The sequence below is a fragment of the Hyperoodon ampullatus genome, assembly GCF_949752795.1.
Source record: "Hyperoodon ampullatus genome assembly, chromosome: 3".
NCBI lineage: Eukaryota > Metazoa > Chordata > Mammalia > Artiodactyla > Ziphiidae > Hyperoodon > Hyperoodon ampullatus.
In genome coordinates this window covers 36,724,851-36,796,702 of record NC_136916.1, presented here as the reverse complement: position 1 = coordinate 36,796,702, position 71,852 = coordinate 36,724,851, and the positions used below count along the sequence as shown (strand labels likewise).

At 46.9% G+C, this 71,852-nt stretch overlaps 2 protein-coding genes across 2 annotated transcripts; both read right to left on the bottom strand.

The window, feature by feature from the left end:
* Positions 1-38,755: 38,755 nt before the first annotated feature.
* Positions 38,756-51,631, bottom strand: WDR73 (WD repeat domain 73; the record flags this gene model as incomplete). The annotated part of the gene is made up of 8 exons (XM_079699937.1): positions 38,756-40,140; positions 41,248-41,607; positions 41,941-42,105; positions 47,609-47,673; positions 48,303-48,391; positions 50,592-50,680; positions 50,989-51,056; positions 51,591-51,631. The coding sequence occupies 8 exons, from the start codon at positions 51,629-51,631 to the stop codon at positions 39,905-39,907; spliced, it is 1,113 nt and encodes a 370-aa protein (XP_079556063.1). The 3' UTR covers positions 38,756-39,904.
* A 1,140-nt stretch (positions 51,632-52,771) lies between these two features.
* NMB (neuromedin B) lies at positions 52,772-70,392 on the bottom strand (the record flags this gene model as incomplete). The annotated part of the gene is made up of 3 exons (XM_079699561.1): positions 52,772-52,807; positions 69,433-69,605; positions 70,236-70,392. The coding sequence occupies 3 exons, from the start codon at positions 70,390-70,392 to the stop codon at positions 52,772-52,774; spliced, it is 366 nt and encodes a 121-aa protein (XP_079555687.1).
* Between the last annotated feature and the right edge of the window lie 1,460 nt (positions 70,393-71,852).

The following is a 71,852-nucleotide window of genomic DNA, read 5'->3' as shown; positions in this document are numbered from 1 at the left end:
CTAGTCAGGATGGAGATTATCAACTTCAAACCTACTCTTGTCCAACAGGTGAGCTGAGAGTCACAGCTGACCTCTCCAGCCATCTTCAGCATCACACCTGGCTTTTGGTGGGCACAGGCTGCAGCTTACCTATTTTGAGCTTGCTGGTCCAGCACCAGCTCCATTGGTGACAGCAAATGAACAAATACTTTCATTTTTATTAATAAGGGGAGTGAAAAGCGGTGCAGGGTTGTAAAGGTATATGTCTTTTTAAAGCCACAATTCTCAGTTTTAAGACAAAAACACTTGCAATTCACTTAAATATTTGAAGTGTATACCATACAGAACTCTCAGAGAGATGTAACATTATAACTGTAACTGTTTGGCAATCATCCATTTAAACCAATAACAGCTCCTTGCTGTTTTTACCAGCACTTTGTCTTTCAGGCAGTCAGAGTTCAGGGGGAACAACAGTCCCAGTCACTCAGGCGCTATCAGGTTCCTGTCAGTCTTGCCAGGGCAGCGCCCCGATAAGGAGAGCCCCACTTGGGCATCAGCTGTATCAGAATTACAGACCCACTTCTGCATTTTAGACCAGTGGCTCTGACCATGGTGTTGAGACACAGCGGTATGTCACAATCAGGGGGAAGGGACCTTACAAGAATTCTGAGCTTAACACACATTAAAGCACCGAAGTTTGTAACCAGTTATCTCATTGTTATAGATAAATTACAGCAAATTCAGGCTTATCCCCATACTGACAGCAATTTTTCTTACACTTATTCTGGTACGCTTTCTAGCATGGGAGAGAAAGCAGAGGCCTCTGGCCAGGCAGGAGGACACACGTGGCCCTGTGCATTCCATGGGAATGTGCTGTGTATGTGAGTCTAGAGCCCATGTCAAGGGCAGGAAAATACAAGATCCATTGATTTAGACCAAGCTGCAATTGTCTAGTAACCAATAAGGTCCCTATGGCAATTCAGGAATCGTTCAGTGGATGGACCGTTCAGTGGATGGCGTTTGGACAGTGGTCTGACCCTTTTGAAAAAACTAAAACTGGATCTCTACTTCACAAGATATACAGAAATCAATTCCAGATGAGTTATAGATCTATACTGTAAAAGATCTGGAATCAGCTATAGGAGAGTATTTTTGTAATCTTGCAGTGGGGTGGGACTTCTTAATCTTAAGACAGAAATCATCAAATCTAAATTGAACTCATGGAAACAGAAAAAGTCTTTTATATTAAAAAGATACTGTGGGGGGCTTGCCTGGTGGCGCAGTGGTTGAGAGTCCGCCTGCCGATGCAGGGGACACGGGTTCCTGCCCCGGTCTGGGAAGATCCCACATGCCGCGGAGCAGCTAGGCCCATGAGCCATGGCTGCTGAGCCTGCGCGTCTGGAGCCTGTGCTCCGCAACGGGAGAGGCCACAACAGTGAGAGGCCCGTGTACCGCAAAAAAAAAAAAAAAAAAAGATACTGTGGGGACTTCCCTGGTGGCGCAGTGGTTAAGAATCACCTGCCAATGCAGGGGACACGGGTTCGAGCCCTGGTCCGGGAAGATACCACATGCCGCGGAGCAGCTAATCCCGTGCGCCACAACTACTGAGCCTGTGCTCTAGAGCCCGTGAGCCACAACTAATGAGACTGCATGCTACAGCTACTGAAGCCCGCATGCCTAGAGCCCGTGCTCCACAACAAGAGAAGCCACCACAATGAGAAGCTCGAACACCACAACGAAGAGTAACCCCTGCTCCCCACAACTAGAGAAAGCATGTGTGCAGCAACAAAGACCCAACGCAGCCATAAATAAATAAATAAATAAATAAATAAATAAGATACTATGAACAAAGTTCAAAGACAATGCACAGACGAGGAGGAAATATCTGCAACAAAGTCTGCAGTGTAGCAGATAAGAGTCAAAATCTTGCTCTGTAAGAACATCTACAATTCATAAGAAACTGTCAACCCAGTAGAAGAGAAGGTAAAAGATAAGATCTGGCAATTTAAAAATGAATAAAAACAAATTATATCCATATGAAAAGATGTTCAACCTTACAAATTACCAGGGAAATACCCATTAAAGCAAGATACTATTCTTTTGCCTGTTAGGCCATCAGAAATTGAATAGTGTTTCTAAGAAATCTCTGCCTTTTTGAGCATTAACTTCATCTTTTAAAATTAATTCCAGAATTTTTCTAGTAAGTAATGTATCAACTATTTTAAATTTGGTAAGAGTACATAAAATGATATATAAGAGCCATAAATTCTTTTTTCTTGTTATGGTGGTAAAATATATAACAAAATTACCATTTTAACCATTTCTAGGTGTACAGTTCAGTGGCATTAAGTACGTTCACATTGTTGTGCAGCCATCACCACCATCCATCTCCAGAACTTTTTCCTCTTCCCAAACTGAAACTCTATACCCATTAACAGTAACTCCGGGTTTCCCTGGTGGCACAGTGGTTAAGAATCCGCCTGCCAATGCAGGGGACACGGGTTCCATTCCTGGTCCAGGAAGACCCTACATGCCGCAGAGCAGCTAAGCCCGTACGCCACAATTGCTGAAGCCCGCGTGCCTAGAGCCCGTGCTCCACAAGAGAAGCCACCGCAATGAGAAGCCCACGCACCGCAACAAAGAGCCCCTGCTCACTGCAACTAGAGAAAGCCCGTGCGCAGCAACGAAGACCCAACGCAGCCAAAAATAAATAACTAAATAACTAAATAAAATCTATTTTAAAAAACCCCACTAACTCCCCTTCTGTCCCCACAACCCCTGGCAACCACCATTCTGCTTTCTGTCTCTATGAATTTGCTCTAGTAGTTTCGGGGGAGATCAAAACATTTAGAAAATGAGACCCCTTCTTTCCTATTTCCTTAATGCCTGACTCATCTCTGAGTTTTCTCTACTGGAGATCTGGCCATCCAACCGCTTGCTCACAAGCCTGCTTCCTCAGAAGCCTGCCTCCCTGTGTCCAGTCTCATCCACAAAATATGCTCATTTTGAAATAGCAAACACTCTTTCTACTGGTGAAGTTCCTTTTTAAAGAAAATTCCAGCTCCTACCATCTCATCCCATCTCTACTCATTAACATGTCGATGAAGTTATTCCCCTTTTATCTGACCACATCAGCTTCTGAGTTTTCATTTTCTTAATTGACCACCAACAAAAAAAGAGAATTGCCTGCAGTTGAATGTACTCTATACTCTTGATTTCACCAGTGTCACCTTTTCTTGAGGAGGAGCTTAGGAGGAACCAGGATCCCTCATCCTTCCCAGCTCAGTGATTTTTTTTTCCCATTTGGAGGCCCTTGTTAAGTCAGATTGCCCGAAGGGTGCGCTTTTCTGTCCTTTAGAAAGGCTCCCGTGCCTCTGTGTTATCAGAGATCAACCTTAAAAGAACTCTCAACCTTCCTTTGGCCTTCCCTGGAGTATAACAGTCTTGAATCTTTGTCTACGTAAAGGAGGATAGGACTGGTCCTTAAGCAGCAGACAGTGGGGGGGTTATTGGGTCTGGATTCTGCTCAGATGGGCCTCTGCAGTGAGGTGACAGAGGAAGATAATCACACAAATTAAGCATCATGTTTAAAGGCTCCCAGATTATAAAGGAATTCTCTCATATTGTCTAATAGTTCAGTACTAATTTTTTTCCCTTTAAATCTTTGATCTATTTGAGATTTGTCCTAGAATGGGTCCAACTGAAATTTTTCTATTTGACTTAACTGGTTGTTCCCAGCATCATGAATGTTGGTGTCTTTTGGATGTGGTGTCTTTTCTCCATGGATTTGAGAGGCTACCCTTATATTCAACGTATGTTAGAGTCCCATGGTCATAGAGATTATTTTTTTCTGTTCCACTGGTCTGTCTATTCATGAGCCACCTGAATTCTGAATTCACATGTATTAAATTCTGAATTCACATGTCTGTTGAGTCTATTTCTGGAGGTTTGGTTTTGTTTCATTGGTCTGATTGTCTATTAATGTTTGAATTACAGTAAGTCCCCTACGTACAAACAAGTTCTGTTCCGAGAGCATGTTCGTAAGTCCAGTTTGTTCATTAAGTACAACAAAGTTAGCCTAGGTACCCAACTAACACAATCGGCTATGTGGTATTGTACTGTAACAGGTGTATAATACTTTTCACACAAATAATACGTAACAAACAAGTAAACACAAAAAATAAAACATTTTTAATTTTAAAGTACAGTACCTTGAAAAGTACAGTAGTATAGTACAACAGCTGGTATCCAGGGGCACGTTCATGTCTTTGAAAGTTCATAATTTGAAGGTTCATATGTAGGGGACTTACTGTATTGAGATTTTATGTTTTAACATTTGACAGAGATAGTTGCTCCCTGCCTTACTCCCCTCATTTCAGTCATTAATCTTATCTACAATAATGTTTATTTTTGTACTGTTAAAGACTCTTATACTTCAGTTACATGATTTGCCAGTTTTAAATGATAAACTTTGAACTCCCAGGTATACAGATGATGCAGTTAATGAATATATCCTATATCCCAGTTTCTTCCTCACAACCCCAATTTTGGTTAGCATGTCATTTCTACATGGCTATGTAACATTTACATTCTCTTTTTTCACTCTAATCGCCACAGTAGTTTTAGACGTTGTTCTAAAGTTAAATGTATCTGTTCAGCCCCAGTCCTTTTGCTCTAGCATTGCCTTTGTCTCGTGGTTGACCGAAATTCATCTCCCAATAGTTTCCTCAAGAAGGGTCATAGGAACAATATTCTGCGAACTTGTGTATATTCAGAGCTGTTGGCCTGTAAACTTTATGCTTGAAGGACAGTTTTGTTGAACGTAAAATCCTTGACATCCGTTTTCTTTTCTTGCATGTCTTATAGCTCTTGCTGTACGATCTGCAGGGATTGAATGTTACCGGAGAGAAATTTGAGACTGGTTGATTTTCTTCCCCCATATAAGTGATTTGATCTTTTTACCTTGTTGTCTCCTGTCTCATTAGTAACCATCCTGGGGTAGTTTTCCTTGGCACACAGTGTACCTTTCAAGGGTTCCTCTATCTTTTTTTTTTTTAAATGTATTTACGTATTTAATTTTTTGACCACGGGGCACATGGGATCTTAGTTCCCTGACCAGAGATCGAACCTGCGCTCCCTGTGTTGGAAGTGCAGAGTCTTAACCACTGGACTGCCAGGGAAGTCCCATCAAGGGTTCTTCTATCTTTATAGATTATACTTGAAGGATTTGTTCTATTCCTTTGGCTTAGTTTCCTTTTTTGAGAACTATAGTTATATATTTATTGATTCTCCTTTTATCTCACTTTGGTTTCTGTCATTCTCTTTAATCTTTTTTTGAACTTTATTTTTTTTTATACAGCAGGTTCTTATTAGTTATCTATTTTATACATATCAGTGTATACATGTCAATCCCAATCGCCCAATTCATCCCACCACCACCACCCCGCCCCGCTTTCCCCCCTTGGTCTTTAATCTTTCTAACTTCTTTCTTTGTTTCCATCTCACTTCAATTCTCCCTTTCCCTTCCTGTGCTTTCCAAGGTGCCTATTTTCCTTTGTGTTCCTCCCCGTTTTGTCTCCATTTCTCTGGATTTTTTTCCCTTCTTCCCAGCTCACATTTCCTCTATTCCTGTTGTCTCTTCTCAACTTCTACTTTGTGGTCTTCCTTCACAGAGGCAGTTGCTTCACTTAACATTTTTTAGGGATGAAAAATGGTCATTTTTCTCAATAACAATAATTCCCGTGATTCACTTGGAAAAGTCAAGGCTCTCTCCACTGCTTTACAGAAACAGAAAGCTTCCTGCACACACAGCTCATCTGTGTGATTCTGTATACTTGTAGCCTCACCTCCCTTGCTTCTCCGGATCAAAGAAGCCAGCCCTGCTCACCCCAGTTCCCAATGTACCGATGCACTTGAGGGTGAGTCCCTGACCCTCAGGAAGTGATTTTCTGCCTGAGCTTTTTGAGACACTGCCCCCAAGAGCGCCCCCCTCCTACTTTCCATGCTTGTTCTCGTCACTTTTTCCCTCCTTGGCTTCTGCCCAGTCTCTGCTGTTTTTGGAAGCCCTTACATGTATTTTGTTGTCTGCAAATTAATCTCCCTCCTGATCTCACTGAAAACGAAGTCTGAGTTTTTGTTTTCCCTGTTGCTTCTGAGCTCAGTCTGGAACATACCAGTTCTGATTTTAGGGCAATGAAAAACCTTATTAACTACTGTCCCTATTCGGAAGAGAACAACTACTAAGGTCATCACAAAAGGGTTTTGGGTCATGTTAGCTTGAAGAAAATGAATCAGGGCCTCAGCCTGGAGGTTCTTATAGAAGAGATAATAGCAGAGCTCTGTGATAGAAACTTGCAAAAGAACAGTCTTGCAGGATGTTGAGGAAGCACAGAATTTCTGGCCCTAGCCAGGTGGGAGCTTGCATGGTGCCCCTCATTCCTGTATCCATCCCCTGGAGATCTGGGGGAGGGGTCCAGAGGGCAATTATAGGGGTCCACAGATTACCAGCAGCATATATGTCAGTGTGAGCATGAAATGTAATTATATGCTTAATTGCAAGTTTAAGTAGATCTTATTTTGACTAAAGACATGAGTGGAACCAAGGTTCAACCTGAGATATGCAGGCCACATTGTATCATGTTCATATATGGAAATTTACATTAACTTATAGAGACTAATAATCACTGAACTGAGCATCTAACCTTAAACAGTTTATCAGCATTAACAATGGAAATGTCACTAGGACTTTGTGTAATTATTTTGCTAATTGTCTTCCTTGCTATGAATGGAGCTACTTTCTTATGAGGTCTAATGTGTGATGTTAGGTCTTAGTAATAATCAGGCTATCACCTTTATCAATAAAAGCATTGACTGACTTCTGTATACTCTATAGAATTTTTTTAAAAGGGTTGAAGATACCTTACAGAAATAGAGCACAAAGAAATTATAGTAAAGAAGAAAATATTGGGAAGGAAAAAATGAAATGAAAGAACACAAATTGCATGCTGTGAAAACATCCAGTGTTCCTGCTCTGAGCTTCTGGCTCCAAGCTTCCAAGCAGGCAAGGCAGAGAGGGAGCCACAGTCAGGGGCATGAGGCAGACACAGATCACTCAGAAGAGCAGCAGCTCCTTTTGATATTTCCATCAGAGAGAAATTTCCTCCTCTGGCCGATCAAGAGGATATTGTGTGGTATAAACAATGTCATCAACAACTTCCTGGCAGCATTAATGTTCCTGACAGCTGCTGACTTAAAAAAATGCACAATGTGAGAGTTGAGGGTTAAGTTTTATTTGGGAGAAAATGAGAACTATAGCTCGGGAGACAGCATCTCAGGTAGCTCTGAGAAACTGCTCCAGACGTAATGGGGGAGGTCAGTATATATGTGATTTTGGTGAAGGGGGAGTATATTGCAATCAAGCACATATTTTTTTGCAGAAGGTTTTTGCTAGTCTCGTGAAGTTTACTGCTAGTCCCAAGGAGCAGACGTCACCATGAAGGAATTGAGTGCTTTTCTAGATACGAGGAGATGCAAGAATTGGGCTCATAAAATGGTCTCTTGAAAATATTAACTATCTGAAGACCTGTTCTGCCAGTTTTTCCCAGAGCACGGAGGGCCTCATTTCTGCTCTCCACCCTGAACTCCTTTCAGGGGGAGTTGAAAGTCAGCAGCTGCAGCAGCATGTGATTTAGTCCTTGTAGAGGTAGATGGCAAGTGCCAATTTGTAGCTGACACAGCCATTAATTTCTTTTTTTATTTTTTACTTTTTAAAATATTGATTAACAATGTCATGTTAGTTGATAGAAGTTCATTTCTTTTTAATTTTTTACTTTTTGGCTGTGCTGCACGGTATGCGGGATCTTAGTTCCCCGACCAGGGATTGAACCCGTGCCCCCTGCAGTGGCAGCACGGACTCTTAAGCACTGGACCACCAGGGAAGTCTGTGATTAATTTCTAATGACCCTTCTTAGAGTGTTCATCAGTGTCAGCCAGAGCCATTAAACCAACACGCAGTTCAGTAAACACAGTTCTGCCGGTGTCAGAGCAGTGTGATCCAGGCCCACAGCTCTGCTGGCTTAATCCTGGGACAGACTTTAGAGTCTCTCATTTAAAGAAGGGAATGCATGTTCTTCCAGCAGTCCTCCCTCATGATTTGTTTCACCCAAACATTTGCTAAGTATTGGGCAGTAGTTTGGCAAGTTTCTGGAAGGTAGATATTTTGTATTACCGATGGGAGATCTATCTGTAGACTCTCACTGCAGGTAAATTTGAGGGCTCTTTTTTTTTTTTTTTTTTTTGGCTGCGTAGCATGTGGGATCTTAGTTCCCTGACCAGGGATCAAACCCGTGCCCCTATAGTGGAAGTGCAGAGTCCTAACCACTGGACCACCAGGGAAGTCCCCAAATTTGAGGGCTCTTTTAACTGCCCACTTACTTGGTTCCAGTCATGTGTATAGACACCTAGAGTCCTTGTTGCTGGTGCCCTGTCATCTTGTCTCTGTCTTACTTAAATGTCAACTAATAAGATTATAATCATCAGACATTTTAATGCACAGAATTATTATATAAGCTCCATTTGAAAGGAGACTGAGCTTTAGGGGAATATCTGTGGTACCAATAAGAAACTCATTCATTCATTCATCAAATTTAATAGAGCACCTACTAAGCATCGAGCACCATGGTGAGTATCGGGGACTATGTACCCTGTTGCTTTCCTTTGATCAGGAATTTGAAAATTCCCACCTGATCTCATTTCCCAGTGGAGAAACAGGTAGAGACCTGGAACCCACATCTTTAAGACTTAGAAATTCTGGGTGATCACCATAAAGATATATAAGACCTGGCAACTGGATAACCAGTTAGAAGGAAATAAACCTGTTTTTTGTTCTTTTTTTTAAGTTTTGAGGGTTCTCTAGCCTTTTTATTTTCACTCAAAGCTTAATTCATTTTAAATTTCCCCTTTGGTTTTCTTTTCTCATCATTACAGGAAATTGAGTACAAATTGTACAATTTTCTTCATTGTTTCAGATTTTGAGATCCAGAGTGAAAATGGGGAGAACTCTAACCAAGACATATTTGAGGATGTTGAATCACATGAAATGTTCTCCGAAATGCCTGAAGGGGAAGGCATTCCACAATCTGACTGGGAAAGTGACTTGGAGAGAGACTGCAGCTCCCGGGGGCCCCGGGGAAACACCCCGGGGGAGGACCATGGGGAGGTGCCACCCCAGGGCAGGGAAGTTGGACAGCTCATAGGCCTTCAGGGCACCTACCTGGGTGAGAAGCCCTATGAGTGTCCCCAGTGTGGGAAAACCTTCAGCCGGAAATCCCACCTCATCACACACGAGCGGACCCACACAGGAGAGAAATACTACAAATGTGACGAGTGTGGAAAAAGCTTTAGTGATGGTTCCAACTTCAGTAGACACCAAACTACTCACACCGGGGAGAAACCTTATAAGTGCAGGGACTGTGGGAAAAGCTTCAGCCGGAGTGCAAACCTCATAACCCACCAGAGGATCCACACGGGAGAGAAACCCTTCCAGTGCGCCGAGTGCGGCAAGAGTTTCAGCAGGAGCCCCAACCTCATCGCCCATCAGCGGACTCACACGGGGGAGAAACCGTACTCGTGCCCCGAGTGCGGCAAGAGCTTCGGCAACCGGTCCAGCCTGAACACGCATCAGGGGATCCACACGGGAGAGAAGCCCTACGAATGTAAAGAATGCGGCGAAAGCTTTAGTTACAACTCCAACCTCATCAGGCACCAGAGGATCCACACAGGAGAGAAGCCATACAAGTGCCCCGACTGCGGACAGAGGTTCAGCCAGAGCTCGGCCCTCATCACCCACCGGAGAACTCACACGGGAGAAAAACCTTATCAGTGCAGTGAGTGCGGGAAGAGCTTCAGCCGCAGCTCCAACCTGGCCACTCACCGGAGGACCCATCTGGTGGAGAAGCCCTACAAGTGCGGGGAGTGCGGGAAGAGCTTCAGCCAGAGCTCCAGCCTGATTGCACACCAGGGGATGCACACGGGCGAGAAGCCCTACGAGTGCCTGACATGTGGGGAGAGCTTCAGCTGGAGCTCCAACCTCATCAAGCACCAGAGGATCCACACGGGTGAGAAGCCCTACAAGTGCAGTGAGTGTGGGAAAGGCTTCAGCCAGCGCTCCCAGCTGGTGGTGCACCAGAGGACCCACACGGGTGAGAAGCCCTACAAATGCCTCATGTGCGGCAAGAGCTTCAGCCGGGGCTCCATCCTGGTCATGCATCAGAGAGCCCATCTGGGAGACAAGCCATACAGGTGTCCCGAGTGCGGGAAAGGCTTTAGCTGGAATTCAGTCCTCATCATACACCAGCGAATCCACACTGGGGAGAAGCCCTACAAATGCCCCGAGTGCGGCAAAGGCTTTAGCAACAGCTCCAATTTTATCACACATCAGAGAACTCACATGAAGGAGAAACTTTACTGAAGGGGCAGAGAGGGAAGGTGAGGGACTGGCCCAGGAGGGGACTTGCCACTCTGCCCCCAGACAGGGATGTGTCTGTAGAAGAGCCATTCTTCCTAAAGGCTTGTTGGGGATCTTTGCCAGAATCTTACCCCTGCTCACCCTCATTTCTAGGATCCCATCATCTTAGTGGTTAGAGTCAAACCCCGAGAATGGAAGGTCGGAAAGCTGGGGCTTTTTCTGTCACGTTTCTCAACTTGATTGGGTCCTTCTCTCTTGATCCTCTGTGCCCCAGTTTCCTCTTTGGTAGAACAGGGGGGATATTTCTCTGTGTGGAACGGAAGACAGCGTGGCCCACATTTTAGAGAAATACCAGAAACCTGTTGGTGTTGTCTGGTCGTTCTGCTGCCAGTTGTTGGGCTAAGGTGCCTTCACCCGAGCTGCTAGCATCCCAGGACCCCTGCCATGGCAGAACTGGCCCTTCCTGCCTTTGTGTCCTGGGGTTTGATTTTGGGTCAAGGTGGAGGGGCTTCTCCAATTCTGAGTCATCCGCATGAAGCTAAAGCCCTTTTCTCGTTCTAGAAAGTGTCAGGAACACCGAAACACGAGGGAGTCTGGCCCAGAAGCAGTGTCCCAGTACCTTTCCATTGATAGGAGTTGCCCAGGGCCTGCCAGGGAAGGCATAAACGGAGGAGATGTATGTGTTTGCTCTTGTCTCTGCTTACTGTCCTGGGGTAAGTCGGCTGTGGTTCGGCGGGGACACGTTTATTCTTGCAGGGTTTCAGTTTTTGAGTGTGAGGTGAAGTCAGAGCCGCCAGCTGCCTCCCCCTGGTGGATGGTATTTCTGTCTTGTTCAGGGTGAAACAGTCCTGCACTCTGCAGGGTCGCCTTGTGTCTTTACCCCCCAGATACATGGCCCCGTAATCATCACTCTGTGCACTTGTCGTTTTTATCTTATATATGCAGATCTAGAGTTCTGTCTGGTAGCTTTTGTATACAAAGAACGTTATTTTTAAGGAAGTGTTGATTTTGAGGACACATCACCTGTACTCTGGAGAGATTTGGGCTTGAATCAAGAGTTGTCCTACAGATGTTACCCTTGATCTTGGGATGCTACCAGGGCTTTGTTCTTGGGTCCTTGAGCTGTGAAACAGTAAAGACAGGATGATAGCAGGTGAAGGGGTTTGTTAGGAGGGAAGAGGAGGGTAAATAGGCTTTTCTCTCCTACACGTAGGGCCTGCCCTCAGAACACACCTTGGTTCTTACAGGGTGGATGCTCCAAATTGCCTAATAAACTTGAGTCCCACTCTTTTCCTGAGTCTGTCTTTTCACATGTGTTAAAAACCCGAACTTGACAAACCCATATCTCACTTCCCCACCCCACCCACCTCCTGCCCCAGGCTGGAAGTGTTCCAAGACCTTTAGGGGGAAAGAAGTCACTTTCTTCAAAGAGCACACCTTTGGGTGAACCTAGTCCTGTGTGCTTGACCAGTGCACCCACCTCTCCACTGCTCTTTGCTAACTCTGCATCCAGTCTGTCAACCAACACTTGGAGCGGCAGCTTTGGCTAAGGTGCCAGATGATTCCCAATGGTCTCCTTGGGAGGAGAATCAACTAAGTTAGACACAAGGAAGCTCTGGGCAGTAGCAGTTGTTACACCAAACCACGTAGGCTGTGAAATCCCCATCACCGATTCCATTCCTTCACTTATAGGGCAAACATTTACTGAGGGCGTGTGTACCATCACCATGCTAGGTGCTGGAGAAAGGTTGTGAACAAGAAGTTCCGTTACCCGTCATCATGCCGCTTTACTAGGAGAAAGATTTCCATCTGTCTGGGAAGATACAAGAGCTGCCCTGCCTGTAAGGGAGAGTGGACAGGAGGGTTTCCTAGGTGGCATTCAGTTCTGGAATTTGGGTTGTAGAAGATGGTTGTTTTTCTCTTTCCCTTAAGCTCAACTTGAGAAAAGAATTGATATTAAGGTTTTTAAACCTTTCTAACTAAATTTCTTTTTTTATTCCTCCCTACCTGGTATAAACACAAAATGTCCTGGAAAGAAAGGAAACCAGATTAGCTGAAATTGCAGAATTAGACTGGAACCAGGTTGGGGAAATGACAAATGGTGGTTCTAGAAAGGTTGAGAGCCCATTGCTTCCTGTCCTTCTTGCACCTAGAGGGGGTCTGCAGAGGCAAGGAGGGTTCTTCATGCTGGATGTGTCGGATGGAAGGACACAGCCTTCTTCCCCTAAAAAAAAACGTCAAGAAGCCCCAGCCCCCCCGAAGATCTGCCTCTGCCACATCTTTGTTCACAACTCAATTATACCTGTGTCTCTATAACAAAGACTATTTCCCCTTCAAGGTACATATATTTAGGGACCGAGTTTTTGTTACCAGTTTGTTTCTAAGTTCATGGGAACAGCCTTGGGACCATTAAAAACCTACAGTAAATGGTTTTTTTTAAAGGCATCTGCTTTACCCTCAGCGTGGCCCCCAGGCCCACCTCAGCAAGTCTTTCACGTGACTTTGGTCACTTCCCTCTCCCAGGCCCCGCAGTGGCCGCCCTGTACCCATTGGCCCTCAGACCCATGCCAGCCCCCAGGCTCTGCTCACCTCTGAGAACCTTGAAACTGCCAAGTGTGGCCTCCCTCAGTGTCCCAACCAGCAAACTTCTGTGTATCAAACCCTGTCACTTCCTTGCCTCCGGGCTCAGCCGAGATGTGTGCTTTTGGTTTAATAGTCATCTATCTCCACCTGTCACTTGCCGCCACCTCCCTCCAGGACTCAGGACCTTGCTCATCTGCTATTTCCTCTCTCGATTTCCAGTCTATCCCTCTCTACTGGCTTCGTCCTGCAACTTACTCACCTCCTGCCCTTGTTCCTAGAGCCTCAAACTTGCATGTTCATAACTCAAGTCCCCCACCTGCCTCCCTTGATCAGGGTGCTGGTTCCACAGGTGTGTTTCCTCGTTGTGAGTAGCACTGCCATCCACTCGGTGTCACCCAACCCAAAAACCTAGGAGTCGTCCAAGACTCTTCTTCCCTCAAATCCCTTAGACCCGTTTGGGAACCAAGCCCTTCTCAACTTTTCCCAGCCCCGACCCCCATGGCCTAGTTCAGACCCCTGCCCGACACTGCAAAAGCCCCCTTCCTGGTGCCCCAAGTTCCCTCTGGCCCTGCTTCCCGCTATTCCATCCTCTGTGTTGTAGCCAGAGTGAGCGTCCTTCCACAGCAAAGAACTGAGCCTGTCACTACCTAGCTTAAACCCTCCGGGGCTCCCCCATCCCCCTAAGGAGGCCACAGGCCTTGGAGGGCAGATGAGGTCTTCCTGATGGGGGCCTCTGTGGAACCTCACGTTCATACCTGGCCTTGCCCTCGTCACCACACCTCTATGCCCTTGACCATCCTCGCCCCCTGGCAGCTCCCCTCAATGTGCCCTGCTGGGCCTCGTCTCTCTGCTCACTCTGCTCCCTCTTCTGGATTGCTGGGCTGCCCTCTCTGCCCAGGGCACACCTGCACATCTTTGAAGATTCAGCCTGGGTACCACCCCCTTCGTGAGGTCTTCCCTGCACTTGCCTGGCAGACGTGACCCTGCCCACCACACCCCTGAGCTCTCCAATTTCGGTGCCTGTGACTCTCATTGCATTGACCTGTTACATGATTCTGCCCTGTCCCTCTTCGAGTTTTTATGCTCACACCCCTACTGAGGTTCCAAACTCTCTCCAGCACTCAGAGCAGGGCCTGGCATGTGATAGGAAGTCAATAAATATTTGCCAATTGGGTTCTCTCCATACAGTTGTATGTAAATGCAAGAGGCAGATGGAGCCCAAAATTCTGACCTGGAAAATGCGTTAAGTTTCCTACACTTCCCTTTGGTAAGATGATTAAGTTAGTTTTAACTTCAGTGACCTTTCACCTCAGTTAGTTTATTGGTATCAGTGAATGGAGACACAGTGAAAGACATTTATAAAAACCAACCCACCAACCAGAATCCTAACGAAAAAGCTTTTATTTTCAAAATGTCACAGATCATCAAAAGTCATTGAAAAACATGCATCCCCTTTCTTATAGCTCAGTCCGTAGTACACCATCTATTTCTCTTCTCTCTGGGCAAGCAGTGAAGCTTGGAGACTTTATCTTACTCTCACCCTTTTAATCCCAGGGTATTCGTATAACTATATCCTGAGACAGTTCTTCTTGTTTTAACTTTTTGTTGAAACATAACACACAGTGACTTCCCTGGCGGTTCAGTGGATAAGACTCCACACTTCCAATGCATGGGGTGCGGGTTCAATCCCTGGTCAGGGAACTAAGATTCCACAAGCTGCCCGGCACAGCCAAAAAAAAAAAAAAAAAGAAGAAGGGAAATATAACACATAGATAAGTGTACAGCTCATATAATTTTTACAAACTGTATACACCTGTGTAACCAGCACCCTGGTCAAGAAACAACTTAGCAGCACCCCAAAGTCCCCCCGTCAGGTCCCCTCTGGGTCAGTAATTTGTCTCCTCCTGACCCCGTTCTGAAGTTTGCAGTGGGGCAGGTGGAGTGTTGGGAGCTGAACTGACCTGGCTCTAGACACACTTGTGCCACTAATCACACACCCTCACTTTTAATAGAGATTTTACATTTTGAGGCAGGTCATCATGAGACTTCCTCTTGTTTTTCACGGAATTTTATTTCCTTTTGGGTTGCATTTCTGGTTTACAATAAGCCATAGTAGCTTAGTGTAACACAATTTATGGAAGGGTTACTCTGCACAGGCACTGTGCTAAGCTCTTTCCATGTGGGTCTCAATCCTGGCAACAACCCTATGAGGTAGGTAAGTATCCCTACTTTACAGATGAGGAAGTGGAGACTCAGAGGAGAGGTTCAGCATGTACCTTGCCCTGCACCTGTAGCTTAACCACTCTACTCCTGAAGTCAATAACCCCGCTGCATTATTACAGCCACGAGAAACACCTAACGAACAAATGGAGAGAATAACAAAACATTAAAATAAGAACAGCATATTGGCCACTCCCCTAGTATCAAGATGATCCACAACTGTAACTGGTCCTTCCTTGCACGTGACTGGTGGTCGCCCTCCCCAACCCTTTATCCCTGATGGGGAGTCCTGTCTCATAACCAGGGAGCTGTGCAGGGGCCCGGTGTGCTGGGCTTGCCCTTCCCACAGTCTCTCACAGACAGACCTGGAGTTTTTCAAATGCAGGGCCATTTTAACCTCCCTGCTGCCTGGCCCTGTTAAGCTATTTCAAATCTCTGGACAGAATATTAGAGTCTTTCCTTTCTCTCACCCTCTTGACTTGATAAAATAGCCCGTGGCCACAGAGGAAGTGAAAGTGGAATCACACGGATGATGCTCAGATTGTGAGACAGAAGGTTGCAGAGCCTGGTGGAGAGTAGGGGCTGTGGTTAATTCCCTTTGGCGCTCCACCCAGCCACTGGTGCAACTGAGCCCTTGCCTCTGGCATCAGCAGAGGCTGTGGCTCCTGGGCGTACCTGCCCCTCACTCCCTCGCCCCTGCTCACTCTTCCCAGTGTCCCAACTCTGTGAATTTTCCATCCATTCAAAGGCCCACGGCAGCTGTAGAAGAACGGCTGCTGGGAGGAGGAAGGCCTGGCTCCAAGGAAACACTTTGCCCAGGCCCCTCACAGCTCACAGGCCTTGGCAGGCACAGTGTCTCTGCCGTTTGTTTACACTGTCGGTGTCGGGGCAGGAGGCCTGCCAGGATGCCTCAGGGGGTGGCACATCTTGGCAGATTTACCACTCACAAGTTCCAGTCCCTAGGTTTTGTGGTGCAGGCACCCAGAGATGACCAGACACTGGGTGGGAGGCTCCTGGTAACTAAATTTCCAAGAGACCAATATTCCAGAAGCCCAATTATTATTCATTTACATTGGGGATCTCCAATCCCAAGCCACTTTCAGAGCACCCCTTGTTCCTGGTCTACAGTGACTGAAAACTGAAATGGTGGCTTTGTGATCAGACGGTGGCTGGTGAGCACGGATTGAAAGAAAGGAGTCATGTGATGCACCCCCCTCGGGTGATGAATGCTGCACTTCAAAATCCCCTTCTTGGGGCTTCCCTGGTGGCGCAGTGGTTGAGAGTCCGCCCCCCGATGCAGGGGACACGGGTTCGTGCCCCGGTCCGGGAGGATCCCACATGCCGCGGAGCAGCTGGGCCCGTGAGCCATGGCCGCTGAGCCTGCACGTCCGGAGCCTGTGCTCCGCAGCGGGAGAGGCCACAACAGTGAGAGGCCCGCGTACTGAAAAAAAAAAAAAAAATCCCCTTCTCTTCCCTGCCCACCCCCCAGCGCTGTCGGCTCCGTCCCCAAGATTGCCTCGTTAACTTTTTTTTAAATTAATTTATTTATTTTTGGCCGCGTTGGGTCTTCGTTGTTGTGCGCAGGCTTTCTCCAGTTGCGGCGAGTGTGCGCTGCTCTTCGTTGCGGTGCGCGGGCTTCTCATTGCGGTGGCCTCTCTTGTTGTGGAGCACGGGCTCTAGGCACTCAGGCTTCGGTAGTTGTGGCATGCAGGCTCACTAATTGTGGCTCGTGGGCTCTAGAGCACAGGCTCAGTAGCTGTGGCGCACGGGCTCAGTTGCTCCGCGGCATGTGGGATCGTCCCAGACCAGCGCTCGAACCCATGTCCCCTGCATTGGCAGGCGGATTCTTAACCACTGCGCCCCAGGGAAGCCCTCGTTAACACTTTCTTCCAGGTTTCCCTGATGAACACGCCCCCTTCCACAGACAGGTTAGTGTCACTGGTTAAGTTGGAGTTAAGTGGACGATCCAGTGGGCTTAGGAGACAGTGGTCTCCACTCAGTACACCTGGCTGTAATTAGTTGAATTCTTAGAGGATACGCTTATTTCTTTCATCTCAAAATCCTTGTCTCCTTACACACTGCTTGTAAATCCCTCTGTGCCATGTTTTTCAAAACATATCAATGGTCTAGAAACCACCCTCTTGCTGAAGAGTTTCAGCACTATTGTCACTTGCCTCTCTCAGCTGTCCCATGTGATGCTGCCATTCTGCGTCACTAGCTCCTGCCTGTCTCCCTCCTGTTCCTGTCCTGAGATCTGTGGCGCAGCAGACGGGGTATTGGGAGCCAAAGAGACCTGACAGGCCTGGTTCTAGACACACCTGTGCCCCTAACTAGCAGCATGACTAGGGCAAATCACTTCTGGAGATCTCGTTTTTCCTCACCTGCTCAGCTGATGCCCATGCTTGCACTTCCCGTTCCAGAAGGCTGCTCGAAATCACTCAGTGTGGCGGTGAACGTTGAAATCCTACTGTCTGTGGTAATATTAATAACTCAGATCGAATGGAACCTGCTTTCACCAAAGAATAGACCTTTCTAGGTTTCTGAGACCAACTGTCCTCTGAGGGACCAGAAAGCTTTAGCTGGGAAAATATCTCATCTGTGTAGACTCTTCGGAGGGCCTCTAGTCCCAGTCCTTGGGGAGTGTGGCTCGCAGCTCGAGGGCACGTATGCAAGTCTTCTCGTTTGGAGGATTGGATGTGGTGTTGATGGGGAAGGTGATAGGAGCTAGGTTTCGGATGACCCTTTCCAGGTTTGATTTTGCTTCCAGTGAAAGTTCCATTGGCTCAGGAGATCCCTGAGTTAAGGGAATGGCGCATGGAATACTTGGATTAGTCATTTTCCCTTTTCTTTTTGTAACAGTGGAACCACTTTTTCAAGTGAAATCTTGCAACAATAGAAAACATGTAAAAGCAGAGATGCTCTGGTGACTGGATGGTGAGAACCCAAAGCGCTCTCCCAGGCTGGGTCTTTGCCCCACCTCACTGGTCCCTGAGGCAGCTCTCTGGAACTTCTGGGCTAGGCTGGTTTGAAAGCTAGCTGTGTGTGCATCCTGAAAGCGCTGGCCTGAGTTTTCCACATTAGCCCTCTTGGAACTAAAATCAAGAGGCTAGAAGGAATCTCCATGGCCCAGACTTGTAACTGGATTTAGGACTCTACAGAGAGCCCCGCTTGTTGTTCTGTTCTTCCCTTGCCCCACCGCAGGCTGCCCCTCCTGGGGGGAATTGTAGCTTCACCCACCTTCTGTTGAATTTTAGATCTTTTATCTGTTAAATAGGGAGTGAGACCTAACTAGGCAAAATTTGTTGTCAGAAGCAAACCAGATAAAATATGCAAAAGTGAAGTATAGTTTCCTGCCCCCTTTCCCTGAGGGTGCGCCTTCTTTCCTCCTGGGCTCTCCCAGCTGCTCTCCAGTATTTCCTTCCAGTCTTTTCCTTTAAAGCACCTCCCTTTAGCACTTATCACACTGCATTGGAGTTGTTCACCATTTCATTTTAGAAAATGCATCCTCTGCCAAGTGCAGAGCAGGGGCTGCACTAAGAGGAGGAAGTGTTTCGCTTGTCCCAAAGTATCTGCTCTACAATTGATTGTTAAAGGAATAAGCGTCAATGATATTCATCTTGAATCACCCAGGACCGTGCACGCAGGAAATGAGGAAGTGTGTGTGTGTGTGTGTTAGGCAAGGGGGAGGATAGTGGTGAAGCATTACCACTGTGGGCAACCATGCCAGAAAAGTACTTTAAGAGGCAAAACATCTGAACTGGAGTTTCAGCGCCACTCTAAGAGAGACCTGGGGTCCAAGCTGCCTGGGTTTAGTCACCTGTATAATAGGATTAAATACGGATTAACAGGGATAAACACCCGCTTTCAACAGTAAGGGAAAACGCTTTGGAAAGGGCCTCTCTTTCAGTGGTCCCCGGGCGGAGTAAGGCGAGAAGACGCCACCTCCCCAAATTATCACTGGGGTGGGAGAAGCGAGGCAGGACTACCCTCTCCACGTGCGACGATTATAGTTGCGGCTCCGCACCCCCAAATCCGGCGTGTAGGAAAGTCCCACCCGTCGTCAATGATTCATCTGAAACAAATGGGCGCCCAAGACATCCGCATAGATTATTGGTTAATCCTGCTGTCAGTCTGCAGGCCCTGGTGTAGGCCTAAGGGAAATGTAGTCCGGCCAAGCCCCAGTCTTTCTGGGGCCCGCATTTCCGCTTCCGGTGTTTATGGCTGTCCGAAGGTCTGGACTAGGTGTCTGGTCTCGGGGTGGGAGTGTCGCGTGGGGACTTACTTTGCGTGCCCACAGAGAAGGTACCGCGGAGTCGGGGCCCTCCAGTGGTCGCAGGGCCTCGGCGGACGGGAGCGGCTCTCACCTCGGGCCTGGGCCCGCGCGGGCTGGGCGTGACCGGGCGGAGGCGCCGGGTCCCGCGTCCCGCGTCCCCGCGAGCACACCCCGGGGCAGGATGCGCCCCTCATGCTGGTGGCGTCCTCCTTCTCTCTGCCCACCTGGCCCGGCGGGGATGACCCTGTCCCCAGGGCCCGCGTTTACCCCATAAAGCTTCTAGAGAAGGTCGCCCGCGGGGCAGAGTAGCCTTCCAGTGTAAGTCACGCTCTGCGGGCCAGTCACCCGGGCCACCGTCACCGGGCTGAGCCACTGCCCATTTCCTGCCAGCTTTGTGACCTTGGGCAAGTTCCTGGGGGTCTCTGAGCCGTGACTGCCTCAGCTTTGAGGGAGTTGAAGCCTGGCTATCTTAACTTTCGTTCCAACTGTAACATCCTGTGAGTCTGTGATCTTATTATCCTTGCTGTTACATCTTGTAACCTTAACCAGGGTAAATCTCCCTGTTTGGGAGAGAGTTATGATGCCAAGACTGAGGAATCCAGAGAGGACCCGCCCAAATCTGAGAACCCACCCGGAGGCGAGGACGGTTGAGGGTTGGAGCGGTTGAATCTCTGAAGCTTAGAGCGGGCTCCACTCAGGCTCTGCTCTCCAAGGTGCTGCTACCTTGTGTGCCGTCTGGCTCTTGTACTGCATGTACTTGGCAACACTCTGAAGACCAGTGGCTTGGGAGAATGAGCAATTTATTGTCCCCATTACCTCCCTCAGCTCATCCTCATTCTTCTGTATGGATCATTGGCCGTTTCTTGGGGTTAAGGAAATCGCTCTGCAAACACAGCTTCACGTTCCTCTGCTTTCCAACCAGACCACCAGCCCTTGACCCCTACTGTCAGACCTCTGGAGCTGCCTCCCCAGTGACAGAGGGCCAGACTCCATGGGCATCAGGACATGGGGAGGGAGGAACAGGAAGGTTTTTCTTCACCTCAATCCCACTGGGCTAACCCTTGTGATTTTCACTAGAATTCACTCTGTAATGTATGTCTCTGGCTCTAGAATTTCAAGTTCTACTTAGACTCCTATCTAAAGGTGGCTTCCCAGTGAAGTAAAGGAAGAGGTTTGAACTTCAGAGCACAGCTGCAGGGTTCTTCTCTGATCTGAACAATGGCTGTAGCTGTGGTTGAACAAATCCAGACTTCTCAAGTACAAGAAGAGCTCCAAATAGTGAAGCTGGAAGAAGATTCCCACTGGGAGCAGGAAATTTTCTTTCAAGGGAGTATCCCTGGACCAGAGACCTCCTGCCAGCACTTTTGGTACTTCCACTATCAAGAAGCATCAGGATCCCGGGAGGCAGTCATCCAACTCCAGAAGCTCTGTCATCAGTGGCTGAGACCGGAGAAGTGTATGAAAGAGCAGATCCTGGAGTTGCTAGTCCTGGAACAGTTCCTGTCTGTCCTTCCCCAGGAGATCCAGATCTGGGTTAGACAAAAACATCCAGAGAGTGGAGAGGAGGCAGTGGCTCTGGTGGAAGACTTGCAAAAAGAACCTGGAAGACTGGGGCTGCAGGGGAGATACGGAAACTTAGTTCTGAGTAGTTAAAATAGAGGAATGTGAGAGACAGAGCCACCGTGGGTTCCCAGCAGTATGGGTGACGTGTACACTTTGCTGTTGGTGTCAGCATGGAATTTGCTTATTCCCTGGGCCTGGTAGCTGCAACTTTCCTTCCATTTTCAGACTGACTTTTCAGAGGACGCACAACATGGGTTGCTCTGAGTGTTGGTCCCCACCAGTAAATAAGAGAATTGTTTAAAATAGTTTGAGCACCACTCTGATCCAGGAGGAGCGGATACAACCTATTTTCTCTTTGGAGAACAGCTCTCATTCAGCAGCAGCCAGCCTGAAGCAAGGGGTTTCACTGGTCTTTATTGACATGATTGAACCTTTAGGTCCTGTTGCAAAATAGCTGCCTTGTTGCTTGCTCTCTCTGTATTGTTAGTTTTGCCTAGAGGTTGACAGGAGCAGCCTTGGGAGAGCTGGGTGGGCAGATTGCAGTGGGCCTGGGTTCCAGATCTTATCTCCACAGCATCTCCCACACATCCACGCTCCTTACTGCCCCTGCAGTGATTTGCATAAGACTGAGTTCCCCCTTTGCTTCTTTATGTCTGGGGATGATTAAGTTTTAGTGCCTACAGAATCCTGACCATTTCCAGTCCTTGAACAGGGACAGGAGGTGCTGTCAGAGGAGAAGGAACCCTCAGGATCGGTACTAGGTCCCCTAAACATCCATCTGAAGCAAGCAAGCACAGACAGAATCCATGTATCTATTCCAGGCAGTGGTGAAGAGCTCACAGCCAGAACCAGAAGACCAAATGAACCACAGCCCCAAAGTAAAACTTGGATCCTTCCACGAGAGTGGTAAGCAGCTGCAGTGTAGGGAGGGAGAAGGGACCCTTCTGTGGGGAGGGCGCGAAACCCTCCCTGAGTGCAGGAAGTAGGGTAGAGGGTACAGCTCCTTTCCCTGGGAGGATGTGGCATATAAACTGAGGTTGACCACATGAATCTGTGGGGTCCTCAACAGGCACCTCCAAAGGGAAGAAGAACCTTGGTCGGCATGTTTTGTAAAACTACACAGCAAAGCTGTTGGCACCTCTCCTTATGTGAGTGAGACCTTACTGGTCCCAGGAGGTAAGGTGTGGGTACCAATTTTAGGCCTGGGTGGTAGGAAAGGCACAAGGTAGGGCTAAACTAGAGTGCAGTAATTCTCAAAACAAGTATGTGTCCCCAGACCAATTCAGATGATTCACATGTGTTATCAAAACTGAAGAAGAAAAGCATAAAACGCTGACAGTCAGTAATGTGGATGGATATGGAAGGGAAATCTGGAACTCTCCTTTGAGAAATGTGTTGTTTTGCTTTTTCACCAGTCCTTCTTTGATGGGACAAAGCAGACACTAAGAGAAGGAGGAAGACTCTTCTGTTTACAAACCAGTTGGGCTGGTCCCTGGGGTGGGGCCAAGAAGCATTCCCTCTAATGGCTCCTTTCTCTCCCCCCAGGCCTGCCTGATCCTCAGGCTCTGGCTCTTTCTGCGGAGCACAGCTGTGACCAGGGGGCCATGAGCGGCTCCCAGGTGGGCCAGACATTCCTCTTACTCAGGTCACCTTCTACTACTGAGTGGGGCCCTTTGCACCAATTCTCTTACCTATTGGAAATTCCATAGGAATTTTACCCAGCGGGCAGGCCCAGTAACTTTATAGATTAGGCTCCAAAATTTCATCAGCTTGAAAAATGTTGCCCAAATCTCCTTCCTTGTGTAAGGCAGCGCCACAGCTGAGGTAGTGAGGGGTTGTATTAAGTCATTCTTTTCCTTGACTCTAAGATTGCTTGTTTGTGTTAAAAGTAATGGTTATTTCCTTCTTTCGGTATCTGGATCTCGTCCTCATGGTATGCAGGATTGTGTAGTGGGAGAAAAACAAAAGCTTCAGATTCAGACAGTCCTGAGTTCAAATCCCAGCTCTGCTGCATACTAACGGGAATTTTGAGGAAATGTGAAGTTTCCAGTGCAGTGCCTGGTGTTCAGTAAATGGTAGCTTAGTTCTTCCTTTGCTTTCTCTCCTCCCTGTCCCACTCATTGCATTTATTTATTTATTTTAATTAATTAATTAATTTTGGGCATGTGGGATCTTCCCAGACCAGGGCTTGAACCCATGTCCCCAGCATTGGCAGGTGGATTCTTAACCACTGCGCCACAGGGAAGCCCGCCCTTGGACTTTTTTTTTTTTTTTTTTTTTTTTTTGCGGTACGCGGGCCTCTCACTGCTGTGGCCTCTCCCGTTGCTGAGCACAGGCTCCGGACGCGCAGGCTCAGCAGCCATGGCTCACGGGCCCAGCAGCTCCGCGACATGTGGGATCTTCCCGGACCGGGGCACGAACCCGTGTTCACTGCATCGGCAGGCAGACTGTCAACCACTGCGCCACCAGGGAAGCCCCCGCTCCCTTGGACTTAAAAAAAAATTAATATCTCCCCTCCCTGGCATATAAAGTGGTTGGGATTACTAGATTCACCGAACCATTATGTCTTCTTCTTGTCTCCCTGCAAACAGCCTTTTCAACCCACAGACCCTGTGTGAGCTCCCACGTGGAGCAGGAGGAAAAGCCACAGAGCCCAGGTCTTCAGCACTCCAGAGGGAAGGAGAGTGTGAGACTCCCTGGTGGGTTGGGGCAGAGTCAGGCCTGGCCAGGTGCCCATCTTGAGAAAAGCCAAGATGGGGGATGAGCTGGAGTGGCAGGGCCTGGAGGATGAGAAGGTGGCAGGGATGCACTGGGGCTACGAGGAAACCAAGATTTTCCTGGGAATTCGCAGTGAGTCCTGGATTCATGAGAAGCTCCGTACGTGCCATCGGAACCGCCAGGTGTACCAGATTGTGGCTGAGCGGCTGCGGGAACAGGGCTTCCTGCGGACCCTGGAGCAGTGTCGCTACCGGTTCAAAAACCTCTAGACTAACTACCGCAAAGCCAGGAGCACCCACGCTCCAGGCACCTGCCCCTTCTACGATGAGATGGATGCCCTGGTGAGTCCCTGGACCCTGGCCAACACCTTTGATGCCTTTGAGGTGGCAGGAGGCGTTCTGTGGACTAGAGGGGACTCCATAGAGAACCAGAAGGTAGTGACAGGATGGTAATGAGGTGACAGAGGAGCCCCAATAGGAGCTCGGGAGCCTCGGCCCCCAGGCTTTGAGGGGGTATCCCAATGGTAAGCTCTCTTCCCCGAAGTGCACTTCAGAACAGTGGGAGAGAGGAAGCTCCACAGGAAGATTAGGGACCTTGAATCAGGAGACATGCTTATCGTCTGTCACTCTGCTATCACTAGTCTGTATCTGAATGGCCTTGTCAGGAGGAAAATTGTTGATTTCTATAGCGGAACACTGTTTGCAGTTTACCTTTAAATACTGATAGAAACCAATAGTCCAGGGTGACTCAGGAAGATGATTCTGAGGGTTTTGCTCTGCTCGACAGCAAAGGGATCTCCCTGCCTGCTTTTAGTAACAATATTAGAGAAACAGGAGAGTTACTTAAAGTTTCAGTTGTTTGTTTCCACCTAAAGTGCCCCATAGATGTGAACTCTGCATATATTATATATAACAGTCTGCCACTTTAAAGACATGTCTCTTCTCGGGTACATTGGTTAAACACCCAGCCCCCATTTTCTTATCTGCAAAATGGACACAGTGATGGTATCTACCTCCCTGGATTGTTACATTGTTTGCATTCAGCAAATGTTAGTTCTCATTGTCATCATTGTTATAATTATTGTTAAAATACATAAGCACATTGCCCTGTATGCTGAACTTAAGGGGGAAAATTTCCTAAGTCATTAACTTTTTCTTCTGAAAACTAGACCTTTCTGAGACGTGCTTCCATTCTCATCCCACCTACCACTTCCAGATATGAGAACAGAAGGCAAATTACATAAGAACCCCATGTCCCTTCTTGGTTTTCCTTGGGCAGGGCCTCCAGTTCCCCTGTCAGATGGGGTCTCAAGTCTGGAGGGAAGTGAAGAACTTTGGAAGGACAGTCTCCAGGATTTCAAGGAAATTCGGAAAACTTCCTATGCAGGTGGGAAATGAGTGAAAGCTAGTATCTTACCAACAAAGAAGTCAGACCTGGAATTCTGAACATGGACGAGCCAGCACTGGGCAAGGGCGGGAGAGGAACCCAGGCACTTGATCTTCCCTGGTTATTGTTCTGTGGTGCTGAAACCACAGGAGTTGTGAGAAGAACAGAAAAGAAAGCCTGGTCTCTTTAGTTACCTTGGGATATGTAGCTATAAACAAAGTATTGGTGTTTATGATTTCTCTCTTAAATTTCTATCTGAATTATAATTTTAATTAACTATCATTTAACCAGGTTAGTAGAAAAAGGGAACATGGATGACCCCAAATTAAAACTACAGTCAACCTTAGATTATTGGAGGGGTGAATTTCTCATGATTAAGATGAGCTCCCTTCCGTGGTGGGGCTCAGTCATTTTGTTGGAATTTCAGGCGATCTGATAAATAGAACTGTTCCTCTCCTGCTCAGGTTCTAGACCGACTGAGAGAGACATGAGTAAGACATTGAGATCAAAATGGCAGCTTTCTAAATGGTGGAGCTCTTGAGGGTGTGGCTTAGCTGTGGGGTCACACAGAGCCCCAGAACTGAGCCACAGGCAGCACTGGACAACCACCGCCTTGCCCTGCAGGGATAGAGCCTTCACTGCTGATCTTCTGAGCCACGTACACCAACTGCTTGTTAACCAAGGAAGTCTTTCCTCCCACCTGTAAGGAAGGGGATGGAGAATGGCCAGGAGAGTTATTCTAAGGCGCGTCCCTCTACCTAGAAGGCAGTATCAGGAAGAGAAAGGTGGCTTTTTAGTACCAATTGCCAGTTCGTAGGTGATGGGAGGAGGGGGGAGCTGAGCTTGGGGACAGAGCCTCTGAGGAGCGGGGAGCCACTCTGACTGAAGAGGAAGAAGTGCGCCTGGACCTGCCTCCAGCCTTTCTCCACATGACCTTCCTGCTTAGAAGCTGGGGGAGTGAGTGAGGCCTGGATGTCTGCTGGTCTTGACGATGGTTCAGCCATATTCCAGCTTATTTGTTCCTGGTTAATGGAAAATTGATTAAGGTCTGTCACCACCAATAACTTGTTTTTAAGTGACCAGTAAGGACCTCTTTCACATTGTTTCCATTCTTCTGAATCAGAAAATAGGTAACCTTTGCAGTTTCATTTCATTCTTTCAGATCTTGAAACAAGGAGAGAGAATGAAGAGGATTCAAGCCAGGACATTTCAGAGGCAGTAAAACTACCTGGCGTGTTATTAGGAAGATCCAACATGGATGTTTCCCAATACCTCAACTGGAGGAAAGATTGGGAAAGTGAATATGGGGCAGAGAAGCAGTGGGAAATATCCTTAGAAGATGGACAAGAGTCGCTTTCTCCTCCAGAAAGAGACTTAGGTAAATTCATAGGTCCTCAGGGAACCTATGTTGGAGAAAAAACCAATATATGCTGTGAATGTGGAAAACATTTCAGCCTGAGCTCACACTTAGCTGTCCACGGATTAGCCCACACTGAAGAAAAGAAACCGTATAAATGTGGCCAATGTGGGAAAAGCTTTAGCCAAAGCTCATATCTGGTTTGCCACCAGAGAATCCACACGGTGGGGAAGCCCTACAAATGCCCCAAGTGTGGGAGAGGCTTCAGTGATCATTCTGACCTCATCACACACCAGAGAATCCACACAGGAGAAAAGTCCTATAAATGTGGGGAGTGCCGCACAGGCTTCACGCAGAGCACAGGCCTTATTATGCACCAGAGAATCCACACGGGAGAGAAACCCCGTAAGTGTAGCGAGTGTGGAAAGAGTTTCACCAACTGCTCGCACTTCGGGACACACTGGTGAACGCACACTGGGGAAAACCCCTACCAGTGCCCCGAGCGTGGGAAAACGTTCAGTAAGGGTTCCGCTCTCACCAGCCATCAGAGGAGAGAAACCCTATGAGTGTCTGGAATGAGGGAAACGTTTCAGTGACTGCTCAAACGTCATTACCCACCGGCAAATCCACACTGGAGAGAGACCCTATAAATGCGGGGAATGTGGGGAGAGCTTCAATCAGAGCTCAAGTCTTATTATTCACCAGAGAATCCACACGGGAGAAAAACCCTATGGATGTGCTGAGTGTGGGAGCCAATTCAACAATAGCTCACGTGTTAGTTTACATCAGAGAGCCCACGCCGGGGAGAGACTCTAGGTGTAGAGGACCTATCTTGAAAACACTGCAGAATCTACCCCCAAAACAGGTTTGTATGGCCCTTGATTCTATACCATGACACCCACAGGAGAAGGAGAGAGAGCTCAAATCCCAGTCCAACAGGCCGTATTTTTTATCTCACTCAGTACCCACCGGGCTTATGAAATACCACTCAAGGCTTTCCTGTCCGTGCTGTTAAAATGGAAGCTGATTTCCAGAGGTTTCAGAGACTAGTTCTGAATCTGACTGTATCACCATCTCAATGTGTCTTCACTGTGATTTTGTGCCTTAATTTTCACAGCATGGTAATGCGAGGGTGAGATCCTTATCCTTCCAGGACGGAGGCGGCTCTGCCCTCCCGTGGTGATGGCATTAATGATGTAGAACCAGCAGTGGCTGAGCAGTTTCCTCCCAGCACTGGGCAGCTAGACAGGGATTTATTTATGAACTAAATACATTTCTAAAGGTCTTCCCCTGTTCTCCCTCTGGGAGGACTGGAACCTAGGAACTGTCTGTGTTTCCCTACATCCCCTGTCTTAGATTTACATGGAGTTACTTGAGAGGAAAGCATTCTATTGGGTTATTTGGAGGGGGGAAAAGGAGGAAAGATCAATGCTAAAGGCTGACTTTCTAAACCATACCCTACTCTTCCTCCAACATATTAGGTTGAACCATGGGAGACTGCCATTTTTGGTCTATAAAACTAGCAATTTAGTGCTTCCCTGGTGGCGCAGTGGTTGAGAGTCTGCCTGCCGATGCACGGGACACGGGTTCACGTCCCGGTCCAGGAAGATCCCACATGCCGCGGAGCGGCTGGGCCCGTGAGCCATGGCCGCTGAGCCTGCGCGTCCGGAGCCTGTGCTCCGTAAAGGGAGAGGCCACAACAGTGAGAGGCCCGCGTACCTCAAAAAAAAAAAAAAAAAAGCGATTTCATGATTCAACCTAAGTAGAATTTTTGCATGGTTGAATTACTCCAAACTGCCAGCAGGGCTGCTGCAGAGCTTTAAAGCTCATACCGTATCCTAAAAGTGTGAGACCGGGTCTAGAAGATCGTGAACCAGGGTAATAAAGTGGGTAAAGTCTTTTCTGTTTGTAAATATGTCCAGAGCAATAACTAGGAACCATGGCGTTGATTAAGAAGACTCCTGGTTGGAGGATTTACCGCTATATCACCTGCCTCTGACAAGCTCACTAGTTCCTGTCTGTGCTCAGGTGTCCAGGTCCTATGGGGGAGGCCGAGAGCAGGTCAACAGGTTCTGGAGATTTGGGCATCCCTCTGGGAGCAGAGTCCCTGAGGGCCTCTGACATACACAGCAAATGGTGCTTGGAAATAAATGGAACACAGTTTCTGCCTCTTAAAATAATTTCCTTGTGTGTTTGATTTTAAAGTATTTTCCACAACTTTCCAGAAACCCATCAATTATAAAACAAAGCACAATCTACACATAGTACAATTTTATCTAAGTAGATTTATAAAGTATGATTATGAAGTAATTAGTCTTTCTTTAAAAAAACATAACTTATCTAAATAAGTATCTGTCAAAAGTAGTCATTTTGATGCACTGTGGACTTTATATGTTGTTGCCATTGTCGAAGACATCCTTTGGGTTTTCCTTTAAGAACTGTCTTCAAGCCGCCTTAGAAAGCCTCGTGTCCGTGTATCTCCAACACACAGAGATACATGTGGGGAAGGCTTGATAAACACCGACAGAAAAGACAGCTTGCTTATTGTCTAGACTGATCACCTCCCTTATCCACGAGAGGTGACTCTGCCCAGTATCTCCTTTCCAAAAAGGGATTGACATTCCTTCAAAGGATGTCAATCTGCTGCCATCGAGGAGACTTTTCAAAGAGCCTATTTTGGGAGATGGTTTTTCCAGGTATCCCTGGGAGTTCCCTGGTGGTCCAGTGGTTAGGACTCCGCGCTTCCACTGCAGGGGGCACGGGTTCAATCCCTGGTTGGAAAGCTAAGATCCTGCAAGCTGTGCAGCATGGCCAAACAAACAACAACAACAAAATTATCCCAGAAATCAGCTTAGAGATTTTTGTATAGCCAGGAAATAAATCTGATATGGAATATTTTCAATAATTTCACTCTTTTCAATGAGAAAGTCTTCACTTAGGTGGAAATTCATCATACTAAAACCTAGTGTAGCTCTGCATTATAAAAATACTTTGGAAGTAACCAGATTTCCTTTTAGAAAATTTGCCATCATACTTTGGAATGATCCAGAAGATTCAAATATAATATCCATACAATTTCATCTCACATGTGTTTTTCCCCTTAGCAAAATAAGGGAAAGTTGAGCTGGAGATTGTAGATATTTCATATGTATTTTACTGTCCTTAGAGCAATGTGACATGTTAGTTGCTTTAAGTAACGTTTGCTGTTAGTACTCCTACATGGAGTACTTACAACAGTGAGTTAAGTGTGGGTTAGTAGTCGCATGGAGATGTCTCCCAGTGAACCAAATGTAATATGATGATTTTTTAGTGTCCTAATTTTTTATTTGAAACTGTAGCCATTCTTTCTCTTGCTCAAAAGTGTTTTGATTTACCTTTTTGCCTACCACTGTGCTCAGCATGAGCTAAGCTCTGGAGGCTCTTATTTTTAACTCAATTCAAACTCATAATTATGGCTTTAAAGTATCTGAACCAGACAAGCAGGGTGGCTTTTGGAAGCTATTTACTTGAAAATCCCTCAAGAAAAAAACAATAAAAGTTATAACTGGGGATGCATAAAATTCACTTATTATAAAAGTTTCAATAGGTGACACAAATTATGCATTGCCAAATTTTTATCGAAGAAACTCATAGCAAAAATACCTGTCCTTATTCTCACTTACAGATAGCAAGAAACACCGGAGTTGGGTCTCAGGGCACTGATCCTGCTTAGCCAAAGCTGATGCAAAATATTAACCCATTAGATAAATGAATTCTAAGTGAATCCTGTGAGTGGAATGGTCAAAGGGAGAGACATTTTAATCAAAATTATTATGAGACTCTAAGCCCCAGGGCGGAGACTTGTGTGAGACTGATGTCTCCAAAGAGTATAATAAGCCACATGGGACTTGCAGACACCACTGTCCGGTGAGCGTGACCCAGGCCTCCCAGCTGACTCAGCCCAGGGCAGGGGGCTCCCACTCACCTGATTGGATAACTTTGCACCACCCTCAGAGAACATGACCTTCTCCCTTCACTTCTCTTCAACACAGCTAGAATCAGTCCTCCAGTCAAGAACGCAGAGTGAATATTCTAGTAGGAGCCAAGTTTTCTGACATTTCTTGTGTGTCAGGCCTCTAACCACGTTATTGCAGGGGCTCATTTACCCATTTCAGTCACTTCATGAGGTGCTACTATGATTAGGCCCATTTTACAGAGGGGGAAACTGAACACAGAGCTGGGACTTGGGCCCTGAGCTGTTTGACTCCCAACCGTGCAAACTGTTGGTAGCTACAGCGTATGTGGGGTCAGGCTGTGAAGTCAGTACATATGGGAATGATTGTGTACGGTCAAAGTTAGTCTGTGGACTCCCTTCCATAGCCCATTAGGGAAGGGCAGCCTCTCTCAGGCCTGTGAATGCTGAAAGCCCATAGGACAAGGGTGCAGGCAGAGGAGGGTTGGAGAGGGGCCGGCCCTTCTAAAGCACAGAGCCCTGGCATCCACTGTTTAAAAATTGTGGTAAAATAAACATAATGTAAAATTTACCCTTTTAACCTTTTTTTTTTTTTTTTGTGGTACGTGGGCCTCTCACTGCCGTGGCCTCTCCTGTTGCGGAGCACAGGCTCCGGACGCGCAGGCTCAGCGGCCATGGCTCACGGGCCCAGCCGCTCTGCGGCATGTGGGATCCTCCCGGACCGGGGCACGAACCCGTGTCCCCTGCATCGGCAGGCGGACTCTCAACCACTGCGCCACCAGGGAAGCCCCTAACCATTTTTAAGTGTGCAATTCAGGGGCATTAAGTACATTTGCACTTTTGTGCAACTATCACCATTATCCAACTCCAGAACTTTTTTACCATCCCAAACTGAAACTCTGTACCCATTAAACAGGAACTCCCCATGCCCGCCTCCCCCAGCCCCTGGCAACCACCATTCTGTTTTCTGTCTCTATGAACTGGCCTATTTTAGGTTCCCCATGTAAGTGGAATCATATATTTGTCCTTTTGGGTCTGGCTTAGTTCATGGCATCCATTTTGCCCAAGTCTAAGGGTGGCACTGGGTAGAGAAGATCTAAACCACTCATTGGCTGGCTACACTAAAATGAATCCAGAACAGCAGATGAGCTATACAGGCAGGCTGCCGCAGGTGTGAGTGCTGTATCACATGCCCTCGCTCTTCCTGACTGGAGGAGGCCTACACTCCCTCTTCCAGGCCATGGCCGTGGCCACCCGCCCTCTCACTCCGAATCCTTGAGAGACTCCCAGCTCAGCGCCTGGGCACAGCACACAGGGCCAATGCTGACCACCTACGGCCCATTTTCTCAGCTGCAGTTCCAACTTCCTTTGCTCCTCAGCCTGGGGCTATGCCTTTTCCCACTTCTGTCCTTTCCTTTGCTGTTTCCTCTGCCTGGAACACCCTACCCTCTCCTTGGCCTGAAGGAAAGATGCAATCCAAATATCACCTTCCCTGATCACACCTGGTCTCTAGCCAAGCGGAGGCGGATACTCAGCCCTCTGTGCTCCTAGAACACAGGACCCCTTCCCTCTCTGGGTGTTGCCCCCAAATCCCCCATTAGTGGGGCTATATTTCTATATCTCTGTATCTCCTATCCCAGCATGTAGCATGGTACTCGGCGCACAGCAATGCTCAGTAAATGCTAGTTGAGAGAATCAGAACCTATAGCATCACCTCCTTCTCCCACAGCTGTGGGAACACCTGCTTCCCTCCCTAACCTCCAGTGACTCGACTCGTTCACAATAACCAGTCACGGAGATCACGTGTGGGAGGGGCGATCCATGTTTCCTTCATTCATTCAACCTGTGCCGTGCTCTCTCTGTCTCCCTGTCTCAGCCTGCCAGTTTCTTTCTCACCTCTGCTTTTCTCCACAGGTGTCCCAGTCTCCGAGGCGTGGCCTCTTCCACAGACCCTTGTTCCTGCTCCCCAGAAACCCAGTCCCGCCCACGCGGAGCCGACCTTGGCCCTGACTCCACTCTCCCTGGTGGACTGGAGTTCTGTGTTATGTAGTTCAAATTCTCTGAGAGAAGTTCAGATTGGCTCATCCTAGTGAAAGGATTTGGGTCCCTGGGTCACACGTCCCTCCCTGGGCCAAGCCGCTGTGGCCAGGCACGGGTGGCTGACTCACACTTTCAAAGGACCTGGAAGAGTGGGAGGCAGTTCCAGAGAAGGGCCTGGGCTGAGGCCCTAAAGACACGGCCTTTAAAAGTATCCCTTGCTCCCCTGGACACGCCTCAACATGCCTCCTCCTCTGGCTTGGTGACACCCTTCTCACCTTGACACATTCTGTTCTGGAACACATCCTTCTGAGCACACATATGCAAGAGCTGCCCCAAATCGAATTACTCACCTTCTCTGCGTTGCTATTTGCAGGGTTTCTTGCTTGCTCCTCTTTCATCCTCTCTAAATAGCTGCTTGGTCTTCCTTGTATCCTTGAGCTTTTGTGAGGCCAAAACAGTTCCTAAACTTTCTCTGCCGTCCATGCTGCTGAGTCTTCTGTCCCACGGCCAGAGTGGATCCTGTGCTGATGTCAACGTGAATTGCTTATTTTCTTTCGGTCCCTTAAGGGGTTCTCTGGGGCATCTTCCTAGAATTGCTGAGAGAACCCCAGGAGTTCCTCCCTGTGGAATATGTCCATTCTCAAAGAAGCATTTTGGCAGTTGGAGGTGGGGATTTGTGCTTGTCATAAAAATTGGGGGCACACCCGGTGTGCGGTGACGGGGGCCACGTAGATGCAATGCAATTGTTGAGGCAGTCCTGCACGAGGGTCCTGCTGGGCATTCGTGGAGGGCGGTGATCCTCAGCCTGGTCCACAGACTTTCAGTGTGGGCATCACCTGGGAGCTTATCTGAAGTGCAAATTCTCCAGCCCCACCCTCAAACTTGAGGTGGCTTTTTAATGTGGCGACTTGGCTGGGCGGAACCACATGCCCCAGAATTCACTCCCCTGTGTGTTTCCAGGGAGAGTGGGCCACGAGAGACGTTTCTGAGTGAGATGTGGTGGGTGGAAGGGAAGCCGCAGCCGTTCTGGTTTTACGCTTGGGCAATGGGGCAGGTGCGGCTGTGACTCACGGTCTGTGTGGATTATCTGCCTGCAGTTGCTCCACCTTCCCATGATCCTCCTTAAGCTTCTCCCACCCCTAGGCCGGGGGCGCGTTTAGCTCAGTGATGAATCGTGCAGGTGACCTGCATCAAGACTGGAGACAGTGAGAGTTGACAGGTTCCAGCTGGTCCTTGCCGTCCCCTTCCTGCCTGCCCTGTGGGCCCCAAGCTCCAGCAGCAGATGGATGGGAAGACAGCAGCCTTACAGAGACTGTGGACCCAGCTCCCTCAGGTACTCGTGTGTGTGTGTGTGTGTGTGTGTGTGCGTGTGTGCGTGTGTGTGTGTGTGTGTGTGTGTGAAATAACTCCTATTGGTCTGCTTCTCTCACAACACCCTGGGTAACACTCCTACTGATCAGAAACTCTGGGAATGGAGCCCAGCAGTTTGTGTTTTAACCAGTCCCCTAGGTGATTCTTATGCATATTACAGTTTGAGAACCACTGATGTAGGGGAAAACCTTTTTACAATTATGTGTGCCTAGAACCTAACTTTTTTTCTCTCTTTTTAAAAATTTTATTTTATTTTATTTTTATACAGCAGGTTCTTATAGGTCATCAATTTTATACACATCAGTGTATACATGTCAATCCCAATTGCCCAATTCATCCCACCCCCACCCCCTGCCGCCTTCCCCACTTGATGTCCATACATTTGTCCTCTACATCTGTGTCTCAATTTCTGTCCTGCAAACCAGTTCATCTGTACCATTTTTCTGAACCTAACTTTTTACAAATACACAAGGAAAGTTTTGCACAGCTTTAATACACCTGAATTTCCCAGAAACTCAACTACTGCGTAAAACTGGAGAAAACGGTACTTTCTTTTGTTTAGAACTTTCCAAAGAGTTGTTCACCAATTCAGAAAAATCATGTCCTTGACTCTTGGGTGTTAGTCACAAATGCAGCACACCAGTCTGGGTGTATAATCATGGCTGTCCTGCTCTTGATGATTTTACTACATACATGCAAGCATCTGATTACCTCATTATGTGAAAGAATGAGCATTTAGATTGAAATACAGAATCTTTTGTATTTTATTCCCTTATATTTTATAGTGATTTTGATATTAGGTTTGTAAACAATCAATATTCCCTGTAAATTTTTATTTCAGGATAGTAAAGCGGTGTTTAAAATATTGGTTATATACCATACGACCCAGCAATCCCACTACTGGGCGTATACCCTGAGAAAACCATAATTCAAAAAGAGTCATGTACCACAATGTTCATTGCAGCTCTATTTACAATAGCCAGGACATGGAAGCAATCTAAATGTCCATCGACGGGATGAATGGATAAAGAAGATGTGGCACATATATACAATGGAATATTATTCAGTTATAGAAAGAAACGAAATTGAGTTATTTGTAGTGAGGTGGATGGACCTAGAGTCTGTCATACAGATTGAAGTAAGTCAGAAAGAGAAAAACAAATACCATAGCCTAACACATATTTATGGAATCTAAAAAAAAAAAAAAAGGGTCATGAAGAACCTAGGGGCAGGACAGGAATAAAGATGCAGATGTACTAGAGAATGGACTTGAGGACACGGGGAGGGGGAAGGATAAGCTGGGACGAAGTGAGAGAGTGGCATAGACATATATACACTACCAAATGTAAAACCGATAGCTAGTGGGAAGCAGCCACATAGCACAGCTCGGTGATTTGTGACCACCTAGAGGGGTGGGATAGGGAGGGTAGGAGGGAGGGAGAAGCAAGAGGGAGGAGATATGGGGATATATATATATATATATATATATGTGTATAGCTGATTCATTTTGTGAATAAAACAGAAACTAACACACCATTGTGAAGCAATTATACTCCAATAAAGATGTTAAAAAAATAAGTGTTTTCACCAAAATCTTAATAGAGTTTGTCTATGGGGAATAAACAATATAAATGTTCCTGGTTTGTAATCATAAAAAAAAACAACTGAGAATGAAGCTATTTATTTCCAATACATTAAAAGCTATTTGTGTATCCTTTCTTTTTAGTCTTTTTGTAGCTTGTGTCTGTTTCTAATAACCTATGCCTGTTAGGCTATTTTATTTAAAATTATACTATATTTTGGAATCCATTAAAATGAGTACATTTCTCCCCATTGGAAAAAAAATGTTAGTTATAAAAGGACTGTTGTGGAGTATAGTGTTGAGGCCACTGTCTAGCGTGAAAACCTGAGCTTGAGAGAGTGTGGTGTTGTGTTTGAGCACAGTTTCTTGGCCAAGTTTTGTTATTAGGATTACAGTACCTTCATAAAATGAGTTTTTAGATTTTTTATGTGAAATAGTCTCTATAGCATGGGAATTTTCTGTTCTTTAAAAGTTTAAAAAAAATTATTTACAAAATTGTCCCCCCACCAATATTCTTTTTGGTATTATTCCTTGAATAGTTTTTTCTTTCTTATTGGATAATTCAGATTTTCTACTAAAAAAAGAAATTTATAAAAATCAATGTATATTTTCAAGAAAATTAACTGTTTATCTTGAGATTTTCAAATTAATATTGTGCACACTATATTCTCTTATAATTCTTGTTCTCTAGATCTGTTGTGATATCCTTGTTCTATTTTCTTTATTCATTTTATTCCTTTTTCTTGCTTGAGGAGGTTTGGCTGTGGTGCCAGTCATTTGCCTGTTGGTCCTCAGATCCATCCCGGTCCCGTACCCTGCTTGCTGCATTTCCCAGGCTCCCTTGCTGACAAGCTCCTGCCAGGTTTGGTCCATGGCACAGGCAGGATGTTGGAGGGTGGAAGGAGAGAAGCCTAGGGACTTCTTTCTCTGTACTTCCTGCAGTCTAGCTGTTTGCAGTCTCAGATCCTGCCACGGCCCCAGCCACAGCCAGGCAAGATCACTGTGCTCAGTTCCCACTGGGAGGCCCCATTCCTGGCCTCTGGGCAACACACCCACCACCTCCTTTAGGGCCTCACCTTCCCTTGCATCCTCTTTCAGATACCACAGAATGAAATTCTCTCCACTGAATTATCTGGTGTGGATTCAGTCTTCCTGGCTGGACCATGACTGACTGATGTATCAGTATTTTTCAGAAAAGTAGCTTTTCTTCTTTTATTAAGTTTTTTTTTTTTTTAATTTGGCTGTGTTGGGTCTTCGTTGCTGCGCGTGGGCTTTCTCTAGTTGTGGCGAGTGGGGGCTACTCTTCGTTGCTGCTTGTGGGCTTCTCATTGCGGTGGCTTCTCTTGTTGCGGAGCACGGGCTCTAGAACGCGGGCTTCAGTAGTTGTGGCTCAAGGGCTTAGTTGCTCCAACAGCATGTGGGATCTTCCCGGACTAGGGCTCGAACCCACATCCCCTGCATCGGCAGGTGGATTCTTAACCACTGCGCCACCAGTGAAGTCCCTAGAAAAGCAGTTTTTCAATTCATGTATCAATTCTACTATTTCCTAAATTATTCATCTCTTTTACTTGGTGAAATAATATAGTTTAGCTAGTGCTATGCTGGTAATCCAACTCTCTTGAAAAAAAAAACAAACCTGATTTGTCATATAGGTTTCCTCTTCTATCTGAAAGCAGAGCGTTCCTGTGAAGCTTAAGCCAAAATGGTGCACAGCAAAGAAGAAATTACCTTTTTCTGGAAATGAATCTACAGAATCAGTTCTCATGGGGCGATGGAGGGGAAGAAAAGGATTAGAAAGAAGACTCCAGACCATGGTAAGAAGGATCACATCTTGAGTCTGAAATTGTTTAATTACATCTCTCCACAATTCATTACATTTATTAAATTAATTTAAAAAAATCATTTCATTGGAAAATTTATTAGGTTTTTCTTACTTCAAAATAATTCCTAAATGCTATGGGCTAAATTATACCCCCTCCCACCCCCATAACCCCCAATGTAACTGTATTTGGAGATAGAGCTTTTAAGAGGTAATTAAGGTTAAGTGATTCATAAGGGTGAGGCTCTAATCTGAAAGGACTGGTGTCATAAGAAGAGGAACAGAGACCAGAGCTTTCTCTGCATGAGCACAGAGAAGAGGTCATGTGAGCACACAGCAAGATGATGGCCACCTACAAGCCAAGAGAAGAGGCCTCAGGATGATACCCACCTAGCCAGCACCTTGATATTGGACTTCCCAGCCTCCAGAACTGTGAGAAGTAAATCTCTGTTGTTTAAGACCCCAGTCTGTGGCATTTTGGTATAGGAGCCGAGCTGAAGAATACACCAAGTAGGCCCAACTGAAAGCCAAAAAACCAGAGCCCACAACAGTCAGTTTGTTTGGGGTGATGAAAAGTTTTGGAAATAAATAGTGGTGCTGGTCATGCAACATTGTGAATGTAATTAATGCCACTGAGTTGTACACTTAAAAATGGGGGAAATGGCAAATTGTTAGATATATCTTACCATAATCTTTAAAAACTAATCAAGTAGTATGCCAAAACCCATTAAATTGTACATTTTAAATGGGTGAATTGTATGGTATGTGAATTATATCTCAATAAAGCTATTTTTTATTAAAAAAAAATTTTTTTAAATTATTTTTTTTAATAAAGCTATTTTTTTAAAAAACCAGAGCCCAAACTGTGACTAGTAATCAAATAATTTCAACAAGAAAATTGCTGAAAATCCTTTAACAAATGTGACAGTGAGGAATCACATGCAGGTACACTTTCATATTTGCTACGGGCCACCAAAAAGAAATGTCCTTTGGGCCTACTCCCCTGGGGGGCAGGGGTTGGAAAGCATCACCCTGGTGAAGGCCGTGTTCCAGTGAGGACCGCCTGAGAGGAGGGTGGCCAGTCTCTGCCTGAACGCCAGCTGCAGGTGGTACTGATGAGAATGCCTAGCTCCCCACCCTGGCTGTTACCACCTTTAAAAACAGCTGCCCCCAAACTTTTAAATATGTGAAGAGTCTCAACTTCACACATAAGAGAAAAAGTACAAATAGTGTAGACTAAATAATGCAGACTAAATAATAATGCAGACTAAAAGTACAAATAATGATTTTTCATTTATCAGACTGGCAAAGTCAAAAAGCCACTAAGGAGAGTGGTGGTGAGGTAAGAGAATCAGACCCATCATCATCGTTGCAGTCATAAAGTGGCACAATCTCTATGGAGGGCACTTTGACGGTATTTATAAAATTGAAAAATGCTCACATCCTCTGCCTTAGCAGTTTTATTCTTAGAAATGTATTCTACAGACATACTGTTTATGGATACAAAAGTTGTACACACTACTTGTAATTTCAAAGGATTAGAAAATTTTAATTGCCACATAACAGAAGCCTGGATATATAAATTATGGTTCAACTGAACAATGGTACATCATACAACTGGGATAAAGAACCAAGCTGCTCCTCAGTACCTTCTGAATTGTGTACCATGTAACCTCTTGTAAAATTTGGCAACTTAGTAGATAAAAATGGCATAATCTTATTTTAATTGCTATTTCCTTCATTGCTACTGGGGTTGACTTTTTTCATGATTATCTGTCACTATACATTTTCACTTCTGTAAAAAAGTTCACAAAACCTGTTTACATTCGTTGGCTCTTCAGATTCCATGATATTGTGAATGCAGACAGGGGTAAAACGCTGCCATTTTACACTTGGGGGAAATGGGGCTCCCAGATCTAAGAGTAGCTACCAAATATTTATTGTGCCATGCATCCTACCAGTTATTTTTTTTTTTTTTTTTTTTTTTTTTGGTTGTGCTGGGTCTTAGTTGTGGCAGGTGGGCTCCTTAGTTGTGGCACACGAACTCTTAGTTGCAGCATGCATGTGGGATCTAGTTCCCTGACCAGGGATCGAACCCGGGCCCCCTGCATTGGGAGCACGGAGTCTTAACCACTGTGCCACCAGGGAAGTCCGCTTACCAGTTATTTTTTTTTTTTTTTTTTTTGCAGTATGCGGGCCTCTCACTGTTGTGGCCTCTCCCATTGAGGAGCACAGGCTCCGGACGCGCAGGCTCAGCGGCCATGGCTCACGGGCCTAGCCGCTCCGCGGCATGTGGGATCTTCCCAGACCGGGGCACGAACCCGTATCCCCTGCATCGGCAGGCGGACTCTCAACCACTGCGCCACCAGGGAAGCCCCTTACCAGTTATTTTAAAATATTTTACTTCTAAGTTTCCCAACAGTCCTGCCAGGTAGTTATTGCCAGTCTCATTCTACAAATAAAGAAACTGGGACTAGAGGCTGGTTAACTTGCCCACGGCCACTCAGCTGGTAACAGGGCTGTGGTCACTTGAATCCAGAATCAATATCCTTGCTACACAGCAGCTTCCTAGGGCCTGGGCAGAAAGATGCTGGAGTCAGCGGGCAGCATGGAGGTCCACCCAGTCCCATACGTGCAGAGAGGCATCACTTGCTGCAGACAACAAAGTCCTCGGTTTGCAGGGGTGCCAGGTGTGGGTGGTGACCTGTGGAGCAGTGTCCATCCCATTGCCGTCTAGGAAGATGTGACCTTTGTGAGTGAAGAGAGGTTCTACTTGGCACCCCATTCCACCCCAAGACGTGATGTCATAGACCTGGACCGTCCCATCAAAACCTGAGGAAGAATAAGAAAAGCGAGCATTGACGCTGAATCTCTGAATCCTCTACGGAACCAAAACAGGCTAGAGGATGAGGAATCAAAGAGCCACAAGATACTTAAAGGCCAACTGAGGGAATTCCTTGGCGGTCCAGTGGTTTGGACTCTGCGCTTTCACTGCTGAGGGTGCAGGTTCTATCCCTGGTTGGGGAACTAAGATCCCACAAGCTGTGCGGTGCAGCCAAAAAAAAATAATAATAAAATTAAAGGCCAACTGAAGGGCATGTAACATCTGCCGTCAATGTCGGCGGCTGATGACTCCACGGAGCATATAACAATAAGCATCTGTTGTCCATCTATCACATGCCAGACCCGAGGCTAATCTTGCATTCTCTCTTTTAACCCTCACAACTGTATGAAGTAGGTACTATTATTTCCCCCAAGAAACGGAGGCTTTAGAGACTTTTCAAACCTCTTCCACTTGCCCCCAATTCTAATCCCTCCACATGTGAGTCTCTCTCAGCAGACAGCCTTGTCTCCTACTTGATGGGGGAAGAGAAGCCTTTAGAGAGAACTACCCAAGCCTGGTTCTGCTCTTCTGCTCTTTCTGAATCCTGCCATGACCAATGACCCTCTCCTGCTCTCTCAACTATTCTTTCAACCTCTCCCCCGATCAGAGGATCCTTCCATCGGCTTTCAGATACCTCATTACACACCCTCATTCAACTAGATACTGCCGGGCCAGACCCAGGAGCCTGCTGACCTAGCTAGCTTGCTGTAATTCTAAAAGCGAGTAGACTGAGCAGCACCGCTGAGACCCTATCACCTCTCCCTGGTGCAGCCCGTGGCTGTCCTAGTGTCTTAACATCCGCAGCCTCTCCACCAACCTCAGAAATGAATTCCTGCTGGGACAGGAAAGGTCTGCTACCAACGTGGGGAAGTCTGGTAGCCAGGATGTGGAAGGCCGCCACTGAAGAACCTGGAGAGCTAATTTGGAGCTTTTCTGTGAGCAACTTTAACTTCTGGGGCCAGATTTACTACGGGACTACGGGCTCCTTCCTGAGCACCCAAGAGTCCCCGGAACAGAGAGATCAAGTGACAGACACAAAATCCTCTCAGCAGTACCTGAGATGGCCAAGCAGTTGTCCAGGCCTGGAGCCCAAGTCACTCGCAGCAGCTCTGGGTCAGGGCTAGGCGTGGACACTGGGCACTGGACCAAGCTCACCGGCTGGCAGAGATCCCGGGGGTCAAGAAGACAGAGCTGCCCGTCCGAGCCAAGGCTGGCAATGCTGGGCCCAGGGCCCCGGCCCCCAGCTTCTGCACACCACCTCCCTCCAGCGGACCCAGAGCCGGGCCTGAGGTTCTCTGATGGGGTCCACTTCTGGCGGGTGTCTACAAGCCCCAGGCGGCCCGAGGTGCAGCAGAAGGCAAAGGTGTCTGCGTCCAGGACCTGCAGGCTACTCAGCAACTCGCCGTCACTGATACCTGGAAGGCGGGGCGAGAGGAGAAAAGTGGCTATAGTCAGATGGGTCCAGCAGTTTGGCGCCGTTGGCTGGTCCAAGCCCCTTCCTCTGGGCAGCTCCCCACTAGCCCCCGGCCGAGCGAACCACGTCCTGCAGCCTTCTCATCTCACACGGTCCGCCTGGCTGGTTGGGTGCCGGTCCCGGGACTGCCTTCCCCAGCCCCAGAACAGGGGCCCCCGAGGCCTGGCCTTGCCTCTCACTCATCTCGTTTCCCCAGCAGCTGGCACACAGGGTTGGATTCTGTTTCCAGCATGGCTGGGTGGGGCTGGGAGGAGCCGGCAAGGGGCTGTGGTACCTGAGCTGTATGTGGTCTTCTGTGATTCCAGATCCACCACCTTCAGACTGCTGAGCCTGGCCCCATGGAGGACTCTGGGCGCCGCAGACGAGAAGATGGCCACCCTGGGCCAGAGGCGCCCCTCCTTCTCGCACACATCAATGGTGCTGACAGCCTTAATGACATCTGGGGGAAGATGGAAGCAGCTGAAGTAAAGAATGTTAATGCAGGTTTGAAACATTCCATGGTGAAGGCCTGCCAGAAGGTCAGGGGAGACAGGGGCTCACGGCCGGCGAGAGAGGATGCGGAGACATCATCACTGTGCGTTGTGTTTACTTTTTGGAAACTGTCAGAAGCACTGTAGTTTCTCTATAATTTGTCTTATGAACTGTTTCGCAAATGAGAGATAATGAATCACACAGCAGCCATCTCAAAACCTCCTAAGCAGTTCTGGCTTTTTATAGTTTTGTGGAGAACAAATAAAGGAAGAGAAAAGGAAAGAACACGCCGATGATGTTGTTTACACCTTAACTGAAAATAACAGGAACGGAGTTCATGAAGTAATATTATTTCTTCAAAAACATGTCCCATGACCTCAAGGAACTGGCCAAATCCTAACAGGTCAAGGTTATAACACAGATGTCTTTGTCTTCAAATAAACAGGGCAAGAAAGTCCACATCTTTTTTACACTGAACATTAAAAAGACATACTTGCCCTCAGGTTAAATCAAATTTTAGCTTTGTTCACCTCAGTCTGCTTCGACAGCAGACAGGTTCCCATCTCTGCATTCTCCATTTATAACATACTTCAGAACAAGTAGTTTGCTGTACAAACTACTTAAAGGGAGATGCATATTTTCCATTTTATATTTTCTTGCTCCAAGAGGGAGCTCACTGTTTGGTTTCACATTCTCTGAAGAAAATGGAGATCTATGTATTTTTAAATTCTAGAGGATAGGTAAGAGGATGAGGAAGGGACGGACGAGAGAAGGAACAGTAACACGGCTTAACAAGCGAGCACGTGGCAGTCAGTTCCCTGGAGACAGTTCACATACAAGGAGTCAAAAAGGCGCGGCCAGGCTGGGCTAGGATGCAGAGGCCCCTTGAGTCCTGCTCCCCAAGCCACAGACTCTCAGTGCACTTCGTCTACACTTTTTGAACGTAACTGCTCTACCCTAGGAGCCGCGGAGGTCGGAGCAGACACAACAGCTGAGCTTCAGGACCGTGTGTCTCCGGGGAGTGCCAGTGAGGCTGTGATTCAAACCAGCCCAGCACAGCTTGCCTCACTCCCCCGGGCCCCACTTAAGCGGCTCCCTCTTCCCTTTCCAAAGACTGAGGAGCCTGGAACAGATTCCCCAGGACCTGCTGCTCTGAGCCAGGGCTGGTTCTCAGATGTGATTTGTCCCCTGACGGCGGGGAAGGAGGAGGTCAAGGGAAAGCCTTCAAAGACCTATTTCAAAGATGCAGTAGAAAACAAAGGCTTCAGAGCTCCTGACTGGAGAGTTGTGCTCTGTAGTTACAACAGGAAAGCAATGCAGGTTCCTCCTCATCCCCTCTCTTGTCAGTGTTAAAATGCCCCCTTTAGGAAATCCACACCAACTAGCCAAATGAAAAGAAAAACTACTACAAAATCAAAGCAAAAGATGCAGTGAGGCACCTCCAAGAACTGGGCAATAAAAGAAAGAAGGCTGTCTGAAGATTAAACCAACAGAACGGGTCAGAGCTGCAGTAGGCACACTCCTTAAGGAGTCAGAATGGCTCCAGACCTGCAGTTCTGAGCTAACGTATTACCACGTCGAAAGGAAAAGTGGTGGCCATGAGAGGGGGCTGTTCAGCCACAAAGGCAAAGAAAATGCTGGGGCCCGTCCACGGCAGAGAGAGCCACTCCAGACTGAAGTTAACTTCAAAGTAGAGGCTGCAGGAGACATTCAGCTGAGGCTGTTAGGTATGTCTCCACCTAAAGACCTTCTCAGTGGACTCTTCAGCCCCAGAGCTGAGAGGAGAGGCCACAGGCCCTCCCTCCAGGGGCCTGGAGAGCCAAGCCTTCACAAGTTCTATACCCTCTGCCTAAGAGAGCTTATGAAAACATCATTTGGAAGCCTCAGAGCTGATTCCTCTTGTTATGGTTATGTTTACCATGCAGGCTTTGATTAGGTTAGGTCTTCTATAGGAAAAGAATAAGGATCTGGAATATTCCACTTTTAGGGATACTTATTTTTTCATTATAAACTAATAAATCTGCGTTCTGGTTTATACAGCAGTCCTGTGAGTCTGGTGAGTGCGTCTGCCCCTAATAACAGATTAGATTTGTTCTGGGTGTGCTGACAGAATCAGGTTTCTGAGATACCAAAGCTGTGGGTCAAACCTGGACCTTGGAAAATTCACCAAAATAATGCTACGTTTTTAGGCGTCTAGGAAAACAGCTTGCCAGCCTTCTCCAGATTCTGGAATATTCTGCACTAATATCCAAGGGAAGGTAACTATCTGATTTCCTACTCTCATATGAGTGTCAGAGCAAGTCTCCTTGGGCCTAGCTCTCCTGGGCCTAGGGCTACAGGTTCTATATGGCACCTGGTACCCCAGGCACTGTCAGGACAAAAGAGCTCCAAGGCGCCCCCCTCATCTTTAAACCACTGCTGCCCCACGCAGCCTATTTTTAGGGAAAGATAAAAAACAACTATAAGTTACTGACATAATGATAGACAAAGAGATCACTGGAACCGAACGGAGAGTCCATAAATAAATCCTTATATTCACGATCAACCGATTTTCACCAAAGGCACCAAGACAGGTCAGTGGAGAAAGGCCAGGCTTTTTGACAAATGGTGCTGGGACAACCAGACATTCACATGCAAAAAGATGAACTTGGACCCTTCCCTCATATCTACCATACACAAAAGTTAACTCTAAAGAGATCACAGACTTAAATGTTGGAGCTAAAACAAAACTTTTGGAAAAAAAAACATTGGGGAAAATCTATGGATTAAGTAAAGATTTCTTAGATATGACACTGTTTTATTATTAAAATGGACCTCATCAAAATTTAAAACTTTTATGCTTCAAAGGACACTATTAAGAAAATGAAAAGACAGGGAGAAAATATTAGCAAAACATATATCTGATAAATAACAGGTATCTAGAATGTACAAAGAACTCTGACAAGTCAATAAAGACAAAACAGCCAATCAAAAAGTGGGCAAAATATTTGATAAAATATAAGCACCAAGAAAGCAAGGAGTGTGAGTGCTTGCTGTTATATCCCCAGAACCTTGCCCAATGCTTGACACACTGGAAGCACACAATGAATAACGACTAAATGATGAAATGTTAGCTACTGTTACAAATAACAGTAATAATAATAATAATTATTATTATTATGTGCCCTTTCATAAGTAGATCTTACTTCCAGGAACCAGATCTAAGCAAAATGGTGGCACAGACTATGTTGCCAGTCAGTAAATACGCTATGACCTTTTTTCAGAGCCCCTACATACTATACTGAGATCAATTATTATTATCTAACTATAGTTACCACCAGGCAGAGTTATAAGCAGACTCTGAAGTCAGACTAGATTTAAGTCTTGGTTCTGCGACCATCTTTGTGACTTTGAACAAGTTAGCCTCTCTGGGAAAGAGTTTGTTCTCAGACTTATGAGAATTTAATGAGATCACACATGGAAAGTGATTAGTACAGTGACCGGAATATAATATACACTCATTAATATTACTGTTACATCTTATAGATTGTTAACTAATCCGAACAAGTATCTTTTAAAATGTACAGTAAAACTGGAATATCAAAGGGCCTGTGACAGCATGTTATCTCAGCCTGCTAGGGGGAAAAAAATAACAACAAAACACCCTTAGGAAGATTTGAATAGGCATTTTACCAAAGATACATGAATGGCTAATAAGCATATAAAAAGATGCTCAACGTTATTAGTCATTAAGGAATTGCAAATGAAAGCCACATGATATACAATTTCACATCCATTAGGACAGCTTTAATAAAAAAGACAGATAATAACAAATGTTGGTGAGGACATGGAGAAACAGAAACCCTCATACACTGCTGGTGGGAATGTAAATGATGAAGCCATTCTGGAAAAGAGTTTGGGAGTTTCTTAAAAAATCAAACATAAGTTTACCACATGATCCAGCAATTTTATTCCTAATGTCTATCCAAGACATATGAAGACATATGTCCACAGAGACTTGTACATGAATGTTCTTAGCAGCATTATTCCTAATAACCAAAAATCAGATCCATCAACTGGTGAACAGATAGACCAATGTGATACATCCATAAATGGAATACTGTTCAGCCATAAAAAGGAACAAACTGCTGATACACGTTATGACATTGTATGACACGGTGGACCTCAAAAGTACTATGCTCAGTGAACGAAGCCAGGTACAAGAGACCACATGTTGTATGATTCCATTGATATGAAATATCCAGAAAAGGCCAATCTATCATAGAGACAGAAAGCAGATTAGTGGTCGCCTGGGGCAGGGTGTGGGCATGGGGGTTAATAGTAATTGGCATGATGGATCTTACTGGGATCATGAAAATATCCTAAAACTGATTATAGTTGCACAACTTGTTAAATTTACTAAAAAAAAAAAAAATCACTGAACTGTATACTTAAAATGGGTGACTTTCAATAAAATTATGAAAAAATAAACAATCATAACTACAAATAAGTATATACACACACCTGGAAGCTACAGCATAAGACAAGTGACAAGGAAGAAACAACAAAGGAAAGTCCACAGGGTCAGTGACCTCAAAAACCAAATGAGGACCAGAACCACCTTCCTGCAGCAGTGAAGCTTGGGGAGAAGCCAACAGCTGCTACAGGTTTCTGGGAAGCATCCAAGTGAGGCAGAGGACCACACAAGCCAAGGGGCAGTTCCAAGAGCGGCTGCCTTTGCCTCTGAGGCCCGCTTCCACGCTGGTCATCAATGCTCTAACCCAAGGAGGGATGGCAGGGGCTGGATCAGGGCTGCAGGCTCCGGTGCCTGCCTGACAGGGGAACCGCAAACCTCCTGCTGGAGGGGATACTATGAGGGAACTCCCCCGACTCCCAGAGGAACAGGACGAACGCTTCCTGCGCCTTTCCCAACTTTCCTGCTCCCGTTGGGCAGCAGAGTGACATTTCTGAGTGGGAGACTGGTCAGCCCAGCCTTGTGCTCACTCACTGTTTTCCCTCCCTGAGAGCAGCAATGCCTGCAGTGAGAGGTGACCTCCCTGCTGCCCTCGCTCTGCCCCTGCCTCGGGCGGGAGAGGCCCGAAGTTCACCAGGTGCTCTGCCTCTGGCTGGGCTGGTAAACTCAATTCCTGAAGCAAGCTATAGGAAGCTCCACCTGGGGCTTGTGTGCACTGCTGTGGCTGCTAATTCACCTTTGCTGCATTAAAGTAGATACTGCATTTAAAAAAAATTTTTTTGGCCACACCATGTGGCATGTGGGATCTTAGCTCCCCGACCAGGGACTGAACCCGTGCCCACTGCAGTGGAAGCACAGAGTCTTAACCACTGGACTGCCAGGGAAGTCCCAGTAGATACTCCATTTTAATTCCCACTGGCTCTGAGTCTGTTTCTTAACTGGCTCAGATTAGGGATTGGGGGTGTGAGAGTAACAGGCTTTCCTACAAACCCAACCCCGCCGAGTCAAAGTCACTTACCGCTGTCCTCCGCAACCTGCCACACCTGCAGGTAACAACCGGGAAGGCCACTGGTCACCAGCAACCTATTCAGGATGGATAGGAAATCTCAGCCCAGACAGTGGGGAGCTCACGCACACAGCCCTCAGCCTCTCCCTCTCCAGCCCACTCAGCTTGGGATTCCTACACTCCCCGTATCAGGAGACCTTACGCAGGGAGGGGTCATCAAGATCAGTCACCCTCATTTAACAGAGGAGGAGCAGGCTTGTTCCCCTTTAGGGACAGGTCCATAGCTCACAGAGTCATGGGACTGAGCCCTGGCTTCCATGTGGCATGACGTGTGCTAGAGGACCCAGCAGGGAGCCTGAACACAGAACCCTCACCCAGAGGCCCTGGCCTCTGACAACTGAGCTATTAGCCCCAACTACCCACCACCAGCTCTCTGAGAAGCTAAGAGCATCCCTTCTACTTTGTATCTATTCCCTAGAGCAACACCAGCAATCTGTGGGTTACCATAGTCAAGAGGTCTGTGAGGGACCGTAAAGCCACCGAGCACTGGTTTCTTTGTATTCCAGATCTGTGTGTGCACATGCCCTCCCATGTGCCCCTGTGCTGAGGTGGGATGGGGAGGGGTGGTGATAAAAATACAGGATACCCCTTAAGTTCCAGCCACTCCATCCTGAATGGAAGGTCTGGGTCACAGAGCTGACCATACCTGGTGTCTGGCACATACTTCAGATCAAAGACAGACCTGTCTGAAAATCCTCCATGGCGTACCTTGAAATCTCTTTCAGGGAATAAGCCCTAAAATACAAAGGGGTGGCCAATCAGATAGGGGACCGCTCTCCAAAGGAACGTTTCAGACAAGTTCTAGGTAAGGAGCCATATCCCAGCCTGGCAGGAAGCCACGGAAGCCGTTCAGGTGGCAATGATGCTTCTCTGGGCAGGGCCTCAGGGTGCTATTATTTGCAAATGTTGGTCTCAGCTGCTTACACAGATAGCTTCCTTTCTTTCCTGCACATCCAAAACCTTTCTTCTAACCTTTCACCACAGCACAAGTGTTATATTCCAAGCCTTCTTAGAGGAGCCACTCATAGAGGCTTAACAGAGAAAGGTGGAATGTATCAGCCAACTAACACAGCCCCATTCCTCCCCACACCTCGCACTGGAAGTTAGGTGGGTTCTTCCAGCAATAAAAATACAACTGCCAGGACTTCCCTGGTGGCTCAGTGGTTAAGAATCCACATGCTAGTGGTTAAGAATCCGCCGGCCAATGTAGGGGACATGGGTTCGAGCCCTGGTCCGGGAAGATCCCACATGCCGCAGAGCAACTAAGCCCGTGCACCACAACTACTGAGCCTGTGCTCTAGAGCCCGTGAGCCACAACTACTGAGCCTGTGCTCCACAACTACTGAAGCCCACATGCCTAGAGCCCGTGCTCTGCAACAACAGAAGTCACCGCAATGAGAAGCCCGTGCACCACAATGAAGACCCAAAGCAACCAAAAGTAAATAAAATTTTAAAAAATAAAGAAAAAAAGAAAATGCATGGTATTAAAAAAAAAAAAAAAAGAATCCACCTGCTAATGCAGGGGACACGGGTTCGATCCCTGGTCCGGGAAGATCCCACATGCCGCAGAGCAACTGAGTCCGCGAGCCACAACTACTGAGCCTCTGCTCTAGAGCCCGCGAGCCACAACTACTGAAGCCCGTGCGCCTAGAGCCCATGCTCCGCAAACAAGAGAAGCCACCGCAATGAGAAGCCCGCACGCCGCAACGAAGAGTAGCCCCTGCTCACCACAACTAGAGAAAGCCCGCGCAGCACCAAAGACCCAAAGCAGCCAAATAAATAAATAAAATAAATAAACTAATTAAAAAAAATACAACTGCCAATTATCCAGTGCTCACTGTGTCAGCCACCGTTTAGTGCTTTACTTTATCACGTTGAATTCTTACAACCGCCCTGTGACCTGGGCAGTATAATTATCCCTGTTCTAAAATGACAAAGCCAAGGCATAGGAAGCTTAAGCAACTTTTCTAAGGTCACAGGGGTTATGTTATACATCTGAACCCAAGTCTGTCTAACCGAAGTCCATGCTCTTAGCCACTAGACTCTACTCTCTCCACGTGAGGAACCAGAGGCAGGGGAAGAGGAGGTGGCCACAAGAGAACAGAGGGAATGCTAGGGGTGAGGTGGGAGGTAAATCAGGTCTCTCATCAAGGCTCAATTTTGGTGAGCTCCTGACTCAGCTTGAGGGGTAGGGATGAGGAAGATCAAGAACATTAGGAAGGAAATTTACCCAAGGGCAATAAAGGCAGGACTGATCTAGCCAATGAGCCTGAGTGATTTTATAGCAACATTAGGCAGCTATCAACTCTTCATGACACATTCTTATCTCTTGGCTTCTGGATCACTGGCCTTTTCTGAGCTCCTACTTCAAGGACTATTCTTTCTCAGTACTCCTTGTGGGTTCATCATCTTCCTCTACCCATTTCTTAAATGTTCTCCCTGAGGTTCTGTCTTTAGCCATCTTCTCCTCTTATTCTTTATATACTACACATTCATCCTAGGTGATCTTAACCATTCTAAGGTTTCAACCACACTTCATACTCTAATTGCTCCCTAAATGTTTTTTTTTTTTCGGCCGTGTGGCACGGCTTATGGGATGTTGGTTCCCCGACCAGGGATCGAACCCGGGCCCCCTGCAGTGGAAGTGTGGCGTCTTAACCACTGGACCACCAGGGAATTCCCCCTAAATCTATTCTTGATAAAGTATAATTGACTTCTTGCTCTAGGAGCCCTCTGTAAATCACAGGACTTTCTGTACAACTTACCTCTGTGCACATTTGCCTCCCTTTATTAGACTATAAGGGCAGGCCCAGGGCTTACAGGTTCTCTCTTTCTAGTATCCAGGACAATATTTAGTAGACAATAGGAGCTCCATAAAGATTTAATAAATGAGTAGAAGTAGACACATATACTCAGCATAAATATTTCAAGTTACCTGGTTTTCTTTTACAGAAAGTCTGAGAGGTAATATCAGATGAAGAATCTCATTTTTTTTCAGGCTTTCATAGCCAGCAACCAAGATTCCTGGAAAAAGAAGCAGAATAAGCTGTCACAAAGTGCTAGAAAGATTCTGGACCACGGCTGGGTCCAGACACTCTGCCAAATCTTCCAAAGCAAAGATAAACTCTTCTGCCATTGGTATGCAGCCTTGTACTGAGGGATGGAAGAGATCTAGATCTTCATAAGAGAAATATAATGCTGATGGGCCATGAAATTGCTACAAGTGACCAAGAGGCCCTCAAGCTCCCAGAAGAGGGGTTGGGTCCCTCTGGGCTGCGCTCCTGAGTTCCAGCTTGAGGAGTGGTTCTTCAGGGCCAGGCAGGGCATATCACCTTTGTCACCAATCCATTCAAGGACTCGAGTGGCTCCCGAGAGGTCGAATGCATGGAAATCCTGGTACCTGCATGATAGGGACACAACATCACACGAGGCACGGCACTTTACAGCTGTTAAAGAACCTGAGATGTTAGCATGGTTCGGCAGTTGGGGGCGCAGGCTCTGGAATCAGGCAGAACTGGGATCAAGTCTTGTTACACATTTCATCCCCTGTGTGACTGGGAGCAGGCCAGTCACAATTTCCCTGAGCCTCGTCCTCATCTGTAAAATGGAAATCCTAGAGTACTCAGACTTCCCAAGGTTGATGTGAGGAATCGAGATAATCTTTGTTTAAGGTTTAACTCAGAGCCTGGCGCAAAATAAATAGTCACTTATGTTATTATTATCCTCCACAAGCACTGCCCCTACTAGTACTTCACACAATTTGCGCACACAGGAAGGTGCCATTTCCCAGCTGCGGGAGCCGAGGCCCAGGCGGAGTCCTCCGTACAGGTCCCGCCCCACATGCCGCGGGTTCCCTGCGTGCTCCATGCCGCGCCCGTCCGCCCCCAAGCCATCTCCGGGCCCGGATTCCACGTCCCAAGCCCACACGATTTACAAGCGCAAGGATTCCACCAGCCAGTCCTCCGCAGGCTCCATGGCAACTGTCGCTTCCGGTACCCCACTTCCGCCTCTGAACCTTCCTGGGCAAGGGCGGTCCTCTCGCGAGGAGTGGGGCGCGGCCTGGTCTGACCCGGGGGCGGGGCCTTAGAGGTGCCCTAGCGCCGCCGCGGACTTGCAGTACCCTTAGCTAGCTGTGTCCGGGATTCTCCGGATAAACTCTCCAGGAAACAAGACGCAAATTCAGGGATTCCCAGGATGTCAGTTCCGGGCGGGGCCTGAGGGACCAAATACACGCTCGTTTTATGACCGGGTATTTGCAGATCAGAGGAAAAGGCCAGATAAAATACAGGACGCCCGGTTAAATTCCAATTTTAGGTAAACAACGAATAATTTTTTTCGTTTAAGTATGTCCATGCAATATTTAGGATATCTTATACGAAAATATTATTCACTGTTTATCTGAAATTCGAATATAACTGGGTGTCCTGTATTTTTATTTGCTAACTGGCAATCCCACAAGGATAGAGAAAAGAGTAAGGGGACCTCGGGTCTGGATCCCAGCTCAGCTCTCTCCTTGGTATGTGCTGGGCACTCCCCTCAAAGCTTGGCGTGAGGATGAAATCAGGTAAGCAAAGCCCTACCATGTAGTGTAGGTGGGAGCTTTTACAGGTGGGAAACAGGAGAGACTTGCCTCTGCCGGTAGGTGGCAGAAGCGAGAGTAGAAAAGCGCCTGGCAGAGGACCTGGCATACAGCGGGCGTTGAGTACCTGCTTCCTGAATGAGTGAATGAGTAGGAGTCCAGGGTCAGTGCCAGACTGGTGCCACGGAGTGTCCTGGGCTCTTTGGGGCCAGACCCATCTCACTGAACTCTGGGTCTTTCAGTCTCCTTTCCCTCCCATCCCCTCCAACATGGGTAGAAAGAGAGGACCAGACAGTCTGTGTAAAGAGCAGGGTTTTATTCACAACTTCAACAGGGAAGCAAGAAATACAGCAGGGACATCATCTGCATCTGCACTGGCGATATTCCTGGCAACCCAACCAGAAATCACAGTAACGGAGTAACAGAGATGTGAGTCCATGATTTACATCCAGATGGGGCCGCCAGGATCCCATTCAGCACCTTCCCTGGGTGGGCACAATCTAAGCCATGTCATCTTGTCTTCCTGATTAATGGCATCACTTCTGAAGCATTTGCACCAGCACCCTCCTGTACTGAAGAGGAACACACAGAGGAACTGGCCTGCGCAGGGGGACAGATGATAGGGGCATCCTGCCATTCCTAAGTGCTAGGCATCCACAGAGGTAGGCAGGGGCAGGCCCCCCAGTGCCTTTCTCCCTGAAGGGCCTGGGAGGGGTCAGGGTAGTGGTTTTCTCAGAATAACAGCCTCAACCTCACAGAGTGGTCATGACAGTCAAAGGAGATCATAGAATTAAAGTCCAAGTACCATGCCTGGCCCTGGGCTGGACAGTGTTTTTACTCCCCCACCTCCAGCTCTGCCCAAGACCTCACTTCTTAAGTCCCACCCCCCAGGGCTAAGTACTGCTTCCTCTGAGATTCTCTAGTTAGTCTTCATGTTTCAGGCCTTTGAGACCAGTGGCCCTGGAGGGGACACTGTCTGCCTTCAGACTCAGCCAGCCCGAGCACGTGGCCCTTACATCTGAGGTCTCCAGAGGCTGGTGGTTCTTTTTTTTGTTGTTGGCCACACTGCGCGGCATGTGGGATCTTAGTTCCCCATGGGGCTGGGGATGAACCTTCTGTAGGGAATGCCCCTCCCTTCTTTCAAAATGTACATATTATATGCTAGGCATGGTGGGGGACACAAAGTTAAGTCAGCCACTGGTGCTGCCAGAAAGCTCACAGACTGGCAACAGCTCCTGTTTACTAAGTGCTTTCTATGCATTAGGCATCATGCTCAGCATGTGACACAACTGGTCTCATTTAAGAGGAGAGGGGCACTACTGTTCCCATTTTATGGATGAGGAAGATGACGCTTGGAGAGGTTAAATGACATTTCTAAGGTCACACAGTACTAAGTAGCTAGCTTATGAGCCCAGCATGCTGTCACCAGAGCCCCCATTCTACCACGTCACACTGCCTTCTTCACATAGCAACGAAGTACCAGGGAAGGTGGTGTGGGATGGGGACAGCGCCAGGAACAGAGAATGGAGGAGCTGCCCCTCTGCCAGGCTGGAGATGAAAGCTGGCTTGGCTCCAACTCTGGGGCCTTGAACCCCATAGTTCAGTGGTTTACAACCCAGGGTGATTTTGGCTCCCTCCGCTGTCCCCTCCCCAGAGGACCTCTGGCAATGTCTGGGGGCATTTTTCGTTGTCCTAACAGTATTTATCCATACTCTAGTGGATAGAGACAAGGGACGCAGCTAAGCATCCTACAATGCACAGGACAGCTCCCACAACAGAGAACTGTCCAGCCCAGAATATCAAGTGCTGGCATTGAGTAGAGCTAGGGCAAAATTAGGCGGAAACTTCAAAAAGGTGCATTTCAACTCACTGAAACCAAAGGGAAGAAAATATTGCTAAATCACCTATGTACTCTTTGTGCTCTGAGACATTTGCATGTTTTCTAATGTAATTGTCATCTTGTTCCCATTCTTGCATTGAAGACAGCAATGTCCACAGGGTTAAATAGCTATGGTCACATAACTAACATGCCAACAAAGCTGGGACTGCTTCTAGATTTACCTGACCCTAAAGTTCATAATGATTATAGGAGACTGAACTAGGAACTGGACACCTTGGAGATACTGAGTGCGCTGTCACTCAAGATGTTCGAGCTGCCACCAGGATGCTGCAGAGTAGGGGTTCCTAACCTGAGCCCCATGGTTCTCCAAGGGAACCACGGACTTGCATGGGAAAAGGATTACATCCTCATTGTCACTAAGCTCTAACGGCAATTGAGTATTGCCTTCAATTGTAAAAATGCAGGCCACAACATATATTAGTAGTAGCAATACCTGTGATTTTGTTAGCAATAGAAATCACAGCTGTTTTCACATGCCATGAAAATTGTGGCAGGCATCCAAAACAGCAATTACATTCATCACCATTTCAAAATCAATTGTACTAGCAGATCCTATAATTTAATGTGTTAATAGAGAAGCAAATTTGCTACTACATCACACATTTAAAACTACTTCAGTAACTATTTCCATATAATTAATTGGCTTCCTTTGTAATCAAGTATATTTTATTTTTATAGATTTAAAACCCTTGTTTGAGAAGGGAGCCATAGGCTTCTCTAGACTACGGAGGGATCCGTGGCACTGAAATGTGAAGGACCCCTGTTGTAGAGGGATCTAGGGTTAGATGATCTCTACTGTTTCTTCTAGGTATGAAAGTGTATGACTCTGTTTTCTCTAGGAGTGGCTAAAGGCTTGAGAGTACTTAATAAACAAGGATAAAATTCCCAATGTGAATTCTCACTTTGTGAGAATCAAGAATTGACATAAAGCAGATTTCTTGGATCAAATTCCTCCTAGTTATTCTAGCATCAGTTTGCTGCTTCCTGAGGGACAGATGACTCTTGCACAAGCTCTTCCTTTGAAGGATAGGAAGAGCTCACGGCAGAGTCAAGGTGCCTACGGCACTGGAAGACAGGTCAAGGTGACTACGGTATCCACGGCTCTTCTGAGAACGTGTTCCGAGGCATCTCTTTTGTTTCACGGTGTGACCATACCTCCCACTTCTCCACCAAGGCACAGATCATGGATCTGGGGTGGGCATTTGCACAGAGCAGTGAGCTGTACAACATTATGTACACTTCCGCTTCCTCCTCAGTAAAATGAGGTTGATAATAGTGTCTGCCTCACAGGTTTGTGCTCAGTAAGTGCTACTACTGTTTGGGTTTTGTCTTGGTTTGATTTTTTGTTGTTGTTTTTACTATGGATTTTGGCATGTGAGCTGAAATGTTGCCTGCCATATCAGTAAACAAAGGATGTTGTAGCCATCAAGCCATCATATTATGGCCGCCCTAATGGTGCACCGCCCCAAGGAGACTCAGGATGAGAAAGCACAGGACACTGGCCCCAGATAGTGGAGGTGCACATCAAAGGAATGATTTCAGTAAGCCCAGACTCTTGCATCTTCCCATACAGACAAAAGCGCTAAATTCCTTAATTTGAGATAGCTGATTTTCTTTAATTAACAGTAATCTTTTGATGTTCCAACTACCTGGTCTTTTGTTGCAAAAACTCCTATATATCGTGGCTCCCCAATCCCCTCCTTGCCACTTCAGAACAGTTTCTCAGCATTATCTGCGATGCTATGTCCCAAGCTTGAAGTCCTCAGAATGTCTGTCGAATAAAACATACCTCTCGACTTTTAGGTTGTGCAGTATTTTCCGTCCACAGCATCACTGGTCAATTGTCTGCTAGGGACTATGCTATTCAATCATTCATTCATTCATTTAACAAATATTTTTAGAGTGTGCAGTGGGGCAATCACTGTACTGAGTAATGGGGATTACTTGTTAAACACACCAGCTGTGGATTTGCTCTCATAGAACTGATGGTCCAGTATGTGGGCAAGACAGGCAGATTGTTGTAAGAGCTGTGCAGAAGAATGGTACGGAAATAGAAAAACATAGAGCACAGGGTCTGGTTTAGTTTGGGGCCTAGAAGGTTTCCCTGAAAATAGATGAATAGGAATAACTAAGTGAAAAGAGAGGAAGCAGTATGTACAAAGGCCCTGAGTCAGGAGACAGAACGGTATATCGAAGGTACGAAAAAGTCTATTGTGGAGGGAGATCCAATAACCAGGCTGGGAGACACAGCAATGAGGCAGAAAGGCAGCCTGAGACTCAAGCACGGAGGGACTTTTATTCTTTCACTCACGTATTCAGTCAGGCAGCAAATAGGTACTGGGCACTTACTATGTGCAAGGCATTATTTTAGACATTGGGGGACAAAGTGAACAAGACAAACACAGTCCCTATGCCAGGAACTTTGACCTTTGTCCTAAGAACAATGGGAAGGCATGGAACAGTTTTTTGTTTTTTTTTTTTAACATCTTTCTTAGAGTATAACTGCTTTACAATGTTGTGTTAGTTTCTGCTTTATAAGGAATTGAATCAGGTCTACGTACACATATATCCCTGTTATCTCCTCCCTCTTGCGTTTCCCTCCCACCCTCCCTATCCCACCCCTCTAGGTGGTCACAAAGCACTGAGCTGATCTCCCTGTGCTATGCGGCTGCTTCACACTAGATATCTATTTTACATTTGGTAGAGTATATATGTCCATGTCACTCTCTCACTTCGTCCCAGCTTACTGTTCCCCCTCCCCGTGTCCTCAAGTCCATTCTCTAAGTCTGCATCTTTATTCCTAACCTGCCCCTAGGTTCTTCAGATCCACTTTTTTCTTTTTTCTTTTTAGATTCCATAAATATATGTACCATACGGTATTTATACAGTATAATAAGGTCAAACCAAGAAAATATATTGCAGATAATGAAAGCCAGGCTTCTCCCTGTCATAGAAAGAAGTTTACAAACAAGAAAAAGGTATAGACTATAATAATGTCCCTATGTGCTGGACTGGCATTCAAGGTTTCAGTATGAATGCATAGATACAGGAAAAAAATTGTGTGTGTGTGTTTGTGCACACGCACGTGCATACACACACAAGGATTAGTGTATATGCAATCAACCTTTTAACCCTCCCAATGACCAAAGCTAGAATGCTTTGAGCAACAAAATAATGATAGTGTTGGATTTCAACCCTTAAATATATATCTAGATATAGTTATAGATATCTATATCTATAACTATATCTAGATATATAGATATATATGCATCCCCTGGAGTCCATGTGGATATACATAAAGTGAATAAATGGGGAAGAAGGAACAACTCTTCCCTTCCAAAGGATTCCAATTAGTAAAAGTAGATGGAATGAAGAAAATAGAAGGTCACAATTAGAACATCTTCGTAATAATTGCTGTAGGCACAATCCACAGTGGATGCTAAAATTAAGGGGCAATACTTTAAGAAACAGCAGAATGTATGCACAGTGTCAAAGTATTGTCTCTGAAATAAGCATTTATTAATTACAAAGAGAAAAATAGTAACTTAATAGACAAGAAACATGGCAGAAACTACCTGAACCAAGGATCAAGTCACTTGTAAAAGGACTTATTGACATATTGTTCCCCCTGATAGTATGCATTAAGAAGGGCAAGAATGCATAACCTCACTCTCATCTTGAGAAAACACTAGATAACCCCAGATTGAGGGCCATTCTATAAAACCTCTAGCCAGTGTCATGGTCAAAAGTGTCAAGGTCATGAAAGACAAGAAGAAATTGAGGAAGCATCCCAGATTGGAGGAGGCTAGAGAGGCAAGGCAACAAAACACAATGTGGGATCCTGGATTAGAACTCGGGCAGAATAAAGGACAATAGTGGAAAAATGGTAAAATCCCAAAATGTTGATATGTAAAAGACAGAATATTTGGGATTTCATCACACTGTACATGAGAGTGGACCCAAGCCTTACATTAGTGTTTAGATTGTAAAATCTGGAGTTTTTCGGTGTCCTTGCATAGTTACTAAAGATTACAAAATATTTCAAACTGCCAAGAAAATAGAGGGGATTTCCTAGAAAAATTTATCTGAGTTAGAAATAAAGTTGTAACTTTTCCACTGTCCCGATAATGCTGTCCACTCCTTGTAACCTACATAGGCCTTAGAGGAGGAAGGAAGGGAGGGAGGGAGGGAAGGAGGGAAGAAGGGAGGGAGGGAGGGAGGAAAAGGGAGGGAGGGAAGGAAGGGGAAGGAGGGAGTCAAGGAGAGAAGGAGGAAAGGACAGAAGAAAGGAAAGAAAGAAAAGGAAAGAAGGAAGTACACTGTTGAGGTAGCTGAGGTGTCCCATTGCTTCTCTTCTGTGTGGCTCAGCCTCATTAGGTTAACACAGTCTTACAAGTTACTGTAAAATGGTTGAGTTTTGTCTACATCAAGGGACCTTGGAAACTCCAAGGCCTGTAGCAAATGAAGGGGAATTTCAATTCCAGCACCATGAATGTCTTCTAGAAAGACTCACTGCTAATCTTGAAGCACTATACACTTGACCCTTGCACAGTGTGGGAGTTGGGGCGCCACCCTTCCCCGCCATGGAAAACCCAGGTATAACGTGTAGTTGGCCCTCCGTATACTCAGCTTCTCCGTATCCGAGGTTCCACATCCACATATTCAACCAACCTTGGATACTGCAGTATTTACTAGTCATAGAAATCTGTGTATAAGTGGACACCAGCAGTTCAAACCCATCAGCTGTATAAGAGAAGGAAGCTATTAAACGCGGTTACTCACCAACCACCGCTAAAAAGTCTCTCTGTGCAGACATCTCAAATCCATCGCTAACCTCCTCACAATAGCCAGAAATGAAAGTGTGCTCGTGCCTCCTGCTCCTGCTCTCCCAACTACCACCCACTTCCACACCGGCTTCAGGCTGTCCGTTTGGAACTTCTTGCCACTCTTTCCTGCCCTTGACATTCTTTTAGGTGTGATTCACAGGAAGTGAATGACTGTGATGAGGCAGTGAGAGTGAATCTCTGTGGGATCCGCTCTGAATCCTGTAACTCACACCCCAAAGACAGCCCAGGGCACTGAGCCCAGCAGGGTTGCTCCTGGACTTAGAGAGGCAGCCGAGGTGACCATACCCAAGGCCACCAGAACCCAAATGCAAATAAGTCACCTGCCTTTGTAAGGATGCCACTGAATAATCAAAGTACATTTATTTCTGAATTCCTAGTCAGGATCGTGAAAGAGAAATAGTACCTCTTAGGTGATAGAAACAGTAGTAAAATACAGTACAGAGGAAGGTCATTTGAATGATAACAAGACAAAAGGTACAACAGCAAATGAAAAATAGCAACTTTAAATACAAAGTGAAGCAGTTAAGAAATTTTGTTAATAAGAAAAATACATGTCCCGTCTTTATTACATGCTGTACAAAATAAAATATTGCACCTTTAAGTCATATAATAAATATATACAAAGAGTATTGTACAAATGACCTCTCTTTTAATTTAAAAAGCCTTCAACAATCAAGTGTGATTGATGATGAACAGCTCACAGGCTGGTTTGTCCTCGTCACGTTCCCGCACACCCATTCCCAACCATCAGACCCTCCACGTCCAGTAGTGCTCATCCCAGTGTCAGTGAGGCTGCAGTTAGAACAAGAGACCTGGTGCTCAGGATATGGCAGACAGACTCAGCAAGCTTGTCCACAGACAAATCCAAAGCCAGAACGCACTGCTCACTTAGGAGTGACCAGGGACTAGGGCCAGCACACCTGCTTCAGGTAACTTTGCTGCCGACAGGCTATAGGCAACATGCGCACAGGCAGCTGGGACCCCGAATAAAGAAGTATGACCACTTATTTGGGGTTGTGTGCCATCCAAAGCCATAACTGGTAGAATGTAAGGTAAGATCCCCTAATCAAATCAGCTTTAGAACTTACAATTAAATACTAGTTCCCAGCTCCTTCAGCAGCAATATGTTCTCCAAACTTTACCTCCACCCTGACGTCATCACTAATGCCAGCATTGGCACGATCCAAACCCAAACCAATTCTGACCTAACCCTAATCCATAAAGCCAACTCTAGCCTTAACAATAAGTTAACCTCCATTTTTCTCACCTAACCCAAGGCTAAAACTAAAATGAACCTTAAACTTATTCACCAAATCCTAACTCTAACTCCTCATCCTAACTGTACCTCCCAGTCTAACGCTAATTTGCTTTGGATTTACTGACAAATCAGTTCAAATTAAAACAGTTATTTACTGTAAACAGCTCTTTTCAGCTATCATGTTTCATAGTTAGATTACTTTCTCATAATTTTTCCAAAATAAAAATCCTTAGGGATACTATCTTATGCATAAATTCGGTCTAACAAGGCTTTGGTTTTTCTGTTTGTGTGCAAGAGAATAGTGCTGAGAAAAGTCTCATTCACAGCTCTCAAAAGAACGCTTTGAATATACTTCAAAATCAGTAGAAGAGGTTAACTTTCCGTCTCCTTTAATTTCCAAGATGCCTCATTTGGTCACAGGTCGATTTCCGTACTTGTGAAAATGGCAGCAATGTTTACTCAGTGTTTTCTTCCCTAAGTTCTCTAAGAGCAAGGACAAGATGCCATTCCCCCAGGATGCCTGGATCAGTCAGGGTCACAAGCCTGTCCAGAGTGATTGTCTCCTTTTCACGTTTAGTAAGGGTCCATAAAAATGCCATTAGAGCCAACATCTTAACGACTACTGGCCAGAGCTTCTCAAATGTAAATGCCTTATAAACCCGTTGCAACCCTAAAACTGAGAGAAGTCATCAGTTGCCGTGTTTCCCAAGTCTTCAGGATGTCCTACTCTGTACTAGCCTATAAATCACAGGAAGAGGCAGCTCGTGACAGTGCACAGGTGATCTTGGTGATTTCCTGATTAGAAGGACAGAACGAGGTCCCAAGTGCACTGGCGCACCTGCTGCGGTATTTCATGTTAGTCCTGGAACATACCATTTACAAGAGTTGGAATTAAAAAACCGGCCATGGGGAAATGACAGTACCCAATTTTAATAGTGGTGATTTTGCATTGACTTCTGCCTGATTGTAGAATCTAGAGGGTTTTTTGTAAAGAAATATATGTCTTTGTGCCAGCTACATGGGGAAGAGAGCTTTTACATTTTGCTTCATCTTCACAGCGGCATTAGGACCCCCCTGCAAAGTTTTATCCTTCTTGACACGATTGACAGCACCTTTGTTTGTAGAGGTCTAGTGAACACAAATTAAGATGTTTTACAAACGTACAGTAGTGAGTTGTGTCTGTGCAGCCTCCTGCAAAAAAAAAAAAAATCCATTTAACACATAGCTCATTAGAGATCTAGTTACAAAAAGAAGTGCATGATTTTATGAAAAGCAGAAACTGAGATCACAGAGGGAAGCGAAGAAGCTAGGCTTGGGTTAGGGCCACTGCTTGGCACTGGAGTCAGAAGTGCCCTGGACTCACTTCTTAGCTGGGCCAAGTGGCTTCTCGATGCCCTCAGGGGACATCACAGCCCTTCAGGCCACCTGCTCCTCCCAGTGCTGACAACAGCACTAGCTTCTGGGGTGTCATGAACCCCAGGGAAAACTTATCAAAGCAATGGACCTCTCCCTAGAAAAATATATATGATTACATTGCCCACATAACTTCAGGGCATTTACACACCTGTCCAATCCCATCCAAGGAAGCCTTGTCTGAGGGGCTGAAACTCCAAGGCAGAAAGAGGCTGTGGAGAGGCTCCCAGTGCTCGTTAGAAGGCCACTGACCACCCTACTCAGTCAACTATTTTTTTCTCTACAGGACACCAAGTTGCACCCACATCAAAGCAGCTACTCTCCTGATGTCCCAAGACACCACATCCGTTCAGAATGGCCCTGCGGACGAGGCCCTGAAAAGGTTGGCTCCATGCGGTCCGGTTTGCACAAGGCTTCGGGGTGGTCGCAATACCTGAGAGGGGTACATACTATCACAGGAAGGCCCCAGGCAGTGCCGCCAGGAAGAGGGTTTCTTTCCCGGCTCGCAGCGTCTCTCAGCCACCGTCTTGCAGCTCCTCGTGTGGACACAGTCCACCTTCTGAGACTGGAAGCCCTGACCACAGGCTGTTGTACCAGGGCCTCCAAGGGCCTGTGTGCCAACATGCGTCACAAGCCCCCGACGAGCGGTTCCTCCAAAAGGTGGGTCTGAAATGAGAAAAACAAACAAAAAGGTGGACAATGGGAGAAAGTGGGGTGTCACTTCTTGCTGGGATCAAGCCTTTTACTGTACTGTACTTTCAGTATAGCAAAGGCTTGACAATTATGAACTTATTCAACAGGAAACTCATCTGAATTGTTCCTGGCTGACTAAGCAAAGTGGTGGAGGAATCACAACCTCAATAGAGGCAAGCAAACCACGTGTTTCCATGAGCCTCCAGCACCACATCAAGGCACGCACCTCAAAAGACACACTCTCCTGATGAGCTGGAGCAGATCGATTTAGGCAAGGAAGAGGAGAATGACACATTTGTTAACAAACTGTAAGCTCCGTTTATACAAGCACTTGAAATATATTCTGGTATGAGTATGAATTTGTTTGTGAGCAATCTTCTCCACTAAGAGGAGTGCTCTAGTTTACATTTAGGACACACTGGGCTTCCCTGGTGGCGCAGTGGTTGAGAGTCCGCCTGCCAATGCAGGGGACACGGGTTCGTGCCCCGGACCGGGAAGATCCCACATGCCGCGGAGCGGCTGGGCCCGTGAGCCATGGCTGCTGGGCCTGTGCGTCCGGAGCCTGTGCTCCGCAGCGGGAGAGGCCACGGCAGTGAGAGGCCCGTGTACTGCAAAAAAAAAAGAGTATTTGGTATAATACCTACTACTGAGGATGGCATCATGATAAATCATAATTTAGTAGGAACTGTCCATTATGAGAGGTGTTATAGAGGACAGATGATGCCACTTTCAGGTGGTCATAGTCACTACTGAGGTGGCAGAGGTTGTGTGCTGCCCTAGGGTGGGGCCGGTACCTCCTGTCATCACAGCCGGACTCAGAACGGTTGGGGTGTTGACAAATTATATGCTGCTGCTGCTGCTGCTGCATCCTCACAGCGCGACCCAGGCAACGTCCAGGACACTGGAACAAAAGCACAATGCAGTATAAACAACATCGTGAGCTCATGCATGCTGGGGTTCCAAAACCATGTGCTGCAGCGGCATTGCTGAGGACTAGCTACAGGGGATCAGCTGTCCCCGAGGGAAGTTAAGGAGGATGGAAGCCCAGCTCTAAGGACCAGACAGCCCTCCTTCAGAGCCAGAAGTTTCCTTTCCTCCTCTTTTCCCCCAGAAACTTAGACCACCTCTGGACAGAAGGGGAAGGCACAGGGCCAATCTGTAATTGACCAGGCTTAGGTTCAGAAATGACTATGCTTAAAACCATAAGCCATGGGCAAGTTTGGGTTTTCCTGCTCAGAGCAAAAATGAAGGCTATGTGTTGAGGTGAGTTCAATTACAGAAAAAAAATATTTTGACATGCAGTTCTTAAATTTTTCTGTACTCATGACACCTATTAATTTTTCCTGTAATTTGTTTTATGCTTGAAAAGGTCTTTCCCATCCTGATAGTTCTAGTCCAGTTTAATTACTTTTACACTGAGCACTTGAATCAAGTCAGAATTTATTCTGAGGTACGCTGTGAGTTTGGGCTCTCATTTTACTTGTTTTTCTTACATTAGTTGACCAGTTTCCCTCATACAATCTTTTTTTTTCCCTAACAACATTATTGTGATATAATTCACATACTGTACAAGTCACTGTTTAACAGATACAACTTAATGGTTTTTAGAGTTGTGCAACCATCACCACAATCAATTTTAAGACATTATCACCATCCCCAAGAGAAACCCTGTACCCTTTAGCATCTACTCCCAATTCCTCTCATGGCCTCTCCCCCTCAGGTCTAGATAACTGTTCAGCTACCTTTTCTCTAGAGATTTACCTATTGTAGACACTTCATATAAATAGAATCATACAATATGTGGTCTTTTGTGTCTGCCTTCCCTCCATGACCATAATGTCTTTAAGGTTCATCACCTTGTAATACATATTAGTACTTTATTCTTTTGAATGGCCAGATGATATTCCATTGTACAAATACACCACATTTATCTATCTGTCAGTTATTTCCAATTTTTGGAGTTGTATTATGGGTTTGATTTGAGTTATTCCCAGTTTTTGGTTCTTATAAATAATGCTGCTATAAACATTCATGTACAAGTTTTTGTGTGAACCTGTTTTCGTTTCTCTTCGGTACATACCTAGGAGTAGAATTACTGGGTCATATGGTAACCCATACATTTAACCTTTTGAAGAACTGTCAGACTGTTTTCCAAAGTGGCTAGACCATTTTACATTCCCGCTTGCAAAGTATTAAGGTTCCAATTTCTCCATGTCCTCATCAACACTACTCTCTCTCTTTGTGATTAGCATTTCCCTAATGAGTAATGATGCTAAGTATCTTTTCCTGTTCTTATTGGCCATTTGTAAGTCTTTATTGGAGAAATGTCTATTCAGGTCCTTTTCAATATTTTAATTAGTTTATTTGTGTTTTTATTATTGAGTATGAGTGTTCTTTATATATTTTAGAAACAAGTTCCCTTTCATATATATGATTTTAAAATACTTTCTCCCACTCTGTGGGCTGTCCACTTTCTTGATCATGTCCTTCATAGCAAAAATAGTTTTTAATTTTGATGTGGTCCAATTTATTTTTGTTGTTGTTGTAGCTTATGTTTTGGTGTCATATCTAAGAAACTGTCTCCTAATCCAAAGCATGAAGATTTATGGCTACATTTTCTTCCAGGAGCTTTATTGTTTTAGCTCTTAAGTTTAGGTCTCTGATGAATTTTGACTTAATTTTTTGTATATGTTGTAGGCTAGGAATCCAGGTTCTTTCTTTTGGATGTGGCTATTCAGTTGTCCTGCACCATTTGCTGAGGAGATTATTCTTTCCCCATTGAATGGTCTTGTCACCTTTGCAGAAAATCAGTTGACATAGATACATGGATTTATCTCCAGACTTTCAACTCTCTTTCATCAATCTATGTGTCTATGCTATGCGAGTACCACACTCTCATGATTATTACAGTTTTGTAGTCAGTTTTGAAACTGAGAAGTCTGAGCCCTCCAACTTTGTTCTTTCTCTAGATTGTTCTGGCTATACTGGGTCCTTTATATTTCCATATGAATTTTAGGATCAGCTTGTCAATTTCTGCAAAGAAGCTGGGATTTTGAAAGGGATTGTGTTGAATCTGTAGATCAAGTGTAGACATTATGAGGTCTCTAAAATTATTACATGTTTTCAAACTAGAAATAAAAAGGCCACTGAAGTATCCTACAGATTTTAATTTATAACAAAGTGAATACCAATATCTAATAACACATGTACAGAAAAATTTCTTTGGGATCCTTTTTCCTAAGTGTAAAGGGGCCTTGAACTCAAAAAGTGAGAAAACCACTGTGGTTTATCCCCAGTGGTGATGGGTCCATTTCTTGCTGTGACCTCACAGTGCCCCACTGTGATGTACTTCACAAAAACTGTATAAAAGAGCCCAGCTGGGCCAAGGTTTTTGGTCCTTAGAGCCCAGGAAGCTGCTTTTGGTGACCTGACGGCCTTGGACCCACAGTTAGCTTGTTTTTTCCTTGTTTCTGCAATTTTGTTGATTTTTTTCCTCTTTTCTCTAGCCTTTTTTATTTTTCTCATTTTTATTTCTTCTTTGCCTTTTTCTCCTTTTTATTTTTTTCTCTCTTTATCATTTCTTTTAAAGTTTTAAATTTTTTCTTCTTTAGCACTGCTAGTTAGTGCTGTCAGTCAGTGTAGTTAGCAGGCCACCATGATGGAGGGCCGCACAGCCAACTCCGCTGACAAGGAGGCTCATATTGATGAGTACGAGATCCTCCACACCATTGGTGAAGGCAGCTTCGCTAAAGTGAAGCTGGCCCGGCACATTCTGACCGGGACACAGGTGGCTGTGAAGATCATTAAGAAAGGTTGGCAGAGCTTCTCAACTTCCCAGGCAGTTTACCGGGAAGTGTGCTGTATGAAGGCTCTGAATCACCCCAATATTGTAAAACTGCTGGGGGTGATTGACACGGAGGAGACAATGTTCCTCGTGATGGAGTACCTCAGTGGGGGGGACATGTTCAGCTACCTAGTGAACCATGGCCGTATGACAGAGGCGGAGGCCCGACGCCCGTTCCAGCAGCTGGTCTCCGCCCTGCAGCACTGCCACCAGAGGGGCATCGTGCACAGGGACCTGAAGCTACCAAACCTTCTCTTGGATGCCAACATGAATATAAAACTGACAGACTTTGGCCTCAGCCACAAGTGTGATGAGAGTGGCAAACTGGACACGATCTGCGGCACACTCCCGTATGCTGCCCCGGAACTCTTGCGGGGGCAGAGCTACAGCGGCCCTGCGTTGGACGTGTGGAGCCTGGGTGTAGTTCTCTACAGCATGGTAACTGGGTGCCGGCCCTTTGTGGGAGAAGACGTCCGGGAGATGCGGGAGCAAATCCTACGAGGGCAATACCCCATCCCACCTTACCTGTCTTTGGAGATAAGGGCTCTATTACAAAAAATGATTGCCCTCAACCCCAGTGACAGAGGCACCTTATCTGAACTCATGAGGCATCCATGGGTGAACATGGGCCAGAAGGAGTCACTCCAGCCACCCTGTGAAGAGGACCCGGAGGTGACCATGGTGAGGACTCTGGGCTTAACTTGCGAGCAGATCCAGGACCCAGTAACAGGCAGTGTGAGCTCCATGAAACCAATGGTGGGGTCCTCCATCATAACTGTGAGGCCCTTCTCTTCCGGGGACCTCAGTGGCAGTGAACTTGAGGCTTCTTTAAGCCCCGAGTTGTCCACCCTGAAAGCCAGATGGCTCTACCAGGGAGAAAATGGGCAGCTGCAGGAAGACCAGCAGGCAGGGCAGAAGACCAGTGAGCCTGCCTGTCCCCCACCCAGCCTGGAGTCGAGGACTGCCACCCCCAGCCCAGCCCACCAGTGTGGCCCTGGGACATCCCCGTCCACCAGCAGCAGGATTGGAGCCCCAGAGGGAACCAGCTGCCCCCCGGGTGTGTCCAACACTGGAAGGTCCTCCCACGCTGGGCAGCCTGAGAGTATGTCCTCATCCACTCCCTCTGGCCACATACAGAAAAAGCAAGGGGTGGCTAGGAGAATCTGCAACTTTATATCTAGACATCTTTGTTGCAAGCTGAGGTGTCATCATAAAGTGAAACCACCTGAACCCCATGGATGACCCGAGGCAGGCTGTGACATGCCCTGGGACCCGGTCCAGTTGAAGATGACTCTGTTCTCTGCACGGCCTTCAGAAACATCGTATCTAAGACCCTGGCCAGCTCAGAGGATGGTCCGGAGCAGCCCGGGCCACCGAAAGAGAGGCCACCGTGGCTGCAGGTCCGCCCCTCAACCCCCACCTGGGTGAAACTTCAGAGACTGGACTGTCATTCCTGGGGCATGTCTCCCCTCCCCCACTCTTCTGTCTTCCGTGTTGGTGGGGGAGGGGGAGAGTTCTTGTTCCAAGAACTCCTTGGTTCTTCCAATTCTAGTTAATAAACTTGATGCTCCAGAAAGATGTATCACACTCTGCTTTGCATCGTCCCTGCACAGAATTGGGGCTGTGCATTTTCCAGTTAGACAAGTGTGTAGCCATGTAGTGCTTGGAATTAATCAGAACAACTAAGGGGAAGTGACCTAAGAGAATTAGCACAATGACTCCCAGCAGCAACAACTGCTGCACTGCAGGGCAGAAATGCAGAAAGTGTCAAATACCTTCCTGCACTAACATTCCCGAACATTTTCAGAAGGGCCGAGGGAAACTCTTGGTCTGTGCAGCCTGTGTTAATTACATCAGAGAGGCCCATAAAAGGATAAGAAGGTCCTGTGAACCAGCCTGTGCGCGGTGTGGTAAGGTCCCCGTGCAGCTGAGTTTCATGACTGTCACGCAGCAGTTGGGCTCTCCTCTTCCCCCGTGCGGAGGGGCCCTGATGCATGGGTTTATTTTATTTTTCTGATGTGCACCATTTTAAAAGTCTTTATTGAATTTGTTACAATATTCCTTCTGTTTTATGTTTTGGTTTTTTTGGCCGCGAGGCACGTGGGATCTTGGTCCCCGACAAGGGATCCAACCCGCACCCCCTGCACTGGAAGGCGAAGTCCACCACCGGACCGCCAGGGCAGTCTCCTTTTTAATTTCATTGTTTTGATGCATGGGTTGGATTACGGGGACTGGATGATTATACTAAATGATCATACTATCAAAACACTAGATTTGTCAGCGTTCCCTGGTTCCCTGGTTCAATAAGCCCTTGAACACACGGGTGAGTGGAGCAGGGGCTTCTTCCCAGAGGCCTCTCTCTGGGGGCACATGGTGTCGGAGGCATCACCTGCACAGTCCCATTGGCTCTCGTGCGCTTACAGGTCACTTGCCGACTGCGGAATCCTTCACCGCAAGACACAGAGCACTCTGACCACATGCCCGTGAACCACCTAAGAACAAATACTCCAGGAGCTTATTAGTAAGGACGGGTAGGACAGCTCGTACAGGAAGTGCCTTCCAAAGGAAAAATCGATCCTAACATGATGACTGTTTCAGGGCCCTCACACATCTCTCTGGGAATGGGCAGCAGCACAGATAACTCCCAGCCATATGCTCAGATTTTCTTTTACTCAGAGAAGCAACAGAATCACCACGTAGAGACAACCAATATAGGGGCGGGATAGAGCCGTCTTCAAGTATGTAAGGAGCCATGACTTGTGTGGCTTTGAGAAACCCTGCCACTGTTTACTGAGGCAGATGAGAGACTGGGAAGAGCACTGGTCAAGGTGAACAAGGTCTAGACTCTGTCTTGGCTGCTAACTCTTTTCAACCCTTCTCTGAGCCTCAGGGTCCCAACAGGCACATACAGGGCATAGCAAAGGTGGACAGCTGTGGTGGGGCAAGTCTGTAGACTGGGGTGGAGGTAGGGGAAAGTCCTGCTGGATAATCCCAGGCTGAGTTTAGACTGGGCAGTGGGTGAGGGGAACGTCTTCCCCTACTTTTTGTTCCATGGGGTTTGCTGGGAAGGTCAGCTTTCTTTGTTCAGAATCCTCTCCGTTTGAGCTCTAGATCACAGGGAGAGCCTAGAATCGCTGACTGTCTTGGGTGGGCCTATCACACCCTGGCTGGGCACTCACACCATAAGCCCAATGCTGGATCCAGGGGCAGCCCTGGCTGAGCCTCTCCCGGGCCTGGCTCACCTGGGTGTGAGGTGCTGGGTGGCTGAGGCTCATGCCGAGAGCTTTCTTTTGCAGGAGGATCCTGAGCAGATCATGACTCAGCTGCAGTCTCTGGTCCCACAGGGAGATTTGGGGAGCTGTCCCCAATAGGGATGGGCTGGGGGGCTCCAGACTCTTCTTGCCCATGAAGTGACCTAGAAAGGAGGTGCCGAGGCACAAGGAAGTCAGGGAGCAAGGATCCTATCCCAGTAGGAAAGCTCCCCATCTCTCCCACTTTTCAGTTCTCATGGCAAGAAGATACACAACCTCCCTCCTCCTCGTCACCAGGAGCTACAAAGACCGCGGGTGGTGGCAAAGCCTGTACCTCAGCTTTTCCTGAGCAGGTAGATGGGGTGGAGGGGATGGCACAGCTGGAAGGAGGGTGGGATGCCCCAGGGCCAGGAAGAAACTCTGCCAGTTGTCCTGTCTGCTTAGAAGAGGGACGGGGAACGGCAGAGAAGGAAGTGGAGAACAAGAGGTGTCTGGAAGATGGAGGTGCAGAGAGAAGACACACCAGAGGTTAGAAGATTCAGTAGAGTCTTGTCTAAGAGAAGGGGCACGGGCTGGCAGGTAGATTTAGGATCCAGCCCCAGCTCCCCTTTAAACTGGCTGGGTGAGTGATTTAACCAAGTCATTGGGTCTGGGTCTCAAGTTCCCCATCTGTTAGATGAGTTCCAGGGTCCCCTCTAGCCTGGACACTAGTGTCCATGGCTGAGGGGAGGCCAGAGAAGGAAAATGGGGTCAGAGCAGGGTGGGGGGCGCTTGCCCATACCGCGAAGACTTACCGGTGGCCCAGAGATTGCCCCGCGGTTGCCCTCGGATCTTGCTGGCCCGGCTGCGGGGCTCCGGGAGATGCCAGCTAAACGGGGCGGCGCCGGCAGCGAGCTGAGCGAAGAGCAGAAGGCCTCCGAGCAGCCGAGCGTCCCGCGCCCGCAGGGTCATGGCTGGGAGCCGGCCGCGCCTCAGTTCAGGTGCACTTAGCCACGGCTCAGGTCCCTGACGCGCCCCTGGAGGCGGAGCCTGCCCCGAAGATCCCGCCCCCGGCGCGCTCGTTGCCGCTCCTGCCCCGCCCTCCTCCGACCCTCCTGTCCTCGCCAGACCTTGGGCGGGCGTCTCGGTCAGGGGCCCCCTCCACAGCCTGCACTGCCGCACTCCTAACCCCACGTGGGCACCGCTTCCTCAGGGCGTTCGGGCCCAAGCCCACCACCTTCAAGTTGGGGACCTGGGCAAAGCCGGCCCCCCTAGCCCTCCCTCACCGTTCCCAACGGCTTTCGGCCAACGAGCGGTTCCTTCACCTCTGTGCCTCTTTCTAAGGGTAGAAAAGGGACGCCTCCTGTGTAACACAGGCGTTACAGTGCCCAGCATAGTGCCAGGCACCAGAGGAGCTCCATAAAATGCCAGTCGGCCCTTCCCTCCTGGGGAATCTGACCGGGTTCACCCAGCTCTCTGCCTTCTCACAGCCGGCACTCACCAGGTGCTGTGGAAATCACAGCAGGTGCTCAGGGCAGAAGTGCAGAACGATGGATAGCCGAGCCCTCCCCTCCCCCACCCTCCCCTCACAAATGGGCGCCCAGCTTGGGAGAGACTGGCTTATCAGTTGGCCAGGATGCAGATCTTTAGGTCAGGGGAGTGAAAAGAGCACTGGACCAAGAGTCCATATACAAGCTGTGTGACCTCACTGACCCTCACCTTCTTCAATTGTAAAATGGCAATAACCACATTGCCCTATTTTTAATAGTTTTACATTTTTTAGCCCAATTATTTTGTGGCAGGAAGCAACAGTCCTATAGGACTCCCTCTCAAAGTCAGCACTCTCCTCCTCCAAAGGAGCTGTCCAGACTTGTCTTGGAAAGAAATTTTAGGTCAGTGGCAGCACTTAATGAATAGAAGACACTGTGCTCCAGATTGATTGATTGATTTGTTCATTCGTTCGTTCATTCATTCGTTCATTCATTCATTCATTTATTTTTGCCATATGCGGGCCTCTCACTGTTGTGGCCTCTCCCGTTGCGGAGCACAGGCTCCGGACGCGCAGGCTCAGCGGCCATGGCTCACGGGCCCAGCCGCTCCGCGGCATGTGGGATCTTCCCGGACCGGGGCTCGAACCCGTGTTCCCTGCATCGGCAGGCGGACTCTCAACATTTATTTTTGCTTAAATGTTTACTAAACATCAATGTTCAGAGCACTATGTCAGGCACAGGAGGGCAGGGACACAAAGATAGTGCCCTGCTCCCACAGAAGTTTCCCATCTCATTAGAGAGACAGAGTACAAAAGGAGTGAATGATGGAGGAGCAGGGTACCGACCAACCCCTGGGCCTTGGACTCTTCTCAGAAACACTGCATATTGTGGCTGTGACCGAACCTACTCCCCAGTCTGGCTCAAAAACGGTACTTGCTATTA